This window comes from Pinus tabuliformis, chromosome 7 (genome assembly GCF_031772625.1).
Source record: "Pinus tabuliformis cultivar Carrire ecotype Pingquan chromosome 7, CPIR1, whole genome shotgun sequence".
Taxonomy (NCBI): Eukaryota; Viridiplantae; Streptophyta; class Pinopsida; order Pinales; family Pinaceae; genus Pinus; species Pinus tabuliformis.
In genome coordinates this window covers 152,883,799-152,955,887 of record NC_142293.1, presented here as the reverse complement: position 1 = coordinate 152,955,887, position 72,089 = coordinate 152,883,799, and the positions used below count along the sequence as shown (strand labels likewise).

The 72,089-nt window shown below is 38.6% G+C and overlaps 2 protein-coding genes across 2 annotated transcripts; both read right to left on the bottom strand.

Moving 5' to 3' along the window:
• Window positions 1–52,399: 52,399 nt before the first annotated feature.
• On the bottom strand, window positions 52,400–53,689 carry LOC149246317 (ribonuclease 1-like). Its single transcript, XM_089455663.1, has 3 exons — window positions 53,516–53,689; window positions 53,244–53,399; window positions 52,400–52,916 (listed from the first exon to the last, which is right to left on the bottom strand). The coding sequence occupies exons 1-3, from the start codon at window positions 53,648–53,650 to the stop codon at window positions 52,494–52,496; spliced, it is 714 nt and encodes a 237-aa protein (XP_089311789.1). The 5' UTR covers window positions 53,651–53,689; the 3' UTR covers window positions 52,400–52,493.
• A 5,376-nt stretch (window positions 53,690–59,065) lies between these two features.
• LOC149246316 (L-type lectin-domain containing receptor kinase VIII.1-like) lies at window positions 59,066–61,816 on the bottom strand. The gene has a single exon (XM_089455662.1). The coding sequence runs from the start codon at window positions 61,399–61,401 to the stop codon at window positions 59,314–59,316; it is 2,088 nt and encodes a 695-aa protein (XP_089311788.1). The 5' UTR covers window positions 61,402–61,816; the 3' UTR covers window positions 59,066–59,313.
• Window positions 61,817–72,089: the final 10,273 nt, after the last annotated feature.

The window sequence follows — 72,089 nt, the reverse complement described above, 5'->3', positions numbered from 1 at the left end:
CTCACGATGTTGTAATTAAGGACCTAAGAGATCCTAGACAGATTTTAGCTACTGGCATTGCTGATGATTCTACAAGGTTGTATAAGTTTCACAACTTTGGGTCATCAAATCTTCCCTCAGTATTTGTTGCTCATAATGATGAAGTGAGCAAACTTTGGCATGAGCGATTTGGTCACTTAAACTATCGCTCTCTTCAGAATCTATGTAAAGAAAATATGGTGACAGGTCTTCCAATGGTATCTTGCAGAGATGGTGTTTGTTCCGGATGTGTACTCGGAAAACATCATCGAGACAGTTTTGAAAAATGGGCCTCTTGGCACGCCTCAACGCCTTTACAACTCGTGCATAGTGATTTATGTGGTCCACTTCCAGTTGCTTCATTCTCTGGCTACAAGTATTTCTTAACTTTCATTGATGATTTCTCCATACGCACTTGGGTATACTTCTTAAAACTCAAGAGTGAAGTATTTAACATGTTCTTGGCCTTTAAGGCCTTTGTTGAAAACAATCTGGACATCAAATTCTTAAGCTAAGGTCTGATAATGGCGGAGAATATGTTAAAAACACATTCATCAACTTTTGCACTGAGAATGGAATTCAAATGCAACATATTGTTCCATATACTCCACAACAAAATGGTGTAGCTGAAAGGAAGAATCGCACCTTAAAGGAAATGGTTAATTGTATGCTTCAATCTAAAGGACTTAGTCTTAATTATTGGGCAAAAGCAATTAACTGTGCAAATTACATAATAAATCGCACTCCTACTAAGGTTTTAAAGAATATCACTTTGTTATGTAAAAAACTAGTTAATTTTAGGTTATTATTTAATTTTAGGTTTAGTCAGACGAAAGGGCATGATCATAAGATCATGCCCTTTCCCAAAGGGTGCCATGGTGGTATATAAGCCAGAAACCCCATTGTAATCAATCATCATCTGTAATTTCATCTCTTTAATAAAATATTTATATATATCTATTCTGCGTATCAGAAGTTTTATGCTCCATTGGTATCAGAGCAGGTTGCTCCTCGGATTAGTGCTGCACAGATTAAATTCCAACACCGTCATTACACTCCGCGTATCCGATATCCTCTCTTCCTCTACCGTCAATCATGCTGCCCACTTTGACGTCCACTTCCATTTACTTCTGTCACGTTGTTGAATCGTAGCATTAACCTTGCTGTCCATACGGTGTGCGGTACTTCTGCAGAATATTTGCACCAACAGATTGACGGTTAAAATTATTTGGACTGCTAAAAAAAAACGTGACTGGGCAGGGGGTTGTGACAGTCAACCATATAACGTTATTTACAAACGGTCCAATATATGTTTTTAATATACATAATGTTATATAACATATATATAAAATAAATATAACGTGACATATAACGTGAAAACATGTAACGTTATATAACACTACTTTATATATAATATATATAACTCATATATATAACGTGACATATATTATATATATAATATATATATATATATATAACGTGAAATATGATATATATAACTAACATATATATATATAATTATATTATATATAATACATATAATTTAATTAATTAAATTTATTTTAATTAACTAAAAATTATATATATATATATATAAGTTAATTTAATTAGTTAAAATTATTTTAATTAATTAAAAAGTTATATATATATATATATAAAAGTTAATTTAATTAATTAAAATTATTTTAATTTATTAAAAAGTTATATATATATATAAGTTAATTTAATTAATTAAATTTATTTTAATTAATTAAAATTTATATGTATAAAATTTATTTTAGCTAATTAAAAAAAAAAAAGAGGGAGGAAAAATATTTTAGCTGGCAAATAAATACACGCCCCCGCAAACCCGCTCAATGTCGACAATGACAATGGCGGATTTCCAAAAAAAATTGTTGGATGCAGAGCATAGGATAAATAGCAACCACGATGAGGTCAATAAAAGATTAAATGAATTCCAGATCAAGCTTGGGGAGCAAGCTGATGAAATCAAAAATCTTCACAATACGACAAATCGAATAGAAATAAAGATGGAAAATTACCATGTCCAGACAGAAGCAGGGATCAGAGAGGTCTTAACAATGCTGAAAATTCTGTGTAAAAGGTCGAATTGTACACCCGAACAACTACTAAAAGAAGGTGAAGAGAATCAAGAACACATCTCGTCAGATTCAACTAAGTCCACAGACTCTCATGACAAAGTTGAATCCCCAAAAAAATCAACGACACCCCACCAAGAAGCGAGTAACACAGCCTTTACAAACAAGCAACTCTGGGATAACTTTACCAATCAACACCCTTTTTCGCTCAACCAGTAGCAACATACCAACGAAGGGCAAAGGTCGAGATGCCTAAATTCGATGGAAACGAAAAAAACAATGTTGCATGGATAAATAAAGCAGAAGAATACTTTGAGATATATGACATCAATGACGATGACGAAAAGCTCAAGCATGCATCCATGAAAATGGAAGGAGAAGCATATAACTGGTATATGTGGTGGAAAAAGACAACACACGTCATTAGCTGGAGAAAATTTAAAGATGCATTCTTCAAAAGATTCCAAGGTGTAAAGGAAGAAGAATTCTTTTCAAAACTCATCAAATTACGACAAAGGGGAAGTGTGGATGAATACACTCAAGAATGGGGGACCTTAGTAACACGAGTACCTGGGTTATCAGAATCTCATCTAATTCAGTCATACATCTCGGGACTCAAAACCCATTTACAAGCAGAACTTGAGATGCATGACATTATATCTATAGAAGTAGCAAGACGAAAAGCAAAAACAGCGGAAAAGAAATCCGAACCAATATTTTGGTCAAAAGCGGAAAAAGCTTATGCAAGACGAAGGATACCCCAGTATGTGGACTCAAATAATACAAGATATGTTCCAACACATCGTCGTGAAGATGAAAAGTCTAATGTGGAAATGCAAAGGATAAAAGAGGGTAAATGTAAACGCTGTGGTGAGAAGTGGGACCCCAAACATAGATGTGCTAAAGGAAAAGAACCAAAGAACCTATATAATTGTGAAGCAACCAATGATTCAAACAGTGAAGATTATGACATAGAAGACACAGAAGACGCCCCAAATTCTCACCAGAACTAGATGATGGAAGTATTCCACAAGTGTCATTATCAACTATGACAGGTATATCACAACCTCAGACTTTAAAGTTAAAAGGACACATAAAGAAGAACAACGTAGTGGTTCTCGTCGACTCTGGAAGCACACACAATTTTTTAGATGCAACCGTGGCAAAGAGACTCAATATCTTTTCATTTCCCTTACCAAACATGAAAGTGATGGTAGCTAATGGTAAGAAGATTGAAAAGGTAGGGAAATTCCATAAGGTCAATTTGCAGATTCAAGACTTTAATCTAGAGTCTCCATTCTTCATAGTACCGTTAGGAGGAGTAGATGTAGTCTTAGGTATCCAATGGCTACGAAATTTAGGGACTTATGTTGCCAATCATCAAGTACAATTTATAAAATTAGATGGGGAGGTTAGAAGTACAAACTACACAGATTCCAAGCACCAGAAAATCAAGTTGTATCATCATCTCAGATGATGAAACTAAGTCGAAAAGGAGCACCCGCTTATGTAGTACAATGTCACCAGTTAGAGATGTTATCTGCAAATATGACCAGAGAAGAGTCACCAGAGATACAAGATTTGATTCGGAAGCATGAAAAAGTATTTCAAGACCTACCTATGAAGATGCCGCCTAATAGGGAAATTGAGCATAGAATAGAAGTCAAGGCAGGGTCAAACCCCGTCAACATCAAGCCATACCGATATCCACATCTCCAAAAAGCGGAAATTGAGAGATTAATCCAAGATCTTTTAAAGTGTGTGACTTTGATCATCTTGGAGTATCTGATCAAGTGGAAGAACTTACCTGAAGAAAACGCTTCTTTGGAGAATGAAGCATTTTGTTAACAACATCCGTCGTTACATGTGCTTTGAGGACAAAGCATTCTTTCGAGAGGAAGGCAATGTTATGTAAAAAACTAGTTAATTTTAGGTTATTATTTAATTTTAGGTTTAGTCAGATGAAAGGGCACGATCATAAGATCATGCCCTTTCCCAAAGGGTGCCATGGCGGTATATAAACCAGAAACCCCATTGTAATCAATCATCATATGTAATTTCATCTCTTTAATAAAATATTTATATATATCTATTCTGCGTATCAGAAGTTTTATGCTCCACACTCCAGAAGAAGCATGGAGCTCAATCAAACCAGATGTAAGTCACCTTCGTGTTTTTGGAAGTGAAGCATGGGCCCATATTCCAGATGAGAAACATAAAGCTTTAGAACCTAAGAGTGAAAAATGTATTTTTGTTGGATATTCTGAAGATGTCAAAGGATATAGACTTATTCCACTTAAGTCCAAAAATGTTATCATTAGAAGAGATGTAAAGTTCACTGAAAATATATCGGCCTGCGAGCCTAGTTCGGCGGATGTGCCACCTCTCCCTATCTCTTCTACTTTTGAAAATATTTCTTCTTCAGATGATGAAAGCGAGGATGAAAATCCTCCCCCACCTTCTCAGGATCCTCCTTCAGCTCCTCAGCTTCCAAAATGTGTCCGTGCTACTCGGGATGCAGCAGGTGATCCTACAGATCAGCGACGTACACGTTCTCAGTTCGAGAGAGCCTCTTCTTTACTGGCTCAAGCTTTAGTGAATTATGATCCTGACACCTTTGCAGAAGCTTCAAGCCATCCAGATTGGGAAGCAGCTATGAATGAAGAATATCATTCATTATTGGCAAATGATACATGGGATCTTGTTCCTCTACCAAAGGGACGAAAACTTGTTAGATGCAAATGGGTTTACAGAACCAAGTATGGACCAGATGGGAAAGTTGATAAACATAAAGCTCGTCTTGTTGCTAAGGGTTTTTCACAAGTTGAAGGCGTTGAATACACTGAAACCTTCTCCCCTGTTGCCAAAATGAACTCTATCCGCCTTGTTCTTTCCCTTGCTACTTCTTTCAAATGGGAAGTCCATCAAATGGATGTTAAATCCGCCTTCTTGCATGGGGACTTGCATGAAGAAATCTATATGGAACAACCTATTGGCTTTATACAAACAGACTCCAACCTTGTATGTCGGCTTAAGAAATCCCTTTATGGTCTCAAGCAAGCTCCTCGAGCTTGGTATGCCAAAATGGATAACTTTCTTTTAGAAAATGGCTTTTCTAGGTGTCATTCTGACAATACTGTCTACACCAAGAAAGTGGGCAAGTCTCTTATCATTCTTGTTCTTTATGTTGATGATCTTATCTTGACTGGTAGTGATCCCAACCTTATAAACCATGTGAAGTCTAGCCTTAAAAGGAAGTTTGAAATGACAGACTTAGGACACTTACATTATTTTCTCAGTCTTCAAGTCTTGCAATCTAAGGGAGGTATTTCCCTTTCTCAGTCCAAGTATGCCTGTGATATTCTACGCCATTTTCACATGGAAGACTGTAAGCAAACCCCTTCTCCCTTTCAGTCTAGAGTCAAACTTTCAGTCACTTGTACTTCTCCTGAAGTTGATGCTACCTTATACCATCAACTTGTAGGAAAACTTTTGTATCTAACCCATACTCGTCCTGACCTTTCCTTTGTTGTTGGCCTTGTTGCTCGGTTTATGCAAAACCCACGTGAAAGTCATTAGAAAGCAGCTAAAAGAATACTTCGTTATGTTCGAGGTACAGTTCAATTTGGGATTCATTACAGTGCCGAAGCATCTCCTCTATTGGTTGGTTTCACTGATTCCGATTGGGCTGGTGACCCTGATGATCGGAAGTCTACTGCAGGTTATGTGTTCACTCTTGGTTCAGGACCTATTACATGGGCTTGCAAGAAACAAGGTGCCATTTCTCTTTCTTTAGCAGAAGCAGAGTATCGTGGTGTCGTAGAAGCTAGTAAGGAAGCCTTGTGGCTTCGTCAGATCCTGTCAGAGTTTGGCTTTCAGCAGCAGCATCCGACTACACTTTGGTGTGATAATCAAAGTGCCATTCAACTATGCAAAGATCCACTCCAACATCAGCGCAGCAAACACATTGAACTACACATGCACTTCATCAGAAAGCTCATTCATGACCATGTTCTTGAAGTGCAATATTGTTCAACAGATGATCAAGTTGCAGACATCTTTACAAAGGCTCTCACAGAGGCGAAGTTCACTAAACTTCGATTTATGGTTGGAGTTCAGGAAGTTGTCACTAAGGGGGGATAGGCTCTAGTGCCTCCTTCCTTCTCCTATTGTGTCATATTTGTAAATCCTTCAATCCTATCCCAAGTTTTTCTTAAGGGGGGATGTTAGGATATTCCGACACATAGGAAATAGTTAAGTACAACTTGGTCTAGAATAGAGTTAGGTAAAGTGTGTTTCTTTACTATGTACATTTTGTAACTTACAATCCGACGGTCACGATATGTAGTGATCCGACGGTTCATTCTCTCCTCGGTATTAGCGACACTTGATCCGTGGCTTAACACTCGATTGGTCCATGATCTCTATTTAAAGAGCATGGAGGGTCATTTGTAGGGTAATCCGTCTATGAGAGAAGCATATGTAAATTTTCATTCTTTTATTAATAAATTGCCTAAAGTGGCCGTGTTGGCTCAGGCTGTGGACTGTTTCCCTCTTTGAGGGTTTTAACCACGTCAAAATACTGGTGTATTGATCTGTGATCTATTTGTGAGCGGTGTCCTTTGGTGTTCTGTTTGAGGAACTTACCCTGTAAATTCCTACACCCCTTCCTATGAGGGAGATTCCTGCTCATATGCAGCGACACACTGTTTGTGTACCTAAGTGGTTTCTGGTTCCTCTTCGGAGGGTAGCTAGTGTTGGTAAATTAGAAGGAAAAATAAGAAAGAATTACACACATTCAGTTATATATTGACCAAGAAAACACCATAACTAACTCGAAACCAAACACATTCATAGACACAGGATTTACGTGGTAAAACCTCGACAATGTGTCAAGGAAACATCCACGGGGCAAGGGATTGGAATATATTATTCAACAATGATTCTCCACTCATATACATTCCATGGGAATTCACCAGTTTTATATCATCGACCTCCGTTACATAACTGACAATTCGGTATAAAACTGACTAATTACATTTTACCCAAAATTACTAATTCGTTGTCAAACTAACAAACTCCACCTTGACAACAATTTTCCTAATCCCTTGCCCATGCCCATTCATCATCTTTTCTGCAAGCCAAGAGAAGCTAAACACCACCGCAACTTCTCTATTGTAACTGGCTTTGTGAACATGTCTGCACAATTCTCTCGCGTATGGACCTTTTGAAGAGCTACTTTTCCGCCATCGATCACATGTCTCAGAAAATGATACCTTACATCAATGTGCTTGGTTCTGTTGTGATAGGCCGGGTTTGTAGCCAAGTGAATAGCACTTTGACTGTCACATAGTACATTCACTTTCTCCTACGTTCTTCCAATTTCATCGAGCAGACCTTTTAACCAGATTGCTTCTTTACTGGCATCTGAAGCAGCTATATATTCAGCTTCGGTAGTGGACAACGCAACTGTTTCTTGAAGCTTTGACATCCAACTAATTGCTCCACCTGCAAGAGTAAAGACATAACCTGTAGTAGATCTTCTTTTGTCCAAATCACCTGCATAGTCAGCATATACATATCCGTAGACTGATCCTTCACTACCATTAAAGACAATGCAATGGTCACTTGTGCCTCTTAGATATCGAAGCACCCATTTCACTGCTTGCCAATGTTCTTTACCTGGATTTTCCATGAACCTACTGACAACCCCAACTGCATGTGAAATGTCAGGTCTTGTAGATACCATCGCATACATTAAGTTGCCTATAGCATTTGCATATGGTACATGAGACATATACTGCTTTTCTTCATCAGCTCTAGGACTCAAAACCGAAGAAAGCTTAAAATGGGAAGCTAGTGGAACATTAACAGGTTTCACATTATTCATAGAGAACTTTTCAAGTACTTTCTCCACATACTTCTGCTGTGATAACCAAAGCTTACCATTTTTCCTGTCTCTGTGTATCTCCATGCCCAAGATATGTTTTTCTGCTCCAAGATCCTTCATATCAAACGTCCTAGAGAGTTGAGCCTTTAACCTGTTGATCTCTTCCATGCTTTTGCTTGCAATAAGCATATTGTCAACATACAAAGCTAAGATAATGAATATGCCATTGAAACTTTTGAAGTATACACAATGATCATACTCACTTCTTATAAAGTTTTGGCTCACCATGAAGGAATCAAACTTCTTGTACCATTGTCTGGGAGACTGCCTCAGACCCTACAATGATTTCCTGAGCTTGCAAACTAATCTTCTGCTGTGACCTCGTACAAAACCTTCTGGTTGTTCCATATATATCTCTTCATTCAAATCACCATGTAGAAAAGCTGTTTTAACATCTAACTGTTCTAACTCAAGATTAAGCAACGCAGTTAGTGCCAACATAGTACGAATAGAAACAAGTTTTACAACTGGAGAAAAAATCTCATGAAAGTCTATGCCTTCAACCTGAGAATACCCTTTTGCTACCAGTCTTGCCTTATACCTTTCGATACTTCCATCAACTTTTCGTTTTAGCTTGAAGACCCATTTGCATCCAACAACACTTCTCCCTTCAAGAAGCTCTACAAGATCCCAGGTATTGTTCTTGGCTAAGGAGTCCATTTCTTCTTCCATAGCCGTTTTCCTTTTTTCGCTATCTATATCATCTACTACTTCCTGATAACAAGAAGGTTCCCCATCTTTAGTAAACAAAGCAAAAGAAGAAGCAAAATCTTCATACCTTTTGGGAGTTTTCCTTTCCCTTGTAGACCTTCTTAGAGCGACTGGTTGCTGAACTGGTTCAGAAGCTTCAACGACTTCCTTTGTGTCTTCAACACCTTTTTCTCCAGAAATCTCTCCTTCCTTTCGACTGTCACCGAAAGGTTTAGCCTCCAACTGAACTCGTTGATTCGGCGATACCTGTTCCTGTTCAATTCTTTCAACATTTGATTTTAACAGAGAGGATTCATCAAATGTTACATCTCTACTAATGACTATCTTCCGCAATGTAGGATCCCACAACCTATATCCTTTCACTACATAGTCATACCCAACAAAGACATAACATTTCGACTTTGGATCTAATTTTGAATGCTAATTTTTCGGAATGAGAGAATAAGCATCACAGCCAAATATCCTCAAATGTGAATAGTCACAAGACTGACCTGTCTAAACTTCTTCAGGAATTTTACAATCAATTGCTACTGAAGGTGATCTGTTAACTAAATAACAAGCAGTAGATACTGCTTCTGCCCACAACTCCTTTTGCAAGTTAGCATTGCTAATCATGCTTCTGGCTCTTTCCATAAGAGTCCGACTCATACGCTCAACAACACCATTTTGCTGAGGAGTATAAACAACAGTTTTGTGTCTAACAATTCCCTCATCCTTACAATATTGTTCAAATTCAACTGAAGTGAACTCACCACCATTGTCAGTTCTTAGACATTTAATAGATTTGCCTATTCTTTTCTCTATCATTACTTTAAATTGTTTAAAGACATTTAATACATCAGCTTTCCTTTTTAGCATATAGACCCAAACTTTACGAGAGTAATCATCAATAAACGTTAAAAAATACAATGCACCTCCATATGACACAACAGGGGATGGTCCCCACAGATCAGAATGAATATAGTCTAAAACATCTTTACTATTATGATTTCCAACTTTAAATCTCTGTTTACACTGTTTTCCATACACACAATGTTTACAAAAATCTAACTTCAAGGATTTCAAATCAGGAAGAGATTTATGTTTCATCAATATCTGAAAACCTTTCTCGCTCATATGACCCAATTGCTGATGCCATAGACGAGTACCTGCTTCTTCCTTTTCTGATGCAACCGCTGCTTCACTAACCTGAGTACTTCCTTTTAACCTGTAAAGATTTCCGACCTTTTCTGCCTTCATAACCACAAGGGCTCCTTTAAAGACTTTCAAGATGCCATCCTGACCTGTAAACTTATAACCATCTGAATCCAACACTCCCAAAGAAATAAAATTTTTCTTCAAATCAGGTACATGTCTAACACTAGTTAATGTCCTAACTGTGTTATCATACATCTTAATCCTAATATCTCCCATCCCAACAGTCTGACATGACACATTGTTACCCATAAACACTGAACTACCGTTTACATTTTTATATGAAGTAAACCAATTTCTATGTGGGCACATGTGATGCGAAGCACCAGAGTCTAACAACCAGCTATCAAAACCCTGAGAGACATTACATTCAGGTGAAGTTTCATCTATCATACATAATTCTTCAGCAGAGAAAACTTCGTCTATCATACCTGAATCGACCTGATTCGCTTCCTTCTTCGGGTTTTCAGATTCCTTTCGTTTCCAACATTCCTTCTCCAAGTGTCCAATTTTACCGCAGTTCCAACATTTTGCCTTACACTTTTTGCCCTTCGATTTCGACCTGGAAGACCCCCTTGGTTTTTCTCCTCTTTCCTTTGAGCGTCCTCTAGCGACCATGGCTTCTGATGCAGCTGTTTCAGTGCTGGATTTCCTTCGTACTTCTTCAGACAGGAGAGCTCCCACGATTGATTCAAACTTCAAAGAATCAGCAGTGCTCAAGCTGATTGAAGTTACGAAGTGATCCCATGATTCAGGCAGAGAACATAGCAAGGTTATGGCTTTATCTTCTTCCTGTATTTTAACTTCCATATCTGTTAATTGACATATTAGTGTATTAAAAACATTCAAATGTTCTGCAACGTTTGAACCTTCTTTCATTCGAAGACTGTATAACTATCGTTTCAGATAAATTCTGTTGGTTAATGACTTTGTCATATAGAGATTTTCAAGTTTTTCCCACAATCCTGAAGCTGTAGTCTCTTCAACAATATTGAAGAGAACTTCATCCGCTAGGCATAACCGGATGGTACTGAGAGCTCGGGCATCCAAGTCCTCCCAGTCTGAAGTAGTCATGGTAGCAGGTTTCTTAGTTGCCCCATCCAATGCCTTGTGCAATCCTTGTTGCACAAGCAAATCCCTAACCTTCAGTTTCCAAAGAGCAAAATTGCTCTTTCCAGTGAATTTCTCCACCTCGAATTTCGCATTCGACATCTTAGCCATTTTTCCTCCTTCCTAGGGTTTCAATCTTTCTAAGGTTTTTTCCTTTTCAAGAAAAAATAATCTCAGCCTTTGAACTAGGGTTTATATTTTTTCTTTTCAAAAATAAAAAAATAATAATTTTTTGTTATTTACAAACCCTTTCTTTCTTGCAAACCCCTTTGTTTTTCTTGTTTGAAAACAAACAAAGAAACCCTTCCTGAACCCTTTCTTTTCCTCCAATATTTATATAAAATCCTCCCCTTTTATTTCCAGAATTTTCTTCAAATTACACAAACTTTTATTTTCACATCTTTTTGGAAAAAAATAATTTCTGAGACAAAAAATTTCTTTCAAAAAATACCAGGATTCATATTGCAGATAGCTCTGGTAAAGGCGCCCTCTCTGCTTCAGTATGCAGAGGTCTTCTCCACCACTTCTCCAGCACTCTGATCTTCAAGGCTTGTCTTCAGAGAATATACGACACAACAACAACGTCCCTCATGCAAAGACAACAACAGCTCTGGCTCCACCGACAGAGAAAATACACTGCACAACAACAGCTTCCCCTCTTTCACGCAGCAGAGGCAGAGATATTCAATGCAGGACCAGCACCACGCATTGAAAGCTCTGGCACGCAGACTCTACCTGGTTTTAGCGGACAGCACGCAGGCACCTCAACGCACGTTCCTCTGGCTGCAACCTCTGGTCCACGCAGAATAGAGAACAGTTATGGAACGACGGCTGCACACCAGGGGTACGCAGAGAACAGCACGCAACAGAAACAGAGAACAGTTCTGGAATGACGGCTGCACACCATGGTTATGCAGAGAACAACACGCAACCTTCAGCAATGATTCCACTCTGTTCTGGAATGACAGCTGCACACCAGGGTTACGCAGAGAGCACCTTGATGATTTTTACACAGCCTTTTGTTTTCACAAACATTCGCAGTCTTTACGCAGCCCTTTGGTTTTTTTCCACAAATATTCACCTCCAACTTGCTCTGATACCACTTGTTGGTAAATTAGAAGGAAAAATAAGAAAGAATTACACACATTCAGTTATATATTGACCAAGAAAACACCATAACTAACTGGAAACCAAACACACTCATAGACACAGGATTTACGTGGTAAAACCTCGACAATGTGTCAAGGAAACATCCACGGGGCAAGGGATTGGAATATATTATTCAACAATGATTCTCCACTCATATACATTCCATGGGCATTCACCAGTTTTATATCATCGACCTCTGTTACATAACTGACAATTCGATACAAAACTGACTAATTACATTTTACCCAAAATTACTAATTCGTTGTCAAACTAATAGCTAGAGCTGTTTTAGCTTTTCTGGAGCAATAGGCTCATTTTAGCAGGTGTTCTGGCGTAGCTATATGAGCGTTTATAGCTGGGCTTTGAGCCATTTTGTACTTAACTCATCCAAGTTTTGGGATGTTTTCGATGTAAAAAACTGGATTTTGATAAATATATATACAGATATTTTTGGTATTTTTGGTGGTGTAAATGTGTTTAAAAAATGTTTTTTGTGACAAATTTTTAAGTTTAGTAAATGTTTTTACTTCTCATGCATGTTGTTATAACAAATGGGTCAAATGCTAATCTAATACATAGTTAGCTAACGAATCAACAACATTATTTAATTCTCGAGGAACATGCTCATATGTGATTGTGTCAAATCGGTGTTCCAAGAGGCGTACCCTTAGATAGTTACATAACAAGGTTGGATTACGGATGTGATAATGGTTGGTCAATTGCATAACAACTAGCTGGGAGTCTAACCTGACCACCAGATTGGAGATGCCCCTTGATGACGCTTCCGTGAGAAGCGAAACGACGGACATGTACTCAGCAATATTGTTGGTGGCAGTACCAAGAAAGACCCCCCTGGAGAAAAATAGTTCCGACTCGGGTGTATAGATGACCCAAGCAGCTGATGCAATGTGTCGTGTGTGACGACTGGCACCATCCATGTATCCTACGTATGCTAGGGGCAATGACGACATCTGCATTGCAAACAAAATGTATGAGACAAGTACTCCACTAAATAACAAAAACAATCCAATCACATTAAAAAAGGGGATGCAAAACTTATGAATACATAAAATTACAAAGCACCTACCTAGCATGACACTAGGCATAATACTTTTTCAGATAGAGCCCATATGTGGGCTCCTTGAGTGGGTTTCCGTCCCAGTCCTGTAGTTCATATGCCCCTGAGGGGAGGACTTTAGTTATGACATAGGGACCTAGCCAAATGGGTCGAAGCGTGCATGCCTCCAAGAGATTATCTTTTGGATGATAGAGTGATACGAAGTCACCCTCTTGGAAAGAAGAAAACCTAACTGCTTGTGCAAATCTGGCTTGTACCCACTCCTTGTGAGCTGCGAGTGCTAAATCGGCAGCTCTACAGGTTTTATCCAGTTTTTTGAGGTATAGTAGGCATTCTTCTTCAGCCGTAGGGCCGGGCATGGGTTCAATGGCTATATCGAGGGAAGGAAGTGGCCACCCATTCTATTTTTCCTCATCGTAAAGTTGGATCTCATGCGCGAAAAACGACGGGTTAAAGTCGGGTATTTGCTCCTGAGACCAAACAAATTCCTCATGGAATTCCTCATGTAGGTAGGTGGAGTTTGCAATTTCCTCAAGACTGCAATCTGCGCTCATTTGGGTATCTTCCATGGTGTCCGTCGTGACTGAAATATCTATGGGCATTGACTTGGAAGTGTTGTCCATATTTTCTTCCAACCTAGAAGTTTGGATGCTTGTATAGGGTGGGGAAATGATTTCGTTTGTGTCAAAGGACAGGACTTGAAGAGGCATCATGTCCGAATCAGATGTCGGACCCCAAATATGCCAATCCTCCCAATGTTGCTCTCCAAAACTCATGATTTCTCTAACGGCTTTGTCCGTTGAGGGGAGTTGATCACATGGATCTAAAGGAAGAGCGGTTATGGGAAGGGGGGTGGTACCGTCGGCGATAGCCAACTTGATTGGAGATGTGGATGCAGATTGAATTCCTTGGTAGGCTGATTCAACTAATGACAAGGACATTTGGTCTTCGAATGTGTCAAGGTCTGAAGGTGCCATTGGGATCCAGGGATTGGTTAGTTCATGAGGAATTGATGAAAGCATGTTGACCGATTGTGGAACCTGTGGCAGCCGTAGAGGAAAACAACCCATCAGGGAGGAAGCCTTCAACAGACCGGTACCTATACTGACAAAACTGTCAGTTACACCTCCTACTAGGGGTACGGAGCCGTTTGGTAATGGTGAATAATCAGAGGTGCAGAAAGACAACTGATCCACTGTAATGACCTTTCCATCCAATGGAAATAGGATGATATGAAAGATAGTGGATATGATGGCCGTCATGGCATATGTCCAACTGCGACCTAGCAATAGATTATAGTCGAGTTTTTGGTCTACGACTTCTACATCCACTGTTACTGTTTTCCCAGCCAAAGTGATGGGAAAACTGGCTAAGTATCCTTTTGGGACAAAGGTGTGGCCGTCGAAAGCTTTAAGGGAGTTCGACGGTGGGGAGAGGGTTGGGGAACCCAAGGCGAGCCAACATGAAGCCGACATGACACAGGTTGAAGCACCTTCGTCGATGACAGTTCGGTGTATACCTTTACCTTTCGAAGTGATATGCACCTGAAATGCAAGCTGGTGGGAAAGGGGAGGTTTACACTTGTCCATGTCGAAAATGGCAAGCATGGAATCTGCAGGGTCAATACCCCCAATAGCCAAAAGCAAAGCTTTCCTTTGGCTGGGGCATGTTTGTAATACTTTGAGCGCCAACATGGCTGACGGTGCTTGCGCCAAATCCTCTACGATGTTGTAGTGTTGGGCGGCACGTGCAGATGTGTTGTGCGTTGTGTGTTGAAGTGCCCCCTTGGGGGGTCAAATTACAAAGTCCTCAACCGGCCTTTTGATTCGTAAATCGTTGGGCGACGATGGGTTTTGACCTGCGAATGATTCTGCTGTCGGAGCGACAGGAGCTTCATAAGATTTAGCTCTTGTGGTTAGTTCTACCGTTTCAAATGTGTAAACGGTAGAACTTCCTTCACCAGCTGAAGGTTGTTGCGAACCATCACTGCCCCTTAATGTGGGTGGTGGTTGGTTGGAAACGAGATGTTGCTGTTGTTGATTAGGAAAAGGATTTCTAAGGACCGCAGGTGTCTTACCAGAATCTTTCTTGGTAAGGTAATCCATGCATTCTTGAAGACGCGGACAACGCCAGGTTATGTGATCTTCAAGACAGAGTTTGCACGAATAGTTGGTGCCTTTATCCTTTTCCGCATCAGTAGGCGTAGCGGCCTTCTATTTCGGGTTGGGCTGCATAGATGACTGCTCCTCAGAAGGAGAGGTCTTGTTCTATTTCTTCTCGTTCTTGCTACTGGATTTCTCTATAGACTACATAGAGTTAATCGCAGTGGCAGGAAGAGCAGTCGTTTTGGTAGAGGGGCCCACTTCTAGCTTGGTAATGGACCCACTGAGTTGTTTTACAACACCCGTGGAGGTTGCGCCAACAATCCCGTCGGCGTGCGCTCCAGGGCACTGAGTGGTGGGAGGATTGGGGTTACCGGGAGCATAGGGGATAATGTCGTAGAGAGTGCCAGACTGTGAATAGATTAAATCCAAGTGCTGGGCATGACATATGGATTGGTCCTCTGTGACCGCACCACCTAGAGCCACATCTCTAGCGATTTGCGAGAGCAATGACTTACAGAATCAGTCTATTAAGAGAAAGTCAGGGATGGAAGCTTTGACTAACCTCCACCTACATCTCCATTCATGGATATGATCAAAGACGTGGGTGGTCATATCCTGACGAAACGAAGTAAGGAGCTCCGTCCCTATCTCATAATGGATAGGTAACTGAAAGTGCTTTAGGAACTCCATTGCTAAAGTGTCAAAGGTATTCACTGACACACGTGGTAACTAAATATACCACTTTACAGCATTACCAGTGAGGGTGTGGGGAAAAAGACGCAACTGGACACTGTCATCCACCATGGAGTTAGAAACACACCATAGATGGTAGGTGGTGACATGAGTGCCTAGAACCTCCCCTTGTTTTCCGTCGAACTTAGGAATATTCACCAGTATTTTTTGCAGGATCGGTGGCCATTGCAGGTTATGGTAGATGGGGTCGTTAGTCAACTTGTATAAGTTGGGGATATCCAATGTTTCCAAAAAAGGAAAATTGTTGGGTGCCCCCGACTCGGACCATTGTGATGACAGATGACCTGAGGAGCTCTGCGCTCCTCCCATCGTTTGGTTCCCCATGGTGTACATGGGCTATGTGGTGTAGCAGTTTCTTTGTGGTGCGGTGTTGTAAAGTGGATTACCATGAGGATTTTGATACTGGGGTATGAAGTTTCCCCTAGTATAAGCGGTGCCCCCTTGACTCATCTGAGTTTGTGAGTAGGGTGCCCCATGAATTGGGTGGGGATCCCTTGTGGATTCCCAACCGACACAGAACTAGCCATATGGATTTGATTGACAGAGGGTACACTCATGTCAATCAACGACTATCCATGCATGCCTGAGAACAGTAGGGGAACTGTGAGATTCCCCGTCGGCATGTGCATATTGGGTACCGCCCCAGATATCTGAATTTTGGGGTTATAACCATACATTGGCGGCCGACCTTGGTGTTGGTAAACTAGAACCGCGCCCATAGTGCCACATTGAGTGTTATATGGAGCACTATATGTGGCACTAGTCGAAGGTATGCTTTGGCGCACCATAGGAGTGGAACCTGGCATCTGCTGGGTTCCACTTATAGAGGGTGTTATGTGAGTTGCAGTACCTGGGACAAACGGGATTGCAGAGTTCCACATTACCGGCGTTGTGATGGCCATTGACTGGGGGAGTGGTAGAGGACTCACAGTGTCTCTATAATTCCACAACCCTTGAGGTGTCGACTGAATATATGGGAGAGTTCCTCCCACTGAAGAGTGAAGTACAGGTACCATGGGAGCAATGACAAGATCTGATAGATTTGTGAGCGGAGTGTTAAAATGAGGAAGAAATCCTTTCGTGAAGAAATCCTCTGGCAAACTAGAATCGTCGGTCATCCAGAATGATCCTGCGTACGATTTAGGAGACTGGTTCCTCGAAGATGAGAAATCCAAGTCAGTGGATCTCGACGGATCCTCCACAATGAGTGGAGGAAGTCCTAACAACCGTTTGGATTGAAAGTGAGGGCCGGATGTAGCCACAATGACTGGTAAATTTTATCAGATAAATTTTAAGGTGATATTCTTTAAGTCTCAAAAATGATAGTACTCAGGTACCTAAAAAGAAAAAATACACTAAATATGACAATCAACAAACAAAGTGAAATTACCTTGTCTGATAAACACCAATTACTAGAGATGAAACCCAGTCTCTCCATGGGTAACAGAGAAGGATGGCCAAATGTATGGTTACGGTTACTTTTGAGCTTCACCTGAACCTCAGATTGAGGGATCAAGTACTCTCATGAAGACAAGCACCCTCCCAAAAAATGAAGACAAAGTAGATCCGTCTGTTTGAGGTACCAGGACAGCTCATCCCAGTCACCTTAGGTAAGTACCTAGAACAGGATGATTGCCAACATGAAGAGTAAGTTTCTACCCAAAGATTATCAGATTGCTCTGTAAAGGCAGGTGCAGAACCTGAAGCAAAGAGCAATGACTGTGAAGGAGTATATGGAAGAATTCTACAGAGTGAACTTGCGAGTAGGTTATGTTGAAGATACCCCAGAGAAGACAACAAGGTTTGTGAATGGCTTATGGATGGAGATACTAGATGAGATTAGTATCTTTCCCCAAAGTCCACAGAGGAAGCCTATCAAAGTGCTTTGAAGGCAGAAGAAAAGATCGCCAGAAAGCATAATGCCAGAAGAGGACGTGGATCTAGCAGAGGAAGAGGACAGTCTTTTGGCAGAGGTAGAACTGTCAATAGCAATGAATAGGGCAGTAGTTCAAAAACTGTAGGACCAACTTAAAAAGAAGGTAACACTAGAGGAGGAAGGCCTTACCAACGCGGAAGAGGTATTGGCAGAGGCAGAGGAAATGCCTATCTATTTTACAAGTGTCACAAGTGGGGGCATAGGTCTTTTGAATGTCATGAAAGTGATCAAGCAGGGCAAAGAGGAGCATATGTTGCTCAACTAGAAGAAGCAGAGGCACCTCCACAAGAAGTGGAGAACATGTCTAAAATGGGAGAAACCTTAGTGTTAAACAAGGTATTGTTGAAACTGGCTAAAGAATTAGCTGACCAAACACAACGGAAAGCACTGTTCTGAACTGTGTGTAAATCACATGGGAAGTGCTGAAAATTGATTATTGACAGCGAGAGAGCTGACAACCTGGTAGCCATTGATGCAGGAGAATCCAGCTAGGGCGCCATGACAGGGTGTTGGTCTCCGCCAAGGTGGAAAGTTTTATTAGCGAATTGGTTTCTTTATGTTCAGTTTGTCAAAGTAGGATGTAGGACTTTGTTTTTCTTTTTAATCTTAGTATTAGTTAGGGATAGCTTGGTCGGTTAGGGTTACTATTTTGTTTGTCTTTAATAAACAATAGGTTAATAACTGTTCTTTCATTTTAGAGGAAATATAAAAATATGTCTAATGTAAAATCTTGCAGTATAGGCAGAACTGAATACATGAATAGTTATGTAACTAATAAGAATTGCAACTGAAAAAGTAACTACACAGTTCAGGTAACTGTGGAGAGAAGACATAAATGTAAAATCGAAAATCATTCGAGGGGTTCAACATTTTGCATACAATAATAAAAGGCAGAGAACAAGTTTATTTTCGAATCCATCCATCTGTAACAATTTTGTACTGTGTATCTATACTTCTTAACCATTAAATAATTTAGAATGACAAACATGGTGCGCGCATACAATTTCATACATCTCCTCTCTTAAAGAACAGAGCATTGACAGATCGATTGCATACAAGTTTTCCAAAGACGGGAATGGACAAACAGTGAACAAGCCGTGGCCAGAAGAGTTCAATGCAGCATAACTAACTGAACCAGAAAACAAGAACCTAAACGCCAAGTGGACAAACCCCAAACAGAGGTAACCCGTGACAGTCTATCTCAACACAATTTCTTTTCATTTCCAACAGAACAAGAAACAAATATATATGTTTGTTATTACATAACAGTCCAATGTTACTTTGCCAGACAAAATAAACGAAAATAATGTCCATGAAACAGAGCAAACCCTAGTCGAGGGTTTGATACAGGAAACCCTTGTATCTAGTTATACAGTTATAACGAAACAATTACAAACAAGGATGTAACAGAGGTGAACCCAGGTCACATAACGACAGGAGAAAAGAACCAACGAATGATCCTGTGGCTCAGTCAACAAAACCTACAGACCCTAGTTTCAACCATAAGAAGAATATAGTGACATAGCCTACTGGATAGGAACTGAAGAGTTCAAAACCGTCCATGTCCAAGGTCGAACCCTGACCTACGAGACCAGAGTAGGCAAAACTTGTTAGTCCAACCACAAATAAAAGAGAACGTAGAGAAAAATAGTTGAGCAAAGGGAGAACAAACCATTACCTGGGAATGCATTTGCACAAAGAAAACACAGGCTATTGAGCCACAGAACACAGAGACCACCTAAGACAAAGGGGAAAAAAATTGTTAGCGCTGGAACCGGACAAAAATAGAAATGAAACATGGAAGGTTAAATTACCTGAGGAATAAGAGCAGAGCGAGGTCACCGTGCCTGTAACTTGGAGCATGCAGAGATATTAACAAAAAAATTTAGTAGTAGAACCGTAGCAAAGCAAATAAATAGCAGAGCAAGAACAATTGAGAACCAGACAAGACCAACTAGTGGTCATTTCCTTGCTCGAACAAATAAAATAACAATTTGTGCCCAAAAGTCGAATAGACAAACTTCCAGAACACATGATAGAGTCGTGCTAGTAAAGAACATAGCCACCACCAGCACAGGCAGAGCCTGTAGCTCATTATTCATTCGCAGACAGCACAAAAGACCATTACCAGAACAAACCCTCATTGAGTTCACCATGCAGAACAGAAAGTCGAAATGATAGAATGCCAAAGAAATGCCAAGGGTTTTGCCAAATTGAACAAGCGGGAAATAAGGACCGAGGTAGGTACAGATCAGCTGTCACATTAACATTTAGTCATAAATGATTTCAACCACCGTGGAAAATATCTTATGATTAAATGTGTGATTAGTGCCTAATTGCAACCCAAATACAAGTTATCAATCAGTGTCGGACAGACTTTGGATAAAGTCATATATTGGAGTGTGGGCTGGTCCCATCATAGTGGTATCAGAGCAGAATTTAAAGTCAGTTTGAGAAATGGAGGTAGGAAGGCGAGGTCGTGGAAGAGGTGTTCGAAGGATAGCAGAGGAAGGACTGAGAGAGGAGATCAGGATTCTTACTGCCCGTTTGGAGGCAGTTGAAGCAGGGAGAAGAAGGGATCCAGAGATAGGTGATGATAGCGAGGAGGAAGCTATAGCAACAACAAATGGATCAGATGGAGAGGGCCCAGAAATGAGACTATTGAGGTCGGTCTTAATGGCAAGCAGTAAACCCAAACCAGAACTTCCAAATTATGATGGCAGCTTGTCCATAGAGGTTCTGTTGGACTGGATCAACGAGTTGGATAAGTATTTCGAGTGTGAGGAGGTCAGTGAAGACCACAAAGTTAAGTTCGCTGCGACAAAGTTGAAGGTACACGCAGCCCTGTGGTGGGACAATGTCTAAACAGAGAGAAGGAGATTGAATAAGTTGTCGATCAAGAACTGGTCAAGGATGGTGGCCAAGTTGAAAGGCAAATTTCTGCCTAAGGATTACCAGATTGCACTACACAAGCAAGTGTAGAATTTGAAGCAGAAAGGGATGCCAGTAAGGGAGTACACTGAGGAGTTTTACCGAGTGAACTTAAGGGCCGGTTATACAGAGGACACCCCGGAGAAGACAACCAGGTATGTAAATGGTTTAAGGTTAGAAATCTTATATGAAATTAGTATTCTATCTCCGAAAAACATTGAAGAAGCATATCAGAGTGCTATGAAAGCTGAAGAGAAAATTACTAGAAAGCAAAATGCCAGGAGAGGACGAGGCACCGATAGAGGAAGAGGCCAGTCTTATGGCAGAGGGCGAACTGCTAGCAGTAATGAGGAAGGCAATAGTTCTAAAACTTCTGGAACAACAGAAAAAGGTGACAACACGAGAGGTGGTAGGCCATATCAACGAGGCAGGGGAAATGGCCGAGGCAGAGGAGCTGGTTATGAATGTTATAGGTGTCACAAGTGGGGACACAGATTATTTGAGTGTCCTGAAGCAGATCAAGCTAGGCAGAGGGATGCGTATGTCACACAACCAGAAGAAGCAGAGGCACCTCCCCAAGAAGTAGAAAATGCTCCAAAACAAGGGAAGCCCTAGTTTTGAACAAGGTGCTGTTGAAACCAGCCAAAGAAACAACTGAACAAACTCAGTGGAAAGCTTTGTTTTAGACAGTTTGTAAGTCACACGGTAAGTGCTGTAGGCTGAGTATTGACAATGGAAGTACAGATAATTTGGTGGCCACAGAGATGGTGGAAAAGTTGGGGTTGAAGCAGTTGAAACATCCCACCCCTTACAAAGTTTCATGGCTATAAAAAGGTCATCAATTGCTGGTAGATGAGCAATGCGAAGTGGAGTTTCATATCGACAGATATAAGGATAAAGTCATTTGTGACATAATGCCGATGGATGTATGTCACATACTGCTAGGCAGGCCATGGCAGTATGATAGGAAGGTGGTACATGACGGGAAGACAAACTGTTATAAGTTTGTCAAGGATGGGATCAAGCACACGCTTGTGCCCATCAAAGATGAAGAAACAACAGGGACAAGTGAGACAAAAGTATTGTTAATGAGCAGAAAATAGTTTCTGAAACAAGTTGAGGACAATAAGGTGAGCTATGTTGTTGTAAGAAGAGCAAAGATAGTACTGCTTCAGACAGAGGTGTCAGATTTTCCCACGGAAATTTAGCAGATGTTGCAAGGGTTTACTAACATAGTGGTGGATGATTTACCAGATAAACTACCCCCCAAAAGAAGCATAAGTCAATATATTGACTTCATACCTGGAGCAAGTTTACCGAATAAGGCAGCATATTGGATGAGCCCCAAAGACAATGAGGAGATTAGAAAGCAAGTGCAGGAGCTGCTAGACAAAGGGTTGATAAGGGAGAGTTTGAGCCCTTGTGCAGTTCCAACGGTTCTTGTTCCCAAGAAAGGAGGAGAATGGCATATGTGCACAGACTCGAGGACCATCAATAAGATCACTATCCGATACAGATTTCCACTACCACGGATGGACGACATGATAGATTGCCTAAGTGGGGCAACATATTTTTCTAAGATCAATTTAAAAAGTGGGTATCATCAGATTCGAATTCGAGAGGGGGATGAGTGGAAGACAACCTTCAAGACTAACAAGGGACTGTATGAGTGGCTGGTTATACCATTCAGACTAAGCAATTCACCTAGTACTTTTATGTGGTTAATGAATGAAATGCTGAAAGAATACATCGGAAAGTTTGTGATAGTGTACCTGGACAACATATTAATTTTCAGCAAGACAAGGGAGGAACACTTTCGACATGTTCGAAAAGTGCTAGAAAAATTGCAGTAGAATAAGCTGCTGATAAATCTGAAAAAGTGTACCTTTCTGCAAAACGAGTTAATTTATTTGGGCTTTGTAATAGCAGAAAATGAGCTGAAGATGGATCCGGAGAAGATTGCAGTGATAGTCAATTGGCCATCCTCGAAAAGCTTATTTGAGGTACGTAGTTTTCATGGATTGGCGAGTTTTTACCGGAAATTCATAAGAAATTTTAGTGAAATCTGCGCACCTATGTTGGACACTATCAAAAAGGCCAGTTAGCCTTTTCGATGGATTGATGCAACAGAGAGGAGTTTTTAGCTACTAAAGAAGAAGATCACAGAGAGACCGATCCTAAGATTGCCAGATTTTAAAAAGCTTTTTCAGGTTCACTGTGATGCTAGCAGTACGGCTATTGGAGCTGTACTTAGCTAGGAGGATAAACCTGTTGCATTTTTCAGCGAGAAGTTGAATGAAAGAAGGCATAAATATTCATCCTACGACAAGGAATTTTATGCTGTCATCCAAGCACTGAAGCATTGGAGACAATATTTGTTGGGAAATGAATTTGTGTTGTTTTCGAATAATTCTGCATTGCAGTATGTGATGCAACAGCACAAGCTGAATCACAAACATGCCAAGTGGGTGGAATATTTGCAGATTTTCACCTTTGTGTTGAAACACATCAGCGGGTAGGCCAACAAGGTGGTGGATGCATTGAGCAGGAGGACCTTACTTTTGTAGGAGAGTACTGTACAAGTTTTGGGTTTTGAGCACTTGAAAGATTTATATAATACTGACATAGATTTTAAGGAGGCTTATGAAGCGTGCCAGAATCCTTTGGTGAGGGACAATAGTCTGTGGTTGGAGTATAACTTGTAGGAGAAACTGTTGTTTAGAGGAGGACAACTATGCATTCCTGATTGCTCGATGAGAGAGAATATTATTCGGGAAAAGCACAATGGAGGTCTAGCCGAACATTTCGGCATAGACAAGACACTCGAGCAGCTCAACCATTTCTACTTTTGGCCAAGAATGTGAAGGGATGTACAACGATTCGTGACCAGATGTAAAGTGTCATAGTTAGCAAAGGGTCATAGTCAAAACACGAGACTGTATACACCATTCCCTGTTCCAAGCAGACCGTGGGACTCAGTCAGCTTGAACTTCATCTTGGGTCTACCAAGGACACAGGGGGGTTATGACTCGGAAATGGTAGTAGTGGACAGGTTTCCGAAAACGGCGCATTTCATCCCTTGCAGAAAAACCAGCGATGCCACTCACATGGCCCACTTGTTCTTTACAGAGATTGTCAGGCTACATGGTTTGCCTAAATCTATTCTTTCTGACAGGGACATGAAGTTCACAGGGCACTTTTGGCGCACCCTGTGGAAGAAGATGGACACACAGTTGAGTTACAGTTCTGCTTATCACCCGCAGATCGACGGACAAAAAGAGGTGGTAAACAGAAGTCTGGGGAACTTGCTATGAAGCTTGATTGGTGAGAATTCACGAATGTGGGATCGAGTACTTGCCCAGGCAGAGTTCGCTTATAACAACTCACCTAATCGCAGCATGGGTTGTAGTCCTTTTCAGATCTTGTACGGCATGCATCCTCGCGGAGTGCATGAATTCCGAGATCTCAGACAGTAAGAAAGGCGAAGTGCAGATGGGGAATATTTCGCTAACGTGATGCGACATTTACATGAGCCGTGAAAATTAAATTGCAGGATAGCAGCCAAAAATATAAACAGCAAGCAGATTTGAAAAGAAGGGAAGTGCAGTTCAATGTGGGAGATGAAGTCCTCGTGCATTTGCATAAGGAATGATTCCCTAGAGGTGCATACAACAAGCTGAAGTACAAGAAGATAGGTCCCTACAAAGTCCTCCGGAAATTTTCAGCAAATGCTTATGAGATACAACTGCCACCAGGGATAGGCATTTCACCCATCTTTAATGTGGCAGACCTATTTCCCTACACTACTGACCCAGAAGAAGAAGACAGAACCACACGGCCTACACGGAATACCCAGGATGGAAGTGAAACTTGGATGAGACAAATGCCTTACGTTTAGCCTCCTGAGATCGAGAGAATCCTCGACACTCAGGTGGCCAAACGAACTCGGTGGAAGGAGTATCTGCAATACCTGGTCAAGTGGAAGAACCGTCCTATTGAGGATAGTTTGTGGCTTGATGCCAGGCAAATTGAGCAGGCAAGTTCTTCAGTCGAGAAGCTCATGGACCGGAGTCATGATTTCTCTTTACCCCGGGAGCCTGATGCAGGAGCATCCAGCTAGGGCACCATGAATGGGTGTTGGTCTCCGCCAAGGTGGAAAGTTTTATTAGCGAATTGGTTTCTTTATGTTCAGTTTGTCAAAGTAGGATGTAGGACTTTGTTTTTCTTTTTAATCTCAATATTAATTAGGGACAGTTTGGTCGGTTAGGGTCACTATTTTGTTTGTCTTTAATAAACAATAGGTTAATAACCGTTCTTTCATTTTAGAGGAAAAAGACAAGTATGTCTAATGTAAAATCTTGCAGTATGGGTAGAACTGAATACATGAATAGTTATGTAACTAATAAGAATTGCAACTGAAAAAGTAACTACACAGTTCAGGTATCTGTGGACAGAAGACATAAATGTAAAATCGAAAATCATTCGAGGGGTTTAGCATTTTGCATACAATAATAAAAGGCACAGAACAAGTTTATTTTCGAATCCATCCATCTATAACAATTTTGTACTGTGTATCTATACTTCTTAACCATTAAATAATTTAGAATGACAAACATGGTGCATGCATATAGTTTCATACATTTCCTCTCTTAAAGAACAGAGCACTGACAGATCGATTGCATACAAGTTTTCCAAAGATGAGAATGGACAAACAGTGAACAAGCCATGGCCGGAAGAATTCAATGCAGCATAACTAACTGAACCAGAAAACAAGAACCTGAACACCAAGTGGACAAACCCCAAACAGAGGTAACCCATGACAGTCTATCTCAATGCAATTTCTTTTCATTTCCAACGGAACAAGAAACAAATACATATGTTTGTTATTACATAACAGTCCAGTGTTACTTTTCCAGAAAAAATAAACAAAAATAATGTCCATGAAACAGAGCAAACCCTTGTCGAGGGTTTGATATAGGAAACCCTCATATCCAGTTATACAGTTATAACGAAACAATTACAAACAAGGCTATAACAGAGGTGAACCCAAGTCGCATAGCGACAGGAGCAAAGAACCAACGAATGAATGTTGTGGCTCAGTCAACGAAACCTACAGACCCTAGTTTCAACCATAAGAAGAATACAGTGACAGAGCCTACCGGATAGGAACCGAAGAGTTCGAAACCGTCCACGTCCAAGGTTGAACCCTGACCTGCGAGACCAGAGTAGGCAAAACCTGTTAGTCCAACCGCGAATAAAAGAGAATGCAGAGAAATATAGTTGAGCAAAGGGAGAACAAACCATTACCTGGGAACGCATTTGCACAAATAAAACACAGGCTATTGAGCCACAAAACACAGAGACCACCTGAGACAAAGGGGCAACACATTGTTAGCACTAGAACCAGACAAAAATAGAAGTGAAACATGGAAGGTTAAATTACCTGAGGAATAAGAGCAAAGCGAGGTCACCGTGCCTATAACCTGGAGCATGCGAAGATATTAACAAAAAAAATTAGCAGCAGAACCGTAGCAAAGCAAATAAATATCAAGAACAATTGAGAACCAGACAAGACCAACCAATGGTCGTTTCCTTGCTCGAACAAATAAAATAACAATTTGTGCCCAGAAGCCGAATAGACAAACTTCCAGAACGCGTGACAAAGCCACGCTAGCAAAGAACATAGCCACCACCAACACAGGTAGAGCCTGTAGCTCATTATTCATTCGTAGGCAACACAAAAGACCATTAACAGAACAAACCCTCATTGAGTTCACCATGTAGAATAGAAAGTCGAAATGACAGAATGCCATAGAAATGCCAAGGGTTTTGCCAAATTGAACAAGCGAGAAATAAGGACCGAGGTAGGTACAGATCAGCTATCGCATTAACATTTAGTCATAAATGATTTCAACCACCATGGAAAATATCTTATGATTAAATGTGTGATTAGTGCCTAATTGCAACCTAAATACAAGTTATCAATTAGTGCCGGATAGACTTTGGATAAAGTCATATATTGGAGTGTGGGCTGGTCCCATCAACCACTGAAATGGTAGAAAAATTGGGTTTAAAAAGATTGAATCACCCAACACCATACATGGTGTCTTGGTTACAAAAAGGACACCAACTACTGGTTGATGAGCAGTGTGAAGTGGAGTTTCATATTGGTAATTATAAGGATAAAGTAACTTGTGATATCATGCCAATGGATGTGTGCCATATACTGCTGGGTAGACCAAGGCAGTATGACAGGAAAGTTTTCCACGATGGGAAGACAAACTGTTACAAGCTTGCTAAGGATGGGATAAAGCATATGCTAGTACCCATGAAAGAGGAGGATACAACAGAAAACAATGGAACAAAAGCATTACTGTTAGGAGGAAAATAATTTCTACAGTAGATTAGAGATGATGAGGTAAAATATGCAATTGTGCGAAGGCCAAGAGCGATGTTAATATATACTGAGATTACTGACTTACCTGAGGAGATACAGGATATGCTGCAGGAGTTTAGTGACATTGTGGTGGATGATCTACCAGATAAATTGCCACCAAAAAGGAGTATCAGTCACCATATTGATTTCATTCTAGGGCCTAGTTTACCAAACAAAGCTGCTTACTAGATGAGTCCAAAGGACAATGAAGAGATCAGGAAGTAGGTATAGGAGTTGTTGGATAAAGGGTTGATTCGGGAGAGTTTAAGTCCTTGTGTGGTCCCAACTGTTTTAGCTCCCAAGAAAGGAGGTGAATGGTGGATGTGTATTGATTCTCGAGCAACTAACAAGATGACTATTAGGTACAGGTTTCCTTTACCATGAATGGATGACATGATGGACTGTTTGAATGGAGTGACATATTTTTCGAAGATTTATTTGAAAAGTGGATATCACCAGATTCAGATTCTTGAAGGGGACGAATGAAATACAACTTTCAAGACCAATGAAGGCTTGTATGAATGACTGGTCATGCCATTTGGATTGAGCAACGCACCCAACACATTCATGCACTTGATGAATGAGATGTTGAAGGAATACACTGGAAAGTTTGTGATTGTATATCTAGATGATATCCTTATTTTCAGTAAGACGGAGGAAGAACATTTCCGACATGTCAGGTATGTCCTGGAAAAGTTGCAGCAAAACAAATTGCTGTTAAATTTGAAGAAGTGTACTATTTTAAAGAAAGAATTGATTTATTTAGGATTTGTGATTTTAGAAAAAGAATTAGAGATGGATCCAGAAAAGGTTGCAACCATAGTTAGCTAGCCATCCCCCAGGAGTTTGTTTGAAGTGCAGAGCTTTCATGGGTTGGTGAGTTTTTATAGAAAATTTATAAAAGATTTCAGTGGGATTTGTGCACCCATGGTGGATACCGTTAAAAAGGAAAATCAACCTTTTCATTGGATGGAGTCAGCGGAAAAGAGTTTTCAGCTGCTGAAAAAGAAGATCACCGAAAGACCAATTTTGAGGTTTCCAGATTTCAACAAACTTTTTCAAGTTCGTTGCGATACCAGTGGGACAGCCATTGGAGCAGTACTCAGCCAAGAGGACATGCCAGTGACCTATTTCAGCAAAAAGTTGAATCAGAGTAGGAAGAAGTATACGTCTTAATACAAGGAATTTTATGCAGTGGTCCAAGCACTGAAACATTGGAGACATTACTTGATGGCGAATGAATTTGTTTTGTTTTCAGACAATTCTGCATTGCAGTATGTTATGAAACAACACAAGCTGAACCATAAACATGCGAAGTGGGTGGAGTACCTCCAGAGTTTTACATTTGTATTGAAACACATCAGTGGTCAAGCCAACAAAGTGGAAGATGCGTTAAGCAGGAGAAATTGGATTTTACAGGAAAACAGAGTGCAAGTGTTAGGATTTGAGCATCTTAAGGATCTGTATGAAACATATGCAGAATCTAAGGAAGCGTACGAAGCTTGCTAGAATCCGTTGTTGAGAGACAACAGTTCATGGCTAGACTATAACATACAGGAAGGATTGTTGTTCAGGGGAGGAAAATTTTGTATTCTAGAATGTTCGATGAGGGAAAACTTAATCCAGGAAATACATAGTGGGGTTTAGCTGGACATTTTGGCATTGATAAGACTTTGGATCAAGTGAGCCACTTCTATTATTGGCCGAAAATGCGTAGAGACGTACAAAGATTTGTGGTTAGGTGTAAGATGTGTTAGCTTGCGAAGGGACACAATCAAAATACAGGATTATATACACCCCTACCTATTCCGGACAAACCATGGGACTCAGTCAATTTAGACTTTGTCTTAGGTTTGACAAGAACAAAAAAAGGGGTTTGATTCAATCATGGTGGTGGTGGCCGCTTCACCAAGATGGCGCATTTCATTCCCTGTAGGAAGACCAACGATGACACACATATAGCACACTTGTTCTTCACAGAGATTATCAGATTACATGGCTTGCTGAAGTCTATTGTTTTAGATCGGGACGTGAAGTTCACAGGTCATTTTTGGCAGACTTTGTGGAAAAAGCTAGATACCAAACTAAACTTCAGCTCAACTTATCACCCGCAGACTGATGGGTAGACTGAGGTGGTCAACCGAAGTCTGGGGAATCTATTACGTAGTCTGGTTGGTGAAAATTCATGACAATGGGATCACGTACTCGCACAAGCAGAGTTCACTTATAATGATACACCCAACAAGAGTACAGGCAAAAGTCCTTTCCAGATCCTATACGGGATGCACCCCCGTGGTGTGCATGAGTTACGGGATTTGGGTCGGTTGGAACGAAGGAGTGCTGATGGTAATGACTTTACAAAGGTGATCAACGAACTTCATGAACAAGTGAAATCCAAATTACAAGACATTAGCCAAAGGTATAAATAGAAGGCAGATTTAAAACGACGAGAATTGCAACTCAATGTAGGGGACCTAGTACTGGCACATCTACGCAAAGAAAGGTTTCCTAAAGGCGAATATAACAAACTGAAATTTAAAAAAAATAGGACCTTGCAGGATACTGCAAAAGTTCTCTGCAAATGCATATGAACTACAACTAGCCCCCAGTATAGGGATCTCGCCCATCTTCAATGTGGCAGACCTGTACCCTTACATTACTGCTAATGTGGAGGATAGTTCGACAGAACACACACGTGACACCCAGGGAGAGACTGAGTCATGGTTCAAACAGATGTCTCTAGCCAAGCCTCTAGAGATTGAACAAATATTGGATACTCAGGTGGCCAGGCAGACTCGACAGATTGAGTACTTACAGTACCTGGTCAAATGGAAGGACTGTCCAATTGAGGATAGTTCTTGGTTGGATGTAAGCCATATTCAAAGCGTCAGGTACTCGATTGAAGAGCTCATGGACAAGAGCCATGAGATTCATTCACCCCGGGAGCCTGATGCAAGAGCATCCGACTAGGGAGGCCACAGCTGGACAAGATGTTTTGATTAAGTTCAATTTTAGTTAGTTTTATTTTTATTTTTAAATGAAGGTTGTTACAACCAATGATTTTATTTATAAACTGAACAATAGTTAGAATAGGATTTGTTTAAAATAAGTTAGAAATGAAACTGGAAAATAACTATAATGTAACTGAGGGTGGTTCCTCAACAGTATGAGGCTGCCAGCAAGCATAAATAGGCAACCCAGAATCAAAAGTGGGGTTGCTGCCATCTAGATGAAAAAAAGGAAAGAAAGCATAACTCTGAACACATTTTTTTTTTCTTCTGAATTTAAAGAAAGCTTACAGGTATTCACTGTTTTAGAAGCAACAAGTATAAATTACTGTGCATAGCAATTAAACAACAAATTGTGTGATTAACATTCAAACTGCGCACCGACACTGAAAGGATCAAATACGACAAAGCCAAACCATCCAGGTACATTACCAAATACATACTATTTGATTTAAACTATATATATATATATATATATATATATATATATATATATATATATATATATATATATATATATATATATATATATATATATATATATATATATATATATAGATATATAAATAGATATATATATATATATATATATTCATCAGGTCCACGGAAGTACAGGACAAAACTTCCAGATTCCACACAGGCCTCAAGACACAGAGCCCTCAAAAAAATAACCAATAGTCCTTCATACAAACGAGATAGGCCGAGGAGGGTTTCCACAACCCAGATAGACCAAAGCAGTACACAGACGAAACAACAAACACGACAACCAATAGCAGAAGGCCTAAACACATTACCAGAACATAAAACAAAATCGACAGGATGGGCTCGTTGCACAGGAGGCAACCAAGTATCGACAGACCAACAAATTGAAGCCCCAAGGGTTAAACAGCTATAGCCCGAAACCAAAATGCAACCGCAGAGCGCAGTCAAGGAAGGACTCTACCCGATTTAAGCACATCATACCCAAATCTTCAAGGAGAAGACCACGACGTTTCATCCCCGAGAGCCAGCCCCTTACAGCCATAGCAAAGAGGAGAGGGATACCTGCACAGTGACAAGAAGATTGTCAGAGAGGAAGCATAGCTATATAGCACACAACAACACTAGAGAAAAAGCAAGGAACTTGACCCATTGCAAATACTTGAAGGGGAGGTCGGACTCCACAGCTGAACCATGAGTTGAAACCCCAACTTGAGTCCAACCAACAGCCGAAGTGCCATGATACCATAGCTTGCTCACCAGGAGCAAGGCTGTTAATAAAAACTACAGGAAGGCGAAACAGTGGAATCAGAATAGGGTTTTTACCTGTCAAATAAGTAGCCAAGCCATCGACGAGAGTAATAGGTGGAGGGCCTGTGAAATGCGACCAAAACCCAGTTAGAAAACATCACTTGCAAGTTGTAAAAGAATCGTTCATAGATAGTCGAAATAAGGCATACCTAGAATGACAAACCAAACCTGAGACCTCCACCGAAAACCAAGTGTACAGCAGCCACCAGGTCTAACGAAAAACATTCATATAACTAGCAAACGATGGAGGACCGGAACTAGAGAATAACCAAGAGGATAGCAGGAAACAGAGACCCATCTTCTTCTAGAGCCGAACCAGATGAGCCACAGAGGAACAGAAGCATAACTCAGACAAATAACAACGCAAATGATCCCAGGTCGAGCCATACTGTAGACGTCGTGCTCACACAAAATGAGACCAACCTCGAGCTGGATATGCATTGAAGGCGCCATAAACCCTCACCAAACCTCGGTGTGTGCCAGCGCAGGAAGGCCCAAGGATGGGCCCACTGCCACGTAAGTCTTGCCACGCAACCCTCTCGGGATTGCCATCAAAGATGAGAGAGCTGATGATATCCAAGGATCTCATGATTTTAAAACTAATGAAATGTTTGTGAATGCATTTCATGTAGGTGTAGATGATGAAGAGTTTCCTCATGAAGGAAATACCAAGGAAATTCCAATTAATGGAATTGTGCATGAAATTTTTATGCTAGATGGAAGAAGTAAAACTTTTGGAGGAATGGTCAACAAAGGACATAAGTGATGAGTTTACAAATTCAGTGAAGAGTTGAAACTTTTTGAGGAGAGATTAGTAAATCAGAAAGTTCATATTCAAATTGAAAAGTTGAACCTTGAAGAAGAAGAAATTTTCTTGAAAGACAATAATGAGGAGGAAGTTACGAGGCTTGAGCAGTAGATAGTGAAGCAGTTGTATATACCAGAACGTGGCAAGAGTCTTGAAACTATTATGCGCAAAGAAGATGTGCAACTACAAGTGAGAGATGATAGCAAGTTTCAACAGTCAAGGACAAACTTGGATGAAGAAATTGATAAGTTGTGTATGTTGATGAAGAGGATGATCAAGAGAAACTACAACAAGAGGAGAAGAACATCTAACAACAAAGTAAAAATAACTTAGCAACTTTGTATCAACAAGGCAAGTGGACAAGAAAAACATAGAGTTTGGAAGCCTAGCAAAGTGAAAGAAACATCAATAGTAGGGAAACAACATGCAAAAATGGATGCAAAACTACAACACAAAGTTTGAGATCCTGGAGGATTCATAAATTTATGACACATGACTAGGAAGTCATGAGTTTTTCTACCTTGGGAGTTTGATGCAGGAGCATTAGAGCTTCCAAGAAATTAAGTCTTCAATGGGAAAAAGCTTCAAAAAGGGGTCTTTACTTTTTAGAAGAATTTATATTCTTCTATGTAAATAATAGTTGAGATATTTTATGATTTTTAGAACAAGATGAGTCATAGTTTTAGAAAATCTATGGATAGGAAAGATTTTATCCATAAGGAAAAATCAAATCTACCTTGAAAAACATGAAATATTCTTGAGTGATTTAAGAATTTAGAAAAATATGATTTATGAAGTGATTTTAGGATTTAGGAAAATATTATTTATGGAGTTATTTATGGGTGATTTATTGAGTGATCTTAGGATCTAGAAAAACCTATGATTGTTTCTGAATTCTATCTATTGTAAGCCTCTGGGCAATAAAAAAGAGTAAGTGTGAGGAAAGGAGAGAGTCGCCAAATGAATGTAGAATCAAGCGAGGAAGAGACTTTTTGAGTATTTATGTATGTACATATTTTAATTAATTAAATAGAGTTTCATACCTTTTGTGTATGAATTATGTATATGCATGATCACTTGAAAAATTCTAGTTTGTGTGTGAAATCTATAATTAATATGAAATTGAGTCTCTGAATGGTTGTGTTGTTTAAATACAATTGAATAGCAGAGCTGGGTAGAATTCCATTTGGAATTCTACCCAGATCAAGCTTGAATTTAGGTAGAATCCATAGATAGAGAATTCCATTTGGAATTATAGCTAGATCAAGCTTTAATTTGGATAGAATCCATAGAGATTCCAAATTCTATAAATATTTTTATGACATAAAAGTGGAGTTTGTAGAAAAAGTTATATTTTTCCTATATCACAACGAGAACCCCCAAAACATCCTGGACCCCTTTTTCATTTTCTTTTGAAGTTGGTAATGGGTGGTTACAACCCTAACTGAATCTTGGCGGAAGTGCTTGAATTAAATTGCCATAACCCAATCATTCTCATTCCTCCCAACCACTAGGGATGAACCCAATTAACTAAAATTATTTACTTATTTATTATTATTACACCTGTAGACATGGTATAAAGAATTCAATTTTTACCTTTGACTGGGTATTAGTTTGTTTTTGACCACACATTTATGGTACTAATCCATAGTTTAACATTAGGAATTTATTTTTTGTTATTTTTATTATTATTTAAATTTATTTATTCTTAATGTGATTGGCTGAGGTCTTATTATGGGTTGTTTAGTAACTTCAATTTCTAATAGTTACTATTTTTTTGTAGGAATTTACAAAGTAAGTTCCTCAGATAGAACACCAAAGGACACCGCTCACAAACAAATCACAGATCAATACACCAGTATTCTTGACGTGGTTAAAACCCTTGGCTTGAGCAAATGCGGCCACTTCAGGAAATTTATTAATAAAAGAATGAAAATTTACATAAGCTTCTCTCATTAATGGTTACCCTACAAATGACCCTCCATGCTCTTTAAATAGAGATCATGGACCAATCGGGTGTTAAGCCATGGATCAAGTGTCAGTGATACCGAGAAGAGAATGAACCATCAGATCACTACATATCGTGACCATCCGATTGTAAGTTACAAAAGTACATAGTAAAGAAACACACTTTCCTAACTCTACACTAGACCAAGTTATACTTAACTATTTCCTATGTGTCGGAATATCCTAACATCCCCCCTTAAGAACAACTTGGGATATGATTGAAGGATGTACAAATATGACACAATAGGAGAAGGAAGGAGGCATTAGAGCCTATCTCCCCTAGTGACAACTTCCTGAACTCCAACCATAAATCAAAGTTTAGTAAACTTCGCCTCTGTGAGAGCCCTTGTAAAGATGTCTGCAACTTGATCATCTGTTGAACAATATTGCACTTCAAGAACATGGTCATGAATGAGCTTTCTGATGAAGTGCATGTGCAGTTCAATGTGTTTGATGCGCTTATGTTGGACTGGATCTTTGCATAGTTAAATGGTACTTTGATTACCACACCAAAGTGTAGTCAAATGTTGTTGTTGAAAGCCAAACTCTGATAGGATCTGACGAAACCACATGGCTTCCTTACTAGCTTCTACGGCACCACGATACTCTACTTCTGCTGAAGAAAGAGAAATGACACTTTGTTTCTTGCAAACCCATGTAATAGGTCCTGAACCAAGAGTGAACACATAACCTGTAGTCAGGGTCAACAACCCAATCAAAATCAGTGAAACCCACCAATAGAGGAGATGCTTCTGCACTGTAATGAATCCCAAACTGAACTATACCTCGAACATAATGAAGTATTCTTTTAGCTGCTTTCCAATGACTTTCATGTGGGTTTTTCATAAACCGAGCAATAAGGCCAACAACAAAGGAAAGGTTAAGACGATTATGGGTCAGATACAACTTGACGGTATAAGGTAGCATCAACTTCAGGGGAAGTACAAGTGACTAAAAGTTTGGTTCCAGACTCAAAAGGGAGAAGGGGTTGGCTTACAGTCTTCCATGTGCAAATGGTGTAGAAGATCACAGGCATACTTGGACTGGGAAAGGGAAATACCTTCCTTGGATTGCAAAACTTGAAGAGCAAGAAAATAATGCAAGTTTCCTAAGTCTGTCATTTCAAACTTCTTTTTAAGGTTGGACTTCACATGGTTTATAAGGTTGGGATCACTACTAGTTAGGATAAGATCATCAACATAAAGAACAAGAATGATAAGAGACTTGCTCACTTTCTTGGTGTAGACAGTATTGTTAGAATGACACCTAGAAAAGCCAGTTTCTAAAAGAAAACTATCCATTTTGGCATACCAAGCCCGAGGAGCTTACTTGAGACCATAAAGGGATTTCTTAAGCTGACATACAAGGCTGGAGTTTGTTTGTATAAAGCCAATAGGTTTTTCCATATAGATTTCTTCATGCAAGTCCCCGTGCAAGAAGGCAGATTTAACATCCATCTGATGGACTTCCCATTTGAAAGAGGTAGCAAGGGAAAGAACAAGGCAGATAGAGTTCATTTTGGCAACAAGGGAGAAGGTTTCAGTATAGTCAATGCCTTCAACTTGTGAAAAACCCTTAGCAACAAGACGAGCTTTATGTTTATCAAATTTTCCATCTGGTCCATACTTGGTTCTGTAAACCCGTTTGCATCTGACAAGTTTTCATCCCTTTGGTAGAGGAACAAGATCCCATGTATCATTTGCCAATAATGAACGATATTCTTCATTCATAGCTGCGTCCCAATCTGGATGGCCTGAAGCTTCTGCAAAGGTGCCAGGATCATAATTTGTTGAAGCTTGAGCCAGTAAAGAAGAGGCTCTATCGAACTGAGAACGTGTATGTCGTTGATCTGTAGGATCACCGGCAAGAGCACCTGCTGCATCCCGGGTAGCATAGACCCATTTTGGAAGATGAGGAGCTAAAGGAGGATCCTGAGAAGGTCGGGGAGGATTTTCATCCTCGCTTTCATAATCTAAAGAAGAAATATTTTCAAAAGTAGAAGAGATAGAGAGAGGTGGCACTTCTGCTGAACTAGGCTCATAGGCCGATATATTTTCAGCAAACTTTACATCTCTTCTAATGATAAAATTTTTGGACTTAAGTGGAATAAGTCTATATCCTTTGACATCTTCAGAATATCTAACAAAAATACATTTTTCACTCTTAGGTTCTAAAGCTTTATGTTTCTCATCTGGAATATGGGCCCATGCTTCACTTCCAAAAACACTGAAGTGACTTACATCTAGTTTAATTGAGCTCCATGCTTCTTCTGGAGTGATATTCTTTAAAACCTTAGTAGGAATATGATTTATTATGTAATTTGCACAGTTAATTGCTTCTGCCCAAAAATTAAGACTAAGTCCTTTATATTGAAGCATACAATTAGCCATTTCCTTTAAGGTGCGATTCTTCCTTTCAGTTACACCATTTTGTTGTGGAGTATATGGAACAGTATGTTGCATTTGAATTCCATTCTCAGTGCAAAAGTTGATGAATTTTTTGTTAACATATTCTCCGCCATTATCAGATCTTAGCTTAAGAATTTGATGTCCAGATTGTTTTTCAATAAAGGCCTTAAAGGCCAAGAACATGTTAAATACTTCACTCTTGAGTTTTAAGAAGTATACCGAAGTGCGTCTGGAGAAATCATCAATGAAAGTTAAGAAATACTTGTAGCGAGAGAATGAAACAACTAGAAGTGGACCACATAAATCACTATGCACAAGCTATAAAGGGGTTGAGGCGTGCCAAGAGGCACGTTTTTCAAAGCTATCCCAATGATGTTTTCCAAGTACACATCCAGAACAAACACCATCTCCACAAGATACCATTGGAAGACCTATCACCATATTTTCTTTACATAGATTTTGGAGGGAGCGATAGTTTAAGTGACAAAATCGCTCATGCCAAAGTTTGTTCACTTCATCATTATGAACAACAAATACCGAGGAAATATTTGATGACCCAAAGTTTTTAAACTTATACAACCTTGTAGAATCATCAACAATGCCACTAGCTAAAATCTGTCTAGGATCTCTTAGGTCCTTAATTACAACATCGTGAGGTGAAAATTCAACGATTTTACCTTCACCTGAATGAGTTATCTGATATACAGATAGAAGGTTGCAGGATAAGGTTGGAACACATAATACATCATTAAATTGACCATTGTCTATATGAACAGTTCCAGTCCCTACAACACTAAGAGATCTATCATCACCAACATATATATTTTTGGTGTTACAATCATTTAAAGAAGAAAACATGGCTTTTTTTTTGGACATGTGATAAGAAGCTCCAGAATCAATGAGCCACTCATGAGAATTAGAAGAAGAAGATACATTTAGTGCATATCCAGACCGAGATGTTTGACAACCACATGCAGAAAGTGCTATTCCTGAAGATGAAGTTGAAGTTGAAGAGTGCTCCAAATGGATGTTATGCTTCTTCATTGCTGCTTCCAAGGCTTCCATGTCGATTACAAAAGTGGCAATGTCTATCAATCTTCTTCCCTTTGTTTTTATTTGCCTTATCATTTTGTTGAAATGATTTTTTATTTTGAGGTTGAAATTTCTTAGGACCCTTGTTTTGTTTAGGACCATTCTTTTTAGGATACAGCTTCTTAGGATTCTTTGAATTTGGTTGCTGCTGGGCGACTAAGGATTTCTTAGAATAGTTTTCAATATTAAGAGACCAAGGTGTAAGAGTTTTTCTTGTTCTCTTATTAAAGAATCACAAAAGGCATCAAAGGAAGGGGACTTGTAGTCTCTTCCTTGAGAAATGAAGGCTTCTCTTGTAGAATGGAAGGTGGAAACAAACACAGAGTAGGCTGGTCCCAACTTAGTAAGAATGAAATAGATAAGGTTACCATCTTCTTTCTTAATCTTAACACCTTCCAAGAGAAGTCTAAGGGTCTTGAACTTGGACAGAAAATCATCAATGGAAGAAAAATCATTGGGGTCCAATGTAAGCAACTCATTTTCGAGTTGATGGGCTCTAAGTTCATTTCTAATTCCAAAAACTTTAGTGATCTGTTTCATTACTTCATTAGGAGTATCAAGTTCTATGATATGGAATCTAAGGTCTAGAGAAATAGACATCCCTATCAACCCACGCGCTTGATCTTGCCTATTTTCCCATTTTGTTGCCTTATCTTCATCTTTCGGTTTGGATTCTTAGCCTGAGGCTATTCTGTAAAGACCTTTACTTCTAAGTAAATCCACAATGTAAGACCACCATTGGAAGTAGTTGGTGCCATCAAGAATAACTTGGCATGGACTTTCCATTTTAACAGAAACTGAAGCTGTAGATGATGAAAATAAGTGTTCCAATGGAAAGATCTCGAAAAAATAGGCTGATTAAAAAAAACGGCTTTGAAAATGGCTTCCGGATGAAGAAGTTATGGCTTTTTGAAGAAAAGTTGTTGAAGATGCCGACAAAGTACGAGAATGTGCGGAAATGAATGATAATGTTATATTTAAAAAAAATCTGCACCATTTCCAAAATTAATCTAATTAGCTCAACAAAAAGAAAGACTTGAACTCAAGACCTCTATTCTCATAAAGTAGCTTTGGACCAAGTGAGCTAGATTAAAAGGTTAGTAATTTTTGGAAAAGAGGAAGGATTTTTTTTTTTTGGTAAGTCACTAAAGCTTTGGGGTGCGTGCTTACTTGAGAAAGCTCTTTTTTGCCTGCAAAACAAAAAACACAAAATCCAACAACGACATACAAAAAAAACAAACCTTACGGCTTGAAGTTAACTTTACCTGAAAACTAAATATTTTCCTCAATGTTTCTGATTTTCCGAGATCACATTATGGCACGGCGGAAAAGAGCATACGCATGAGAAAAATCCTTCATTTCTGTTTCTAATTTGTCCAGATCGCAGAGAGTCGCGGGGCAAATAGCATACACAGAAATGAAAGGTATAGAACCGGTAATAAAAAAACAAAGAGCTAAATAAACCAAAATAAATAGAGAGAAAATAACTAAAAACTGCAAATAAACATTGTATACCTCCAGATCTTAAAAATGACATAGCTAGGGCTATCAGAAACCTTTTCGCGTGAAATGAAAGGGGTTCCTCACTGGAACAGATGCTTCTAACACAATATAGCAGTCCTCTTGGCCCGAAATCAGTTAGAAACAATAGATCTAGGAAACGATAGTCGGATGCAGTTCTATCGGCTTCAGATTTGGATCACCAATGGATGCGGCCCTCAACTTGGCTCTGATATCATGTAGGAATTTACAGGGTAAGTTCCTTAGACAGAACACCAAAGGACACCGCTCACAAACAAATCACAGATCAATACAACAGTATTCTTGACGTGGTTAAAACCCTCAAAAAGGGAAATAATCCACGGCCTGAGCCAACGCGGCCACTTCAGGAAATTTATTAATAAAAGAATGAAAATTTACATAAGCTTCATGAATGGTTACCCTACAAATGACCCTCCATGCTCTTTAAATAGAGATCATGGACCAATCGGGTGTTAAGCCACGGATCAAGTGTCGGTAATACCGAGGAGAGAATGACTCATCAGATCACTACATATCATGACCGTCGGATTGTAAGTTACAAAAGTACATAGTAAAGAAACACACTTTACCTAACTCTACACTAGACCAAGTTATACTTAACTATTTCCTATGTGTCGGAATATCCTAACATTTTTGTTTTAAGTTTTATTTCATTTTATTTAACTTTTTGATATTTTGATTTTATTTTTTTCTATTATTTCTATTTTCATCAATTATAATTTTTTTCACAATATTTTCCTTTTAAAACGACTTAAATTGTTTTTTTTTTTTTTTCCTTTTAAAACGACTTAAAATGCCTTTTTTTTTTTTTTTTTTTTTTTTTTTTTTTAAATTAGTTACTATTTTTTATTGATTTTTTTCCACTTTTTCTATTAGTTCCATTTCCTAAATTATAGTTTTTCTTTCATATTTTATGACAAAGTTTAAAGAGGAAAAAATATTTTAAAAACATTTTGCAATTTTTTTGTTGTTGTTTTTTTGTCTTTTTCTTTGGCCTTTTATTTTTTCTCTATTTTCAATACCAATTCTATTTGACTTTATTTTTTTCCCTTCACCTTTTTATAATTTTCAAAGCAACAACTATACAATAAATCTTCCATTTCAATGAATATAATTAAATTAGTAAAAAACAATTCTAAAAATAAGAAATTAATAAAATTTAAACAAAATTTGAGTGTAATTTTCTCCATTGTCTTATATATACACATCTCATTCTTCATTCTACTTCAAATCTTAAAGACCTATTGCCATTATTGCGGGCATTCAAATATTATAGATTTGGAAAATGACAACTTGTGAAGTTGAAGTTGGCAATCTTTGTAATTTTTATTTATTTATTTCGATTATTGTTAAATTGCAGATTTCAATTAATCATTATTTTCTTATTATTTGCAGATCCCTCCTTGAACTCTAACAATGGCTAAATATCTTGAACTCTAACAATGGCTAAAGATTTTCACACTGATGACAAAGGCACTTGTGCCCAACCACTATTGTGTTGCCCAAATCCCATTAATAGGTGGAATTTTTGTAAAAGTATTGTAGAAATTTAGTCATTATTACTCATAAAAGTTGTCATTTAAATAATGGATGGGGAGTAACTTTGTTTTAAAAATAGTTTTGGATGGAATAAATGAAGTATCTAAGCGGAGATGATTTTGATGAGAACGTCTCTTCTTGCTTGTCATTGCTTTTAGTCAATAGTAATTATTCATTTTATATGGTGATGAGTTTTATTTTCAATTTCACAATAAACATAGCATGTATTTAGAAACCGTGAAAGCTTAATATTTGATTGATGTTACGGTTTGTATCGGAGAGAAACAAAGTTGTTTTTAGCTAATTGTATTTTTTAATTTTTTTTGAGGTAGTTAACAAGTTTTTATGTAAATTATAGTTTTCAACACATTTTTTTATAAAAGAGCAACCACAATGTCATGGGATTTTAGTTGTCTTTTTCAACTAGATTTCAAAAATTTGATGGATTATTGGTTTTCTACATTTTCTCAAAATAGTGAAATTTATGATTTCCTAGAAAGTGTTTTTTATTTTTTATTTTTAAGTGTTCAGTTTTGTCTTTTAAATTTTAAAATCTAAAGTTATTTTAAAATATTTTTTTATAAAATTTTAAAAAGCTAAGAGGAGAATTTTGTATTTAAGTTTAACGATACAAAAGTTTTAAAAATGTTGTTAGTTTTTGTTCATGAACATTGATTAGATTTTTACAATAATAATATTGAAAGAGATACAAATTTCAATATTGGTGTTACCTTGATTTTTTTATTTTGTAGTGTAAGTTTAACAATATATAGAAGTTTTACTTTGAAATTGGTATCATCCTAATTTTTTATTTCTTATTGTAAGTCTAGCAATATACAAAAAAATTTCAATGCGTTTTTTCAAAATTTTAGAGTTGCAAAATATCTAATTTTTTAGATATTAGCCTTTTACCATGTTAATACTGAAACAACACAAACTTCAAATTGATATTACCTTTTTTACATATTATATTTTTACCATAATAATACTGAAACAACACAAACTTGAAATTGGTATTATCTTAAATTTTTATTTTGTATTGAGAGTCTTACATATTTGAAAATGCATGTTTGTGCAATGTGCAACACATAAGTGTATTAGCTTGTGCATGATTGTTGATTAGCTTTCTACCATAATTTTTTACATATTTCAAAATTTATGATTGTGCATCGTCTCCCACATAAATGGATTAGTTTGTTTGCATGACTCTTGATTAGCCTTTTACCATAATAATACTAAAACCAAGTAGCTTCAAAACTGATATCATTTTAATTTTTTAAATAAAATTCTAAAGAAATAAAAATTAGAATAATGGAAAATTAATATACAACATATATTTTATAAATGTGTTTTTCATTAGTATTATTGTTTTACTTATTTTTTGTTTGTTACATTTTCTCAAAACAATGAGGTTTATAATTTCCTTGAGTATATTTTGAATTTTTTTAACAAAATTTTTGGATTTCAAATCTTACAATGGAAAGTGTTTTTCAAATATCTTTTACAACATATGCAAGTGAAAAGATGCATTTTGTCTTTTAAATCTAATAGCTTACACACTTTTAAACATGTTTTCATAAAAATGGTAATTTTATTAAAAATTAAAATTACATGTTGTATATGCTCTAGAGTGTTTAATCATACCAGTTGAAGTTAGTGCAACAAAAAATATCAATGACATAAAGCAACAACCTAGAACAGTGAAGGAAACTACCATTGGGACCAAGTAAAAATACTTAGTTACCCCTTCTTTTCTTCCTTTTCACCTTCCTCCAGCCTCCTAAACCTCCACCCTCCTAAAATAAGAGTGACATATGTTCATTTGTACCCTCTTATTTACACACTTACAGATGCATATTTGTGCTTTAGTCATACATAAAAAAAAATTATGAACTTAAAAATATGATTATATAAAAATATCTAATTGAAAATTATTTTTAATTATTTTTATTATTTAAAAAATAAATATATTAATAATATATTTTTTAAAATTATTTCCATTTATATTTCTTAAAATTATTTCCTTTTATTTTTAAGTGATAAATTTTACTTCTAATTTATATTTATTTTCTAATTAAAAATATTGTTTTTATTATTTTTTTTAAAAAGTGAAAATATATTTTTGATATAAATAAATATCAAAAAATATTATTTTTTAGATCACTTAATCATAGACATTTTATCTTTAGCATTCAAAATATGTTTTAATCATATATAAAAGATTTATTAATTTCAAAACATAATTATATACAAATTATTTAATTAAATTTGACTTATTGAAGAAATAATTTTAATTACCTTTTATTATTTTAAAAATAAATATATTATTAATAAAAATTTACAAATCTTTATACAAAATGATATCTCTTACACTATCTCTTTGCAAAATGTAGTTTTAGTTATTTATTGTTTTTTACTTCAATTTAGCTATATTTAAATTAAGCTGCCAAATGTAATTTTAGTTATTCATTGTTTTTTTACTTCAATTTAGCTATATTTAAACTAAGGGACAGGTACTAGCTTCTATGTAGCACTTGTTATAACTCATAATCATTTTAAAATAAAATATAATAAAGTTTATAACTATAACTCTTTAATTTACTAAATCTATAAGCTAAATTTGAAATCAACAAACTCCAAATAATGTACATAACATAATGTAGAAAATGTTTTTTTATAAATTTTATGGTCTTGTTTGAAGATGCATCTTATTGTTATTATATATATATCTTTCAAGGTAAAAAAATGTTACTCTAGCCAATCTAGTATAATAGAGATGTTGTAACGTTTAACATTTTGACTTGGTCAAATAAATAAATAAATAAATAAATAAATATATATATATATATATATATATATATATATATATATATATAATTGATAATTATAATTATTGATAAAACAATTTTATTTTTTTTAACTGAAACGGGTGTATCTTTATTTGAATTGGAAGAAATTTGGACTTACGCCAATGCTGCCATCATTACATTGCATCTAATTCTGTTCCATAATGCATGCTGCAGAATCCTCATGGATTACATAGGTGGATAGAACTATCCCCGTTTATGAGGATTTGACCTTTCCCAAGTGTACAACCCTTATTTGCCAACAAATCGGCTTCGCTATTCAGATTTCTGAGTATGTGGAAGCATTTGTAGGATTCAAAATCGAGTAGGACTTCCTTCAATCTGCTCTGAGTTTTGTTAAGGCTTACATTGATGAACAAGTTCTCCGAATTTAACTTTTTGATTATGAGCTCGGAATCTCCGAAAACTTGGATTTCTTTGTCCCCTCTGTCTCTAGCAATTTGGCAGGCTTTAAGAAGGCTTAATATCTCGGCTTGATTGTTAGATTTCTGCCCAATGCCCCAGGAGAAGATGTCCCTTTTGACTCCAGCTGGGTCATAGATGACCCCACCTGCCCCAGCAGCCCCAGGGTTGCCTTTGGAGGCGCCATCAAAGAAGATCGTGGGTATTTTTTGTTTTTTCCACCATTCTTGAAAGTTCTCTTCAGTTTCTCTTATTCTCCAGATTGGATTCATTGATTGAGGGGCAGAAAGCAACCTCCGGGGGTAGGGGGAGAGAGAATTCAACCACCTTTCTTCTTCGGGAAGCAGCAATGGGTCTGCAGAAAAGTACTGCTGTTGGGCAGCTTCCAGGAGGAGGGATTTCGCTTTTGCAGCTACAGCTAGAGGAGTTTGTTCTTTTCCGTTGAAGATCAGGTCGTTCCGGGCCAGCCAAGTCTGCCAGCAAGTGAATTTGGGGATGGCAATCCAGATTTTTCTCCAAAAAGATTTGCTGGGGATTTTGTGGGGGTAGCAATGATTCCAGGCGTCGAAGAGATCGGCCACAGAGTTGTACGAGGGAACAGTGATTTGGAACTCATAAAGGATAAGACGCCACACCTCTTTGACAAACTTGCAGTCCATGAAGAGGTGCTTAGCTGTTTCTTCACTGTTTCTGCACAACTCGCATCTGTGAGGCCCAGTAATGCCTCTTTTCATCAGATTGTCTCCGGTTAGCAATTTATTATGAGCCAGCGTCCAAAAAAAGAAGTTGACTTTTGGTAGAGCGAGGGGCTCCCATACTTTCTTCCAGAATTCCGGGTTTCTGCTGCTGTTCTTTGTGGGTTGGAGAGCGTTGAAGGCTGCCGCTGATGTATAAGTCCCGGAGCGCCCCCAACCCCATCTGTCCTTCGACCATCTGCTCACTGGAGCTGCTTCCTCCAGCAACTCATCGAGCGCAATCATCTGATGGTTTAGGCGGCCTGGGATGCCATGGAAATCCCAACCGATCCATGCGCCACGACTGTCCCACTTGGAAAGATCATAAACACTGTTGATTCCAGCGCGCTCCAACCATTGTCTTATTTCGTCAATTTCCTCATTTTCTGAAAGAGGGGCGCTGTCCATAATACGATCATGCCACAGTTTTGTATGTTTACAGTTGCCCGGGATTTTATAAACTCTGTCTTTGAAGAAATTCAAACTTTTATTACAGAGTTTCCATACCTGGGAGGCGTTAATTGTTTGGGAAGCCTGTAGATTTCGAAGCGATACCTTATGGGCATACTTTGCTTTCAAAGTTTCGCTGACAGGGTGCTTTGGATTCTCATATAAATTCCAGAGTATTTTTCCCCCCAACGCCAGATTAACCATGGCTGGATCCCTGATTTGCAGACCTCCTTCTGCAAAAGGGCGTTTCACCTGTTCCCATTTCACAAGATGCATTTTATGGGTGTTCCCTTTCCCACCTTGCCAGAGGAAGTCACGAATCAGTTTGGAGATGTGGTCTGTCACCTGCTTTGGTGCTAGTAGGAAGGCAGCTTGGTAAATTGGTAATGCTGAGAGAACAGACTTGATCAAGATGACCTTACCACCGGAAGTGAGCCAATACCCTCCCCAGCTTGTGATCTTTGTCTTGATTTTGCTGATGACTTCAGACCACAGAGCTCTCTTATTGCAGCCATTAATGATAGGGAGTCCAAGGTATTTTATCGTCTCCCATTGGGCTTGGCTATTGAAACCTAGGAGAGCAGAGATGTTTGTGAGCTCCTGTTGATCGATATTCCATCCATAGACTTCACTTTTCCTTTCATTTATGGAGGCTCCTGTGGCCCTGCAGTAACTTTTTAGGACTTCATCAAAAGCTTTGGCAATTCTAGGAGAGGCTCCTCCGAGAAGGAGAGAGTCGTCTGCAAAAAGAGCATGATTCTGGGCAGGAGAGTGAATGGAAGGTTTAAGGCCTGGGAGAGTGCCTGCCGCTTTTTCTGCTGAGAGTTTTCTGTTGAGAGAGTCCGCCATCAAAATGTAAAGGAAGGGAGAGAGGGGGCATCCCTGCCTAAGACCTCTCTGGGCATGGAAAAAGGAGGTGGGGCGGCCATTGACGAGGGGGGCAATCCAAGGGGTGTCAGTGCAGGCTTTGATAAGAGCAACAAAGTGAGGGGAGAAACCAAAGGCGAGGAGAACTTTGTAAAGGAAGGCCCGGTTGACTCGGTCAAAGGCGTTGGCCATGTCAAGTTTGATCAGCATCCCTTTTTCTTTTCGTTTCTGGCTTGAATGAATGATCTCTTGGACTTGAATGACATTGTCCAGGATGTGCCTGCCTTCAATGAAACCGCCTTGATTGCTGGTGATAAGTCTGTTTAGGAGAGGCTTGATCCTGTTTACAAGGAGCTTTGCTAGGATTTTGTAAGAGGCGTTGCACAACGATATTGGCCTGAATCTGGCAAAGGTTTCAGGATTTGAATCTTTTGGAATGAGGGCCAGGTATGTGGAGTTGGTTCCTCCCCCTACCTTGGCTTTGTTCCTGAATCCTTTGATCATCTTTAGGAGATCTGTTTTAATAATGTCCCAGCACATTTTGTAGAAATGGATGGTAAAACCATCGGGCCTAGGAGCCTTATCTGAGTCCATAGACCAGATCACTTTTATGACTTCTTCTTCCGTGAAGGGTCTGTTGAGTTCGAAGTTGTCTTCAGGTCTGACCAGAGGGGGGATATTGGAAAGGAAGTATGCCATGTCCTCCTCATTACCTTGGATTCCAGCAGTGAAAAGCTGACTATAGTGATTTACAGCTGCCTCTTTGATCTGACTGAACCCTTTGCAGGTCTGCCCTTCTGTTGTTGTTATTTCAGAGATGTGATTTCTGCAGAGTCTTGCCCGATATTGACGATGGAAGAAGGTGGTATTCCTATCACCCGCCTTCAACCACAGACTTCTAGATTTGATTCTCCAGTACTCCTCCTCTAACCGAAAGGATTGAAAGGTCGAACATTGGATTTTGACTTCTTTATCCAGCAGTGCTGGAGTAACATCTTTGCTTTCCATATCTGTTTGCAGCTCCTCAAGGGTCTGCACAATTTCTTTTCGGAGACTAGTTGGATTTGGAGCAGGTTTTTTGATCCACTCCTTCAGAGCGTGCTTTGTGGCTTTGAGGTTTTGCTCCCACACATAGCTGGGGGACCCTGAGAAGGATTTGCTCCAAGCTGCTTTTACTGTGTCAAAAAAACCTTCTCTTTCTGTCCATAGAGGGCTGAAGCGAAAAGGGATGGGGCCCAAATCTTCTTCGTCTTCTAGAGAGAGCTGGATGGGCTTATGATCTGAAGTGAGTTTGGGAAGGATTTTGGTGGTAATGATCTTCTTGGTTGTCATCAGAGCACCCTGAACCAAGAATCGATCCAGTCGAGCAGAGATATGTTCCCCTCCCACCCTGTTATTGGTCCAAGTGAAGAGCCCTTTCGCTGGTATGAAATCAGTGAGGTCCCAATCCTGAATGAGTCCTTCGACCATAGGAAGGAAGGGATCTCTGCTGTGTGTGCCTCCCCTTTTTTCCTTGTATTTTAAAACAATATTTAAGTCCCCGGCCAAAATGATATTTTTGGGGGAGTGTTGCTCAAGGAAGGCTATGAGGGAGGTCCAGCAATCTCTTTTTTCTGAGTATAAAACAGGGACATAAAGATTGAAAAGGGAGAAGGATAACTTACTTGGATTGTGCATTAACTCCGTGAAGATCCAGTGTTGAGTTTCTTGAGAATTTTTCAGCTGGAAGAGATCCTCTGACCAGAGAGTTGCGAGACCTCCGGAAGAGCCTCTTGAGCTGACTGCTTTTCCTACATTTTTCTTCCATTTCTTTTGACTGATATCCAAGAGGGCTTTCCCCTCTATCTTTGTCTCTTGGAGCAAGAGGATGTCTGAGGGCTCCATCTTGAGAAGATCTTTAATCGCTTCAGCTTTCGAGGGATTACCCAGTCCTCTGCAGTTCCAAGAGACGAGACGCATTATTTACCTGGGAAGTGGAGGGAGCCTCCCTTAGGAGGCCTGGTCCTTGTATTTCTTCCGATAGACATCTCAATAGTAGGTTAGCTTCCTTGAGTTTTTAGCCTTTCGGCCTCCTCTTCCCTTTCTTCTCTGCGAGATTTCCTGCCAACTTTTTTGATGGGTTGCTCGAAGGTCTCATCCTCCGATGACCTTGAACTGTCAATAGGATTTTTCCTTGTGACGTCTGCATATGAGGGGTTTGAAGGGCTTCCTTGGGTGGCCTCAGGAAGTGTCTTTTCCCCTCCATCTTGAATATTGGTGGGAGATCCAGGCTGTTCCAGGGTTTCCTGGTTTGTTGTAGCTGCCGTTTTCTGACTGTTTTCTTTGCCATTTGGATTTTTGCCTTGGGTGTGATTGGAACTGCTTGGAGCCTCTTTCAGGGGGCCTTTCCCGGTGCCCTTCCTATTGGGTTTTTGGGCTAGAGTCCACTGCTCTCCTTTTTGGTTCTCTGGAAGATCTTCTGCCTTTTTCTTGCAGTGTTTGGCAAAATGCCCGTAGCCATGGCAGTGTCTGCATTTAACAATGTAAACTTTGAAACGGGAACTGATACTGTTACCCGTTTCGTAGAGATAGCAAAAAAGTGACCTGATTTTGAAAAGGGGTGATGCAGAACGCACATGTTTTTTTTAGAGCATAGTTTTTGACACTTTAATTTTTTTTATGTACATTACGTTTTAGAATGGTAATGATTTTCATGCTGATTTAAAAAAGTGAGTATTCTGCATCACACCCTTTTTTTAAAAGCCCTGTTTTTTGGCTTTAAATTTTTTAATGTATAAAATGTAAATAATTATTTTGTAAATTTGATAATTTTTGAAGTGGTCGTTTTCTTCACATTTTCTTGTTTTTTATTTTAATTTTAATTTTTTTTTTCGTGAGGTTTTATTGTTTTTCATTTTTAAATTAGAAGGTCGATATTTAGAATTTTTGATATTCTACATATTTATACATCCTTAATTAATTTTTCAATCCACATGAAATAATTGTTTCTAAAAAACAATATTTTTTAACAATGGACATAAAAATAACCATTTTTAACATAAATATAACTAAAAAACTACACGTTTTGATAATTTTTTGCTAGAATTGACATGTCAAAATCACAATTTTTATACGATAATTTTAACTAAAAATGGTTAAATAATAGTTTTTTTTATGAATTTCATGTCAAAAAATAATAATAATCACTTTTTTTCCAAAAAAAAAATGATTAACTTAAAAATCAATGCGAAAATCACATATTACAAATATTGAACGTATAACAACCCTAATTGAGTGTTTATTCTTCTCATAAAATGTCAAAGTCAAAACATTGCAAAGCTTGATTTACAAGCATAACTTAAATTTAAACAACAATGTCACATAATCCAAACTCTTCGTCCTCTAGAGTTTCATCATTGTCTTCTTCCACAATATTTTTTGTTTCCTTTTGCTCATTTTCCTCTTCTAATGGGTCTTTGATGTCTGCGAATCTCCCAATGTATGTCTTTCCAAACATTCCATGTAATGGTGGTTGGGGTTCCTTTGCCTTTTTTGCCACACGTGATTCACTAAAGTCCCCTTTCTTCAACCCAATTTCTTGCATTGCATCTGGAAGAAATTGAAGAGCATTAAATCTTTGTTGAATGAAATTGCACTGTACTGGATATTTTTCAATTGCAATGCAATTTCTTCCTTTTTGAAGGCAACATGCTAGTGTTGTACCTAATTATCAAGCACAAAAGAAATAATGAACTAAATTAGTACAATGACATATTAATTAAAAAAATAACATATTGAAATTCAATTCCATATAATAAAACTTACCTGAGCCAGAAAATAAATCCAGAACCCACCGGCGTCTCCGCTCCGGGGCGCCCTCCCCCGGACACTCAAGCCACCCACCGGTAGCCCCCCTCCCTTGCGCCCCAACCCCCCCGTTGCCCCGTCGGGCGCCCATCCCTTGCACCCCCTGCCCGGGCGCCCTTCCACCTCCCATGCCCCAACCCTTCCACAAACCCAACCCTGCACCCCGGGCGGGCGCCCCAACCCACCCAACTCCCTCTTCACCCCAGCCCCTGCCATGGCACCTCCACCCACCACCCCCGCCGAGCGGGCGCCCTCCCAACCCCCGCGCCCTCAGCCAAACCCCGCCCGGGCGCTCTACCACCCCAACCCTCCCAACCCCCGGGCGGGCGCCCCCTCCCAAACCGCTTGCGCGCCCTCCCACCTCCCGGGCCCAACCTGCTGCCCCAACACCTGCCCGGGCGCCCTCACCCACCTGCCGCCCCAACCCCTGCCTGGGCGCCCTCCCAACTCCCCTGGGCCGCCCCACCCCGGGCGCCCCTCCCCACCTCCTCCCGCCCGGGCGCTCCCTGCGCCACCCTCCCTCCGACCCTCGCCCCCCAGGTGTCCGCCCCGCCCTCCACGGACCGCATCCCCCCCCCCCCGGCGCCCGCCCCCCACCCCACCCCGCCGGGGCGCCCTTCACCCACCCTCCCTCTGCCCCCCGCCCCACCCTCTCTCCACCCCCCGCCCCAACCCTACCAAGCCGCCCCCCCTACCCCTCCCCGAGCGCCCCCTGGCCCAACCCCCTTCCCCCCGGGCGTGCCCCGCTCACCCTCCCTCGGTCCCGCCCCGTGCAGGCCCACCCGGGCCACCCGCGCCCGCGCCCCCGCCCGGTAGGCGGCAGGGTGATTCCCGAAATCGCCCTACCGCCTGCCGGGCGCGGGCGTGGGCGGCCCGGGTGAGGCTGCCTCGTCGCCCCAACCCCCCCCCCCATACGGCACGGGCGCCCTCACCCACTCACCCCCCAAGCATCCCAACCCCCCCACATCGGCGGCCCGGGCACTCTCACCCGCCTCACCGCCCGGGTGCCCCGGGCCAACCCCCATAACCCTCCCTGGCCCGGGCGCCCTCACCCGTCTTCCCACCCCAACTCTCTCCCTACTCCGCCCGACGGCCCACCCGCCCGCCCGGCCAACCCACCCGTTCAGGCGCCCTCACCCGCCCCCCTGCCCGGCGCCCTCACCCACTCGCCCGCCTCACCCGAACCCCCCTCCGCCTGGGCTCCCTACCTCTCCCCCAACGCGCCCACCCCGCACCCCCTCACCTGCCCGCTCTAACCCTCCCGGCGCCCTCGCCCGCCCGCCCACCCGGCGCCCTCAACCACCCACCCACCTCACCCGAACCCCCCTCTGCCTGGGCTCCCTACCTCTCCCCCAACTCGGCCACCCCGCACCCCCTCACCCACCCCGTACACCCTCACCCACCCGCTCCAACCCTCCCGGCGCTCTCACCCCTTCGGGCGCCCTCGCCCGCCCCTAAGACCGGCTCCCTCACCCACCCGCTCACCTCACCCGAAGCCCCCTCCGCCCGGGCTCCCTACCTCTCCCCCAACCCGCCCACCCCGCACCCCCTCACCCACCCGCTCCAACCCTCCCGGCCCCCTCACCCCTTCGGGCGCCCTCGCCCGCCCTCACCCGCTAGCTCGCCCCATCCCTTTGGGTGCTCGCGCCCTCGCCCGGCAGGCAGGGCGATTCCCGGAATCGCCCTGCCTGCCGGGCAAGGGCGCGGGCGCCCCGGGCGGCGCCTGCACGAGGGCGCCCTCCCTCGTGCAGGCGCCCGCGCCCTCACCCGGCAGGCAGGGTGATTCTGGGAATCGCCCTGCCTGCCGGGCGAGGGCGCTGGCGCACCAGGCGGCGCCTGCACGAGGGAGGGCGCCCTCGTGCAGGCGCCGCCCGGGGCGCCCGTGCCCTCGCCCAGCAGGCAGGGCGATTCCGGGTGCGCCCGGCAGGCAGGGCGATTCCGGGCGCGCCTGGCAGGCAGGGCGATTCCGACGCCCCGGGCGGCGCCTGCACGATGGCGCCCTAATTTTGTGGGGAAATTCATGGAAAATAATTAAAGAGTTAATATGAAACTGTAAAGCAGAAGCCAAGTTCATAGCAAACATTTTTTTATTAAATCCACCAGAGAATGCTCACAAGTATTAGGCATCATACTGTTCGTCCACAAATGCGTGCGCATCTGATGCTAAAACGAAGGAAACAAGACCTGTGAAGAACACTTGCTCGAAGGCAACACAGTGCATGAAATAAAATTAGAAGCAGATGAATCCACACACAAATATATTTGATACAGCTGCTCGTTTCCTGATTCGTTTGTGTTACATTCAATTCCTGCTGAATATCCTGCGGCCGCTTGTACAGCATCCTGGATGCTACTCGAACTGTATTCCCCGCCGTCTGGACGAATTCCTGCCCGCTCCAACGCACCAAGAAGATCAACACTCTCTTTGAGGCGCAAGGCGGCTGCGAAATAATCGTGTTGGGCGAGAAGAGACTCAGAGCAAGTGCCGTGCTTCTCCCACTCGTGTTCCCAGAAAGTCATACTGTTACTGCTCGGGCAACTTAACGATGGCCATTTCCCGTTCATCTCCTTTATCAGATCACTGATCTGCACATATTTAGGATTTTTTCATATCACTGATCTGCACATATTTAGGATTTTTTCATATCACTGTCCAATAATTTTTGTTAGAGGGCAGTTCACTAATAGTAAGTGGCATTTACAAAAATCAATTTAAAGGGATTTACCTGTCGCCAAATTAACAAAGCCTAGATGAGATCTGATCTTGTAAACTCTCCATAAACAAAATTTAACAACAAAAACTCCACCAACTAAACTATCCCTTGGAACTCTATCACTATCCTCATTTAAAATCAATTATGTAGAAATAAATGGATCTTTAAAATTATAATGATATCTATCGCTATCGTAAACCTGTGAAGAATCGAAGGAATTGGTAGAGTCGCAATTAGAAGGATAGCGGCCATCGTTGTAATTTGGCCACAGACCATGAATTGAAAAATCCGATGGGGGTTTTCCTGTGCTTGGATAGAAGCAGCTAGCTGCTCTATTACAATACGATCCTGGCCACTGTTAAATCAATACACCAACATCAATTATTATTACTATACGCCAGATTCAAAAATATACCAAATTGATCACTTTTTAAAGAGCAATTTTTCTATTACAAATGCTACGGAGTCCACCTGCTGAACCAAGTAAAAGAAATCAAAGTCCTGAGCCTGTACTGCCTCCAACTCCATGGCGCCGCAGAAAAGGAATGTTATGAGAAAGGCACCTGCAATTTTAGCCGAGCATGATCTGAGCAGGTTGGAATCCATTGTGGATGCTGATATATCCACCTATTTCTCTGTCCACAGATGGCTTATTCGGCTGCCAATGCCTATATAGGATGAGTTGGGCGTTAATGATTGAAACGTTCAGAAATATCTGTGAGAAGATTCCACTAAATGTGAACGGAAGCCCGAAAAGACGTGTATGTAAGTGGGATATTGCGACCAGAAAATTTGCAGCCGATGAATGCTGAGAGGGCTTCAACAATGGGATTTGGGTGAAGAGGGCCAGACGTTTCGACATTCCGGTGGTACAGAAATGGTGACTAAAGTTAACGAGAGTCGTATGTATAAATAGAGTCGTATGTCAACTGCCTCGTGCAGCCCCACCCGGGCCGCCCGCGCCCGCGCCCGGCAGGTGGGGGCGCGGGCGGCCCGGATGAGGCTGCCAGCGTGAAGAACCAATGTGAATGTAAATGGAAAGCATAAGACCTTAAATTTTTACTATTCCTAGATGGTAGTCTTTGATGTCATATTAGCTTTCTTTTTTGTGAGATACTTAACCTTAAATTCAATGCCTTAAGAAAAATCCTCTTCATTTATAGAAGGGGTTTGAATATTGTCCATGGCATTAAAGGATGCATAAATATGTTTAAGGCAGGGATTCAAATCTCTAGAAGTAATCATATTCTTTTATTTAGTTTATCAAGTTAGAGTTTTCCTCTAAATGTTCTTAGGATGTAGCTTAGAGGATTCAATATATTTTTTGAATTTCTATGTATATAGTACCATTTTTAAAACTAGGGCTTTGTGCCTATTTATCCTTTTGTATATTAGGTGCTCATTAGAAACATACCTAATGGCTTTTTCCAAAATTATTACACTCTTTATCACAAAAATGATTGGTCCTTCTATTTCTTTTTTTACCATATACCTAAATAGAGAACTTCTCAATGGAAGAATACAAGGTTAACATAAAATTATTATAGAGGTATTATATATTATTCCTAACTAATAGTATGTTTAATTCATTATCTAGATCCTTAAGGAGAAGATGTTTTATTTTTGTTGAAGAGTGTGAAAAACTTGGTGAATGATACTAATTCTTAAAACACTCATTATAAAAATATGGTGATATTTTCATACAAATATTGAACTTTCTGAGGATTCTATATAGATTCTAGAAAATATTGATAGTTTATTAAGTAAAATAATTTTATCCTATAGAATTTGGGTGCATTGCTTTTTGGAAGAAAAGGAATTTGGTGAGCCATTTTTGGGAAATTAAATAGAAATTTATCCCAATGGTGAAATTTTTCCTCTAAATTTTTCTAATGTTCACCCACCTTAGCAATCATACATTCAATATTTAGGGTCCATATTTTCCTATAAATTTTAGCCCTAGTGCACCTACTAGTATTTCTAATTCAATATTTTTCCATCCTCTTATGTTCTCTCTACCTCTATTACGAACACGCTAATAGGGGTAAATGAATTGGAAACAGTGAAGTGGTTGTCTCCATTATGAGTTCCCAATTAGAGTTTACATCATTTGGGATAAGAGACCCATCTAGATTCTCGCCCTATAACCATTACTGTTTTTCCAATAATTCTATGAGATATGGATAATCTCACAATAGGAGGTGCTCATTCTAGGCTAAAATTAACTAAGCACTATGATTAAAATGGTCAGATAGAGAATAAATAGGAAACAATGAGCCAATAAACACACATCTACACAGGAAAGCAAGCAATTAGTTGTAATCCACAATAGTAATAGGCATTCAATTTGCTAATATAAATGAAGAATAGGTAACATTTAGATCTAATGAGTTCTCATACATGAAAGTACATAATTTGAAAGAACAAGTTTGTGAGAGAAATTATATAATTTATAGAATAGTCCATAACCTTGTAGTATACATACCACAAAGCACACACATACAACAAATATTCAATAATAGTAAAAAAAGTACAATATGCATGGAAAATATAGCTACACCAATGGGCTTTCAAGGCTTCTTGATACTAAGCCATGAATGTATAAGTACCAACCTCCTAGCTATAGTCTATAGTAAAATAATGAATTATTAAAATTGCAACCTCTAAATTCCCCCCTACTTAGATTTTTACAACATTTATAGGTTTATTACTAACTTCCCCTTTGTGACTTGGGCACTTTCCTTGAATGGATATCTTAAATGGGATGCAATAAATGCCTGGGCTAGTTCATTTATGGAATTTTGAGTCTTGGCTAAAAATGTTTGTACAACCTATAAAACTCCTTCAATTTTATAAATATGCAAAGTGTGAGTGTGCATGTGTGTTTGATTGATAAGAGCTATGTGAGGACATTGTTTCCTCAAAAAATCATCCATAGTGCCAACCTCTCCAATTTTAATTGAAATGGTCTTAAATCCCTACCTTTTTATTGTGAATGAGTGAGAGGTTTCAATCAAACGTGCAAGGTGAATAAGTGATCTATGGGATTATTTTAACTATTAGAAGTTATCTAGTTAATGGTTTGAATTCATGATTCTTCTATGCTTTTAAGATATGTAGTATTTATACTTCTAATAGGAATAGGAAAGAAAAATGATATTCTACCAAAAACATTAATGTGTTTTTTCCCTCATAAACAACTTTGTTTGACACATAAAAATTTGGTTTTATTAGCATTTTTTAAAAATTTTGAAAATTGACCGTAAAAAAAATAAATCATTGTTCCAGTATCATCACTTTCATTTTGAAGCTATATTTTGCATGAAAATTTCATAGTAAATTTCGTAGTCACTGCCATTTTTAAAACATGTTCAAAATTGATGCCTAAAAAATAAAAACATCGTTCCAGTATACACACTTTTCGTTTTCAGCACTGTTTTTGATGTTTTTTTGGGGTTTTTTGGCCAGAGTTCCCGTTTTGAGTTTATAGTTCCCGTTTCAAAATTTACATTGTTATTTGAATGGGATCTGTTCGTAGTCCAGCTCTTGGACATGAGTCCATCCTATGACTGTGAGATTGATGGCTTCCGGTAAGCCCTCCTCTAGGTCTACTTCGACGCAAATGCGGGCGCAGGAGTATTGATCTTTCCTTGGGGCTTGATCGATATAATTGCCTAAGGCGTTGCCTATGATCTGGAGGGACTTAGGATTCCAGCAATGAAGAGGAAGATGGGGGAGGCGTACCCAGACCGGAACGGCCGTAGGAACGTCCTGAGCTGGATCAAAATCAGGCGACCATTTATTGAGCTATAGTCCTTGCGGCCCCATGAAGTAAGGGCCATTCCTGAAAATCAAGCTTCTGTCCTCTACACTTTCGAAGACAAAGACGAAGAAACCTTTGCCAACGAAATAGCTTTTAACTCCCTCTTTGATAAGCGGCTTCCAGTTCCTTTGAGTCCACTCCTCCACCGATTTGGGAGAGGGCCAGAGGCCCGTGAACTGGCCAATGAGGCCGCGCTCAGCCAGGTTTAGAGCAGCTTTACAGGTTTCTTCCTCGGGGAGGGCGACAGAGGGGATGGTGTCCATCTTCTTCACAAATTTCTGCTGGCTCACAGAGGGAGGGCGCTTATTGCATTGTGCGATCATTTCTTTGAAGGCAGAAACCTTCGGGGGGGGAGGCAGATCCGAGCCCCCAGAGGGCTCCATGGCTGCGCGCAGCAGCAACAGAACAGAGACAAAGACGCGGCGGCCCAAGGGGCGCGCGATAGCTCGGAAGCCCTAGCCCGGTTACTCGCCGAGTTTTCTTCACGGGCAGAGCAATTTCAGATTGTATTGATGATTTTGAACCAATTTATTGATAAAACATTTTAACTTATTGAAATTACATTAAATTAAAGCATAAAATATAAAATATAAAATCAATAATTATAATTATAATTAATAATTAAACCAACTTAGATTATTTTTTATTTAGATTTATCAGTCCTTATCAAAAGAAGATCAACTTTTGTTTCACTCTAAAAATAATTTCTATCTCACAAAAATCAGATCTGATCCTTCTTAATATTTAATAAATCCAAAATTAAAATAAATCTAATAATTAAAATAAAATATCATTTTATTTATCTAATTTCACACTCATAAGATATACCTGCACTGAAATCAACCAATCTTAAATTATGAATTTGAAAGATGCATCTCGTTGCCAAAAAAGTCACATCTATCTTTCAAGGAAAAAGAGTTATATTTATAATAAGATATCACTTACATGTACCTAATTTCACAATTATATGATTTACATGAACTCAAATATAATATTATTAAATAATCATATAAATCTATGTGCCTTTAAAGATATGATCTAGTAAGTAGTTTTAAGTATTCTTGATGTTTATCTACTTACAAAAATGGTCTTTTCTACTGGCTAAAGGGATTGCACCAAACAAAATGCTTATGCTTTTTGAAGTAGCATGATATGCAAATCCTTCTTAATATTTTTTAAGATTCTGAGCATTGATATTTCGACACCGTAATTTAGAGTGTTCACATTATGCTTTATGGTTTTCATTTTTCAGTTTTTCGTTTTGTATATGGGGATTCAGTAATATTTGTCTTTATGTTAGGAAGTAGTAACTGCCTCAACTTTTCCAGGATTGTTTAAAGCGTGCGCTCGCTCAGGTTTTCTTCTTTACTGACAACCAATTTCCCTCGGACTTCGGTGCCTGAGTATCAATTTCATTAAGCTAAGAGTACTAGACCTTTTGTCACCTAAAGCAGTTTGATTGGGAATCTGAATTCTGTATTGAAAACCAACTGACTTATTAAGATTCCCTGAAATAGTAGGAATTTTATGGGGGGGGAATCCCTATGAGGGTGCCAATAGATACCTTCAGAGTTTAGCCCATTGTTGGGTTTTTGAGCGAAGTACATGGTTTTCTTGATAACATTCATTGTAAATAACAGACAATCCCAACTTCATGTTACTTCTTATCTTCAGTACCTGCATGGCAGCTTGGGGACTCAGCGTCTAAAGATCGAAACACAAAACCCAAATTCCAAAAAATTTCTCACTGAGTTTCTGCAAGTGAGTGTTCTACAAACCATACAATCTAGATCAGGTATAGATGGCATATTTAGATGCACTACAGGAGTGGTTAATTCAACAAGATTAAAACTGTGAGACATGGTACTTACCTCGTTAGGTTCACTGCGATTTCAACAGATCAGAACAACTTGCTGCTGAACATTGGATGGAAATGCATATTGTAACATGAAAATGCGGAACAAGATATATTGGATAGAAACCTTGACGATTGAATCCTTGACATGCAACAATTCATTATAGTGGAATCTTATAAAAGCAAATCAGATTTATTCTCTAAATATGTGATAAGATAGCTTTCCATGCTACAAAAAGATGGAACAGAGTACACTCAATCGAAACCATCTGAATTGAATCCATAAGAGAATTCATTTCCTTTTGTTGGAGTTCTTATAAGACACCAGGATAATTAGAACCGATACTCAGAATTCTGGATTATATTACATATGTCTGGTTTAATAATGGAACATAAAACAATAATGCAGACAGAAATCACTAAGTTCTGCTTAGACAGGCTATGAGCCCATAACCCTCTTTTCAAAGCTCAGGGAGACCAGTTTTTAATGTCTATGAGAGCTGCAATCCAACCGGAATATGGTGTTCTCTTTATAGTAAATGAAGTAGCTTCCTCCCAAAATAAATAAATTACAGTTTACCTAAAGGGAAACTACTTGCTTGTCTTGTAACCCAACATTTGGAGGCTTGCTGGTGAGCAGCTTTTCATACAGAGCTGAGGGGCACTTGGATATAAAAAGAAGGCAACAGGTTTACAAGTAGGCAGAGGAGGCAATGGCACATCTCCATTTATGTACTGAATAATTTCTACCATTGTAGGCCGGGCTCCTGGATCAATATGGGTGCTCAAAAGTCCCACTCCTGCCAAGCATTTAACCTGTTCTGGATTGTATCTTCTCATCAGTCTCTTATCTGCTATTTCCACCAGCTTGTCTTTCTTGTGGAGATTCCAAGCCAATTCCAACAAGTCCACTTCATCTGGGCATAAATCTTGATCTATAGATCTCCTTCCTGCGACAATCTCAAGCACCAGAATCCCAAAGTGGTAGACATCCATCTTTTCATTAGGTTGCAGGACATGCATGCTTTCAGGGGGAACATGGCGTTCAATTTTTGATCCATCCAATCCCTTTTGATGATCTTGATGAGCACCACTGCTGCAAGAACTAATTAGCCCAAAATCTCCAAGCCTGGCTCTGAATGTGATATCAAGCAAGACATTACTGACTTTGATGTTCTTATGAACCAAACTCTTCTCCCAACCACTGTGCAAGAATCCTACTGCCTCTGCAACATCCTTAACTACCTTGTATCTTCGAGGCCATGGCAAAACCCCTCTGCCAAACAACCATTTGTCGAGACTACCATTATGCATATACTCATAGATCATCACAAGCTCACCAGTGTCATGGCACCATCCTTTCAAAGGCACCAGATTAGGGTGCCTCAATCTACAAATTCTCTTAACTTCCTTCAGCACCTTATTCTTATCAACATTGCTACTTAGCAAAAACTCCTTGGAAAACCGTTTTATAGCCACCAGTGCACCGTTTTGTAAGACACCCTGGTAGAAGTTACCTTTATCCCCATGCTCCAGAACTTCACTCTGGCTAAAAGATCTGGTGGCCAACGATATCTCAGACATAGAAAAGCGCCTGGGCTTATTGGGTGGTGTGGGGCGTACACTGTTTTTATTCAACATCAGTCTTTTTGTCATAGATTTGATCTGGTGCTTGGCTTTCTTGTTGCAGAGCACAAATACTAAAGCTGTCAAAAAGACTGCAGCAACTGCAATGAAGATCAAAAATGCACTAGAAGGCTCCCTCTGAGGTATTTCGGTGGTCTTAAACATCTTAATCTCACAGGTCGTTTCTGTAGGCAGCAGCAAAAACGCATTACTAACAGCAGAGAGATTCCACGACAGTATATTGTGAATCTGTGCTGCATGCCCGGTGGATGCAGAGAATCCCACGAACATGTATTCATTCAGAAAGCTGGAGAGATCGAGCCCTGCAGAGTAGAGTGGCTTGCTTGGCATATCATCGCCATCTTTAGCAAGACTTAGCTCTATCCATCGCTTAAAGCCATCGTACTTAATCCAGGCTCGGACATTGGAGCCACTTTTGAGGGACACCCCTGCATCAGCAGCATCAAGGGTTATGTTGGACACTATGCTTCCTAAATTAATGCCAACATGGTTGTCATTAGGATCTCCAAATTCAGTGTTCTTGAATGTATCGAATTCCACTGCGAAGGCCTTATAAGTTTCATCGCAGGCATCATTGAGCATCCCCAACCATCCTCCAGGGCGACCAACGGTCAGTTCGTCTGGTACCACCACGAATGCGAGCCCGCTGGTGCCATCAGAGGAATCAGAGTTCGAACTCTGAGGAGAAGCATCGATATGGAAGGAGAACGTGGTGTGGAAGGACGCTGGAGTGCCTGTTTCAGGATCCAGCATTCTTATGGGGGATGAATATAGTGCTTTTCCTGCCTGGAATGACAGATTAGACAGACGGGAGTTCACAGTAGGTATCTGTATGATTCCTCTGCCTTCGACGAATCCTGCGTTCCCCAGAAGCCTCATTTCATGATTTACTCTGTAATTAGATCCGAAATCTATGAATGACAGCTGCTTTGTAACCTTGGTTGCAGGACCCAATTTGGCACAGAAGGTCAATTGATGCGAAGCAAGGCAGGAAAATACTATAAATGTCAGAAAACGATGCTGAGAAAACATCTTGGTACCTGTTACTGAACTTCTGTATCATTCATATGATCTTGACTTTGAGCTGACAAAGCTCAGGGTTTAGAGGTAACTCTACATCTATATTTCATGAGGGCTTGGAAGGTATGCAATCAACGATTTATAGATGTTGAATCTTAACAATTCACAGAACATTTGTAAACCTAGGAGTAGACATACTCAATGATAACAGAGAACAGGGCTCTCAACATATCAGACTCACAACGAAATTGGAAATTGGAAATAGTATTGACAATTCTATAATAAACCTATACACTTAATATCCATCATTGGAAGTGAACATCTTTGCCTGTAATATGCTCCCAGAGACGTGATCCTATTATTGATACTAGTAGTTGGTAGAAAACAGTAGTGCCAGTGGGTCCTCAACCATCCCAAACTTTTTCAATTTCACAATGTAGTCTTCAGTGAATGAGGCTACAAACAAAAATTCCAAGCAAATGGAAAAAATAAAAGGTTTCAGGTATAGAGAATATTGTTGACTTTTGTCATGGATGAGTCAGATTGGACAAATAGGAGCAGAGCATATCATGTGAGGCTAAGGTATGCTAGAATAATATCCACATATTGCTAAGTGATGCAAGATTTGGATCTCAAATTTATTGTTGTTATTCTGCCAATTGTCAATTTTAGTTTACAGTTGCCTGTATGTGTCGAACTCTATGATTTAAGGCTTCAAGATTACACTGTGCATTTAAGACCTATTTATGTGCCAACCTCTATGATTGAAAGCTTCTAGATAATACTTAGCATTTAACATATAAGTAGGTTTCTAATCAGAATTTTTTTACCACTTTTTAATGGTTGAATATAATTATTAAATGTTTTTGTTGTTTTCTTTAATAAATTTATTCAAAATTTTGTAAAAATAAAATAAAATTTGAAATTTTAATTATATAATTTGCAAAAATTAATATTTTAAAGTTATCTGATGACTAAATTTATTTATATATTTAAAATTATATTTTAAACCACTAAAATTATAATTTAATTAATTATATCACCACTTTTCTTTAAAAAAATAAAAATAAATCTGTTAATTATTTTTAACTCTCCTCTTCATTAACCGAAACCTAATAGGTAAAAACAACCTACCAAACACTATTCACTGAATTTTGAAAAATAGAAAAGGAGTTATTATTACTTTTTGGACTTTCGAGTGTCTTAATTTCGCTGAAAAAATTGAGCTGAAATCTTGATTTGTGTTATTTAAACTGGTTTTTTTGACTATATATATATGCATTCAGAACCCTCAAAAACGCCTAAAGCACTTTATTGTGCAGAGGTTACCCATCAAATTTGTGATTTCAATAAATTCATCCCAGATTTTAAAAAAATTAAACCAAAAAAACTCACCAGAAAAACTTCCAAAAAATCACATTAAAAACAATTCCAATAAAAAACCCTTAATCATGGACCATAATTATGATAAAGAGCCGGAGGATACTCCATTGTCAGTAACCACCTCTGCCATGGAATCGAGCATTTGGAAACATTCAAAACGTACAGTACTAAAGTGTCCTTTTTGGGAATCAAAGAAAGCAAGTGCGTCCATGCCGTAGAGATCAAAATTCTTCTCATGCGGTGAAGAATTAAAGTGGCGCTCAAGCTCTAGGGATCAAGATGATAAATATTTTTGTAATTTTGTGTTTCGGTATTTATTTTAACTATTTTTAATAAATAAAATTAATAAATTTTTAATTTAAATATTAATTTATAATAAATATTAACAATTATATTATTCAAATTTTAAAAATAATTTTTTTTATTATGATTTTAATTAAAAAAGTATATATATATATTTAATAAGATTTTTTATTATGGAGATTTATCTTACTTTTATTTTATTATGAAGATTCTTAATTTATAAATAGACTTTGTTACCTAAGCCATTATTATATCATGGTTTATCAATCCAACATACCCAAAATCATAACTTATTTTATGATGCAGGAGCATCCGGACACCTCAATGAAAGAAAATTAGAGAAAGAGGACAGGTGGACAAACACATAGACACCCAGGCCAACCACAACTGAATTCTGTTCAAGGAACTAAATTTAGTTAAAAAATTAGTTATAACTGAATGTATGTATAAAGAACTGAACGATTCTTGAGTGAAGAAGAAGAGGAAAAAACCGAAAAGCCTGTGTGAGAGAGGAAGCAAAATGTAGTCGCTGGAGAGTTTTGATTAAGGCTGAAATGCCTTAAGACTGTAATTTTAAGTTTGTGCATAATACAAATGCGTTTGTGAATTTATGTCTTTGTGTATTTCTGTTTGAATCGTTTCCTGGTTTTCTTTTCTGTTGAAAATGGAAGTGTGAATGCCCCATGGACAGCGCTACAGAGATTGCAATCGACCGACGATGTGGAAAGCGAATTATGAAGCCTTTTGTGGAAAAACCAGTTCATGGAGATGATCACAGTGTTATGATTTACTACCCAAGCTCTGCTGGCGGAGGAATGAAAGAGTTATTTCGGAAGGATGGAAATCGTTCGAGTGAGTTTCATCCAGATGTTAGAACAGTACGAAGAGAAGGGTCATACATATATGAAGAATTCATGCCACTGGGGGAACAGATGTCAAGGTTTATACAGTTGGGCCTGACTATGCTCATGCAGAGGCCAGAAAGTCTCCCGTTGTTGATGGCGTTGTTATGAGGAGCCCTGATGGGAAAGAGGTGAGGTATCCAGTTCTATTGACACCGACAGAAAAGCAAATGGCAAGAGAAGTTTGCATCGGCTTTGGTCAAGCGGTATGTGGATTTGATCTTCTACGTTGCCAAGGAAGATCTTACGTTTGTGACGTAAATGGATGGAGCTTTGTAAAGAATTCTTATAGTATTATGATGATGCGGCATGTGTCTTGCGCAAGATGTTGAAGGAAGAGCGGCAGCAAGAATCCGCAGCTGATCAGCAGCTGAAGAATATGAATGACTCATTAGCCAATAAGGGAAATTGAGGCTGTGAGGAGTTCCTGGAAGGCTTCATGGGCCCATAACCCACAGGTCCCAGGATCGGCCGGTAAAAACACTGAAAATGAAGATCACCCGGTCTTCGTTTTCATCATTTTATGGTTATATATATTATATTATTTTATAACATTTTTTTAACTAAATTGAAAACAAAAAGTGAATAACTATTTCTAAAATAAATCTCAAGGCTAGATTCTTATTAATTATTGATTATTAAATTAGAGTTTTAAAAGTTCTATTCTAAAATAGACACACTTATCAATATAATTATTATAAAACCAATAGGCCCGCTACAACTCAAGATGGGAGCGATGTTGTAGTGGTGTAAATATTTGTAAACATTTACATAAAAAATAATAAAAAGCTAAAAGTAATATAAATCCTAGTATGCAAAGATATTTTAGTGTCGGTAAACTGTAAATGTTATAATGTTGACTCAATTAATAATAATCATAATAATAATAATAATAATAATTTTTTTAAAGAAAATAACAATACACATCACATTTAAATATATAAGGTATAAATAGTAGCTATAAATTAAGATCCATTTGAGGATATAATTTAAAATAATGATTTTGTAGCCATATCTAAATTTAAGTAATAAACACATAAGAACTTAACACTCACAAGATAATAAGACTTTTAACCATGGATATTATTAACTTGTAAATAGGCTTTAATACAATATCATGGCTTATCAAAACCACATGTCAAAAGACTATGACTCATCTCACAATCAAAATTTCACATTTTTTAATTAAATCTAAAAACAAAAAGGTTATAATTACTTGTGAGATATTTAAGCCCTCTATCCTCACTACTACTAAAAATATTCCATAGAGGTTAAACCAAGATTTTAATAGAATTAAAAATGAGAATACTTTTATATGTAGATAGATGAAATTTATATAATATAAATAATATTATTAAGAATGGCATAAATCCATGTTAACTAAGAATCCATCAAGCTATGAGAGGAATCAAATCTCTTTGAGGGCAAATTTTTCCTCGTTTTGCACTCATTTTTTTTTTTGCACCTTGAGATATTTGATCTCTCTCAAGGCTTGGTAGATTAGGAATTAAGATGGATCTATGCTATATATATATATATATAATTTTATTCAATATCTTTATAACTTTAAATATAATAACTAACTCTCATAAGCTTTGAACTTAAACCCAGCAGCAAAACACCCTAGGATGAAAGAATCTGTTAACTATGCAATACTAAGAGGGTTGAAGATGAAAAACACTTTCTTTTGGATTGCTTAGCTCTTACTCACATTCATTCTTATTTCCATAACATTGCAAGTCAACACAACTATAGTGATCTATGAATCCTTTCTCCCTCCTCTCCGATCATAGAAATAAAATCTTAAAAAATCTCAACTATTTTGTCTCTTTCTTAATCCTCACTACTACTAAACATATTCCGTGAATATTTCATAAAAATTAAATCAAGATTAAAAAATGAGAATACTTTTATATGTAGATATGTGAAATTGATCTCATTAGAAACCGATATAGATGCATCTTAATGTAGAAATCTCTCTAAAAGAAAATTCTATGTTCAAATTTTACACTCAATTTTTTTTTTTGGTATCTTTACATAATTGATATCTCAATGCTTAATATATATAATTTTATTAATAATATTAAAAAATGTTTAAATTAATTTTAATATATGGATAAACATTTCATTGATTAAGTAAGGTACTCGTTCTATGATAATTCCTAACCTACTCCCTAACCTACTCTCTAACCTACTCTCTAACCTACTCCCTATCCTACCCTCTATTTTGGTGCCTTTAGTCGGCTTATTACTTCCGGCAATTACAATGGTTCTTTCTCATCTGTATATTCAGAAGGACGAGATTTTATGAATCTGATCAAATCAGATTTAATAAATGGGTTTAGATCTTTCAATTGCAGAACAGATAGGATATCTATATCTATTTTATATATTTTATTAATAATATTAAAAAATGTTTAAATTAATTTTAATATATAAAATTAAGTAAAAATATATTAAAAGTTGATGAGATTTATATTATTTTAATTATTATTATTTTACTTTATAATTAGCTTTGTGATTTAGATTATTATTTATATTTCCTTTTCTGAATTAGATAAAAATGTGCCAAATTAAAATAATAAAATTTTATATTTATTAGACTTTTATATTTTTCATTCAAAATAATTTTGTGACTTAGGTTATCATTAGGACACTAGAATTTTATATTTATTAAATATTTTTATTTTTTTAGAAAATGATTTAAATAATATATAAATTTCCAATTTATGGTTTAATATATAAATTATATTTATTAAATATTTAAATATATATAAAATTTTAATCATATATATTAAGTGTGGTTTATGAATTCATGAGATCAGACATATGTACAAAAGTGATTATTTGAACTTAATTCTAAAATACAGAGAAAAATAGACCTTTTTCATTAGTGAGATACTTTAACACTAGAGACAAACATATATACACAAAGTGATTATTTGAACTTAATTTTAGAATGTAGAAGATAATTGAACTAAAGCCCTCTTTCACTAATGAGATATTTTAACCATAAAGACTCACTGAATAAGCAGTGAGATACTTTAACACTAGAGACTCTAGTAAGATATTTTAACAATAAAGACTCACTGAATAAGCAGTGAGATATTTTATGCAGTGAGATATTTTAACAATAGAGACTCACTGAATAAGCTAACCCTCGAAACTATCTGCTTATAATTATATTAATAATTATAACTAACATTTTTTATAAAACGAGTGGATGGAAAAGACAATAATTTATTTCACATATAATAAGAGTCTAAATACAATATCTTGCTGCCCCATAATTTACAGGTGCTTTGTATTTCTGTTGCAACTGACAAAGAAAAGCAATTTTTTCCCTATGGTCTGGTAAATATATCTTGCTTCCTTGTTACAGTTTTTATATCCTTTAAATTGCAACCAGTTAGGGGAGAGCCATTTCTGTCCCAGAGTAATTTTATTCTTTAGAGTGTCATACATATAGTGATTCTGGATTAAAACGCATTTAACAAATGCATTAACTTTGACTTTGAACTCACAAATATATAGATTTTTATTCTCCACAGTTCTTATGTATACAATGTTGTTCATAGTGATCTCACTCACCCAGGCCACTCTTCAACTCAACTTTCGAACAGGGTGAAAGCCTAGAGCTATCAGGCAGGGAAACAGTATTGTAAAATGTCAACGACAATAAACCTATTAATAATTTCTGTTGCAGCACATTGTATAAAGAAGCTAGATAAATCATGTAAGGTCTCAAAATGGTTGACATAACACTCATAATCCAAAGATATAATCCAGACATCCAGACAAAATCTATTGCAGCAGTTGCTGACACAAAGTAAGTGGATATGCTGGAACCTTTGGATATTCTGTTGTGCTTTTATTCACTTTGTTAGGTAACAGGTATAACAAAATAGCAGGAGGTCAATTACAGAATAGATATCAAGAAACTGGCCTGAATGAGCAGTAACTACCAAAACCATTTTATTAATAATTTCTGTTGCAGCAAATTGTATAAAGAAGCTAGATAAATCATGTAAGGTCTCAAAATGGTTGACATAACACTCATAATCCAGACATCCAGACAAAATGTATTGCAGCAGTTGCTGACACAAATTAAGTGGATATGCTGGAACCTTTGGATATTCTGTTGTGCCTTTATTCACTTTGTTAGGTAACAGGTATAACAAAATAGCAGGAGGTCAATTACAGAATAGATATCATGAAACAACCGAGAATGCTGTAGATGGCCTGACTGAGCAGTAACTACCGAAACCATTTTTTTTTTATGATTGGATGAAGGAGAAATTGAAGGTTATAAGCCACATAACAGATACAACCACACCCAAATTTCAATGATTAGACAGTACTTCTACTAAGTATTCTTATACTTACAACAGCAAACGGTGGACCCATTCCTGTAGATTTTTAAGCAGTAATGCTGCTTTGCAAAATATATATATATAAAAACAGACCTAGATAGACACTCACGACACCTGGGGCCAGAGAACACATGGAGAAAGACCATTTAGTTGTTTGTATCTGTCTCCAAGGTTATCTGGTACTCTAATGCCATGGACGAGGTCGGCCACCCATACTGCATGCATGGTCCACTGTCCTACGATCAGAGATTACTGCAGCCTTTATAAATAAGATAGGTACCTGTTTTTTCACATGAATGCTCTGCATTCCACATGTTTTCTGAGGATGATACTACGTTTCAGTACGAGATATGTTTTATGCCATAGTATAAATAGCTATATACATGAATGTTTGTTTAATTATTACACCAAATATTTTTGTTTTTTTGAATAGTGATATTTTGTTACTTATCAGTATAAGTATAAATCCATTTTAAATATGGATTTAAAATGAGTGGAGAGAGATTGGATCTGAGATGAATGGTGAGATTTAATTTTTCACCTATAATTTTTTAATAAACTGATATTATTTAAATGTTTTGTATAGTTATTTAATTTTTAGATTTTTCAAAATTTTCATTTTAGTTTATATTTCAATTTAAATAATAGACAGACAAAATTACACAATACACTGCACTGTAAAATAAATCTTTAAATTCAAAAATATATTTTTATTATATATATTAATTTTAAAATATCTCTAAAACATGAATTCGATACTCCAAATACTCCAATATGTATGAACTAAGAAACCCTCTTTCAGGAAACCCTCATTCTTCTTTTTATTTTTTATCCAATATCTTCTGAATGACGATGAACTACACTGGTTGGTTCGAAACGCTTAGACAAATGGTGTTTCATGTAATCTTCACCGAAAAATCTTTTGTAAACCCTGATTATTATTTTATTTTTTATCCAATATCTTCTGAAACCCTCATTATTATTTTACTTTTCTTGCTTTTGTTTTTTTAATATTGCACAGCTGGGGACGTTTAGCTCATCAAGAGCCAGCAGTTGATGGAGATTGGGAATATCAAGTGACAAACTACTTCACAGTGAGTGGGTTCATATACATTCATAAAAACATTTTTCTACCAATATTGTACAGTTGGAGGCGCAAGAGACAGACTACTTCACAGTGAGTGGGTTCATATACATGCATAAAAACAACCCTACCTAATAATATGTCAGCGGGACCAGGCAAGCAAACATGTTGACTCCGGTAACCATGCAAATATGGATCTTCGCAAATATGGATCTTCATTTTAAAGGGATCCATGTTATTTGATAGTGAGAGGTAACCATGCAAATCTGTATCTTCATTTTAATGTGATCCATGTTCTTTGATAGTGAGAGTAATAATTATCATTTATAATCTGTGTAATTGGTTATGTGATGATAAGTATGATAATTTTATAATTGTATGAGAATAGTTGTTATTTTATTTTTTTTAAATTTGGTGGAATTACATTGTTATTATTTTTAATATATTATTAGAATTGGGGAGGAATTGAATCACTGACTTCATATTAAAGTGTTTTAATATAGCATTTGTCTATTCAAGACTCTTTAGACCATGTGATTTGTTATTTGATAAAAAGTATTTATTAATTTTATAATTACATGAAATAAATGTGAAAGTAAATAAATTAGATAATTATAAATATTTAAGATTTCGGGATTTAATTAAATTAATATTGAAAATTCTGATGTAAAAGGCCTTTGATATTTAACTATATGATTGAGGTTTCTGGTTAAAAAAAAAATTATTCTGCCACTTTAATGTGAAAGTAAATAAATTAGATAATTATAAATATTTAAGATTTTGGGATTTAATTAAATTAATATTGAAAATTCTGATGTAAAAGGCCTTTGATATTTAACTATATGATTGAGGTTTCTAATTAAAAAAAAAATATTCTGCCACTTTTCAATAAATCGATGTTTATCAATATAATTAGCCCATATGGATAATTGGTGGCATGTGAACACTGATAGGTATCCACTGCTACTAGAGGAAACCACTAATTATTCACTCACATAAGAACCACTAATAACTAATGTTTCATAAGAAAAATTAGATATTGTACTTTTCATTAATTTGATACATAACTATTAATAAATTAAATAATGAAATTCTTGCCTAACAGTTGGTTGCAGAGGCTCCCCAGCTTGCGTGAACCAACAGAGGAAGCTCCCCTGGTCGATCTGCGCATGTCTTCCCTAAGCGGTTTTTTCACTAGCATACGCTGCCATCTGCAGTCCCCTCTCTCGGCGGCCTCCTGCTGCTGAGGCTACCCAAACCATGCACCCCTCTTCTGAGGGAAACTCCCTCTCTTCCTCTCACCAAGGGACCGATGAAAACGAAGTAGCATTTGCATCACTGATATCAAAAAATGGAGCTCCAAGAATCAGGCCATCAAATAATATATTTGTGAAGAAAATTGCAGATATTCCTGAGATCTCTCTACCGCCAACTCTTCCAAGGAGAGCTGCCATTTCCTTAGCAGAACGTGGGCTCGTGGGTTAGTGTACAGGACTCTAGCCTTCACCCAAATCAGTCCAAAAATGGGTGGAAAGAAACTGGAATGTAAATACTCAAGGGAAGATAGCTATTCGTTTTTGCGGAAGGGGGTATTACACATTCCTATTTGAAACAAGGGAAGACAGAGATTTAAAATTCAGAAATGGACCCTATTTCATGGACTCGAGAGGTCTATACTTGAACAAATGGACACCAGACTTCGATCTAGAGATGGATGTGCCAAGTGCAGTCCTGGTGTGGGTCAGGTTACCAAATCTCTCCCTCCATTGTTGGGGTGATGACTTGGTAAAAGCTATTGGAAATGCAGCTGGTAAATATATAGATAGGTGTGAACCCAAAAACAACATGCATGCTTGCACAAGAATATGCGTAGAAGTAGACCTAGGGAAAAGTATTCCAAAGGTAATAAGGATCAAGGTCGATCAGTGGACTCATATTCAACAACTGGAGTACGAACAAATACCATTTAAATGCAAGGTATGTCATGAGTATGGTCATTTTGCAAATAGATGTAGTAAAAAAAAATTGAAAATGATGAAGTACAAGAAAACACATGGGAGCAAGTTAAAAGAAAAAAACCTCTCAATAAATAGAACACTTCGACCTTCTCACAGCCACAAGAGACAAATGAAACAACCCCACACCCTCCAGTAAATATTGTCCCTCCAATCCTCTCATCCCCAAACCCTTTTGAACCTTTGGAAGAAGACCTGCCTTCCCCGAGATCCCCTTCCCCATCTCATAATGCAACAACCTTCATATCTTCCCCTAACCATATTCCATCCCCCCACCGTCCTCTGTGGACCGAATTCTAACTAGAAACAAAGCAAAAGAAAACCCCCAAATATGGGATTAGCGAAAAAAGTGGGAAGGAAATCTAATAAAGAAATAAGGGACGAGGTCGCAGCTAAGGAAATGGCTATAGGAACACAACAACCAATGGACTCTTTTCTTGGTAAACAGACAGGAAGCAACGAAAAATATCAGCATAAAGAAAAAGGAGGGTCACATCAAAAAACTAGTAAGTAATGATTACGGTCTCTTGGAATTGTAGGGGTCTTGGAACCGCCTTTAAAATCAACGCAGTTAGAGATATAATAAAACAGGAGCAGCCAGACATCTTCATGATCCAAAAGACCAAAGAAAGCAAGAAAG

What these genes read in the sequence shown, in the direction of transcription:
- LOC149246316 (XM_089455662.1), bottom strand. Translation starts at nt 61,401, where the DNA reads ATGTTTTCTCAGCATCGTTTTCTGACATTTATAGTATTTTCCTGCCTT.
- LOC149246317 (XM_089455663.1), bottom strand. Translation starts at nt 53,650, where the DNA reads ATGGATTCCAACCTGCTCAGATCATGCTCGGCTAAAATTGCAGGTGCC. An exon ending in TCTTTTACTTGGTTCAGCAG is followed by an intron (nt 53,400 to 53,515) that starts GTGGACTCCGTA and finishes TTGATTTAACAG; the next exon opens with TGGCCAGGATCGTATTGTAA. An exon ending in ATTCCTTCGATTCTTCACAG is followed by an intron (nt 52,917 to 53,243) that starts GTTTACGATAGC and finishes AAATATGTGCAG; the next exon opens with ATCAGTGATCTGATAAAGGA.